The 72,089-nt window shown below is 37.0% G+C and overlaps 1 pseudogene; it reads right to left on the reverse strand.

Moving 5' to 3' along the window:
- Positions 1-25,180: 25,180 nt before the first annotated feature.
- On the reverse strand, positions 25,181-33,954 carry LOC149260670 (ubiquitin-conjugating enzyme E2 22-like; annotated as a pseudogene).
- Between the last annotated feature and the right edge of the window lie 38,135 nt (positions 33,955-72,089).

Genomic DNA, 72,089 nt, shown 5'->3' on the forward strand with positions numbered 1-72,089 from the left:
ACAAAACAATTTAAAAATGAGGTATACGAAAACTGTGTTAATAAAAAATGCTTGCAAACTAGCTAGTATTGCGAGCACCGTTAGGTACTATGATATCACAAGTGGGAACTGGTGAGGGGGTTATGGGATATTAGTCTTGTCTACTATTGCTAGAAAACCTCACCCAAATTTTATGGAAAAAATTGGATTTGAATTTGTAGTTTTGTTTTCCCAGTATCACATAACTCATTGAATGAAGCGTTGGGTTGTTGAAACAACCATCTACCACAATGGGAAGCATGGGAAAGTAGCCATCTTATAATCCAAGGGTTGACCCAAAAATTATTGAATTTTATACAACAACATAATAGAATACAATTCTCTAATAGACAATTACTTCTTGATTATTCTCACACAATATTTGTATGTCATTGATATCACTGAGCAATTACACTTCAGAAAATATCAACAATAAATGCAACAAAAACAATAAAGATCATAGAAAGACAACCACGCACAATAGAGACAATAAATTCTACCATGGGAAACCCAACCTTGGGAGAAAACCCAACAACTTTTTTTAGGAGAAATTATTCTTTAGCAAGGTTTACAAATCAAAAATTTGTTTAGAAATATGTGCCAATATCCAAGTGAAAATACCAATCAAACTTGTTTAAAACTCCAACAAGTCAACAATGGTTAAACCAACCAAAATTCAAATCTGTAGTCAAACTTTAGCTTGGCTAAACTCAGCCTTGCAGTTAAACCCATAGTCAAACCTATGGTCAACTTTTCCTTATTTTGTGGTCACACTCGGTTTTTTCTATGATTAAACTATCTTGTGATCAACGACCAATATCCAATCAAAAAATTGGTCAAATAGATACCAAAGCTCGGTCAACTACCAGTCAAGCTCGATCAAACAAATACCCTTTCTCCACATGTGTGGTTGTTCAAGAACGCTAATGAGAGAGAAGAAAATTCCTCTTCGACAACGGAGAAAATGAAATGTCACAACATCTATATATACTCGTTAAAATAGGGGTAAAATTACCCAATGAACACACCCTTTCATTTGGTTGGGAAAATTTAGAAACCCCAGAAATAAATTTATTTTATTTTTTCAATCCATACGGGAAAACCTCCGGATGCTACAAAAAATTAACACTCCCTCTTAGCAAGGGAGGTATTCTCCTTGGATGTAAAAAGATTTATCCCTAGCTAAAATTTATCTTTCATAAGAAAATTTCTTGAGCTTGTTATGTTGATGCAGTTTCTTCCTCACATGCACATCTATAGTTCACTCCATCCTATAGTACGCAGTGTGACTCCTCACATGCACATCGATATATCACTCCATCCTTGAGTAGGCAATGTGCCTCCTCACATGCACGCTCCATCATGGAGTAGGCAATGTGAGTATCTTGGGTCATTTAGCCCTGGCCAAATTAGCATGGATTTTTAGGTAAATGTATCAATCTCCTCTGGTCAAATCATCATGACCTAGTCAAATCAACATGGCTTCTCAGGAGAAAGTCTGCCCCTGGGCCATTCACCCCTGACCAAATTAGCATAGCTTCTTAGGTGAACTACATCAATCTCCTCTTGTCAAATCAACATGACCTAATCAAGTCCTTCTAGCTTCTCAGGAGAATATATGCCCTTGGACCATTCACCCCTGGACAAATCAACATGGCTTCTTAAATGAACTACATCAATCTCCTCTGACCAAATCAACATGACCCACCCAATTCCTTATGGCTTCTCAGGAGAATATCTATCCAATCTTGCAAATACATCAACACTCCCTCTCAACGAGGTATACATTCTGCATCATGCTAAGCTTGTCCACAAAGTTTACAACTTTTCTCTAGGCAAATGCTTGGTGAGAATGTTCGCAATCTGCTCATCTATGGCTCTGTATTGGAGTTTCACTGTTCCTTTATACACCATGTCTTGGATGAAGTTATATTTTATCTCAATACACTTAGACCTATCATGAAATAATGTATTCTCCTAAAGCTTAACAGAATTTTGATTATCGCGAAATATCAAGGTCGTCTCAAGCTCCTAACCAAATAACCTTGCAAGTAGCTTCTGAAGCCATACTACTTTCTGACTTACAACATTAACTACAGTATACTATCCTCTATTGTAATGAGTGTGATAGAAGTTTGCTTCCTTCTAAACTAGGATATCATAACTGATCCAAAGTTAAAGTAGATCCTCGATATGCTCTTCCTATCCTTTGCACTCCCTTCCCAATCTGAATCAGGATATCCCTACATCCTTACTTCACCACTTATGACATATTCCAAACCATCTCCAATTTTACCATGCAGATACCTCAACACATGCTTCATTGCATGTCTTGTCTCAACAATAAATTGGCTAGATTCCTTTGCTAGATCCATCACCAAAACTTCTTTCTAGTCACCCTGACTAGGTGCTCCCTATGACACTTAAACATATACTTCTCTGTAATTATTGGTTTCTCCCTCCACCATTATTTATCCCTATGTCGCTGGAGCATATCCTATTATTTAGCATGGTATCCTCATAGAAGCCACACTGCTCCTAGAGACCTACTATATTTGAGTATCTAGTATGACAATCTTAACCCATGACATCCTCTTGGAAGGTTTCTCCTTCCACTTTTCCTGACTATTGTTGAGTCTCCTTTTTTTTATGCCTATAATACCTTATAGTGTCCTCTATTTTTTTGACCAATTTCACCTCAAACCTATGTACTACTTGCCCTTATTCTTCCAGAATATACCTTTTATCCTCCTTATGTATCTATGCAGCAATTTATATTTAAAAGCGTGATTTTTATGTTTTTGTGTAGTAGAAATAGAATTATTGATTCTTTATACTCTCTAATTTATTGGATTGGTTCACATAGATGTTTAGACCATGTTCCTACTCATCCGGTACCAGTGTATTGATTTGGTACTCGTGCTCCTACTCATCTAGTACCAATGTATTGATCTGGTACTTGTGCTCCTACTCATCGGGTACCAACATTATCGGTCCAGTACTGGCACTCCTACTTAGACAGTACTAGTATTATCAATTCGATACTCGTGTTCTCATCAGTTACCCGTGCGATTTCCTATCATATACCTGAAAATAGTTACCCATGTGCCTGTGCTCATTCGACACCTATGTTCATCTGTTACCTATGATCCAACACTTGTGTTAATCTGGTACCACCTGCATTGATTGTATTATTCTGGTATGTATGTTTTAACCCCGTACAGAAATTCCCTGCATACAAATTCTAAAACACAAAAAATAAAAAATGCAAGAGCATAACACATAAAACACATATACACAGAGATTTTCCCTTGGATCCCAAAATCAGGACTACCAGCTTGATTTTTCATTATGTTCCTTTGAATGTTACAATACATATTTATACATGCCGAAGCATCTAATACCATGGACCGAAAAACCATCGCATCCAAAACCATGGACTGAAAACCATCACGTCCAAAACCATGGACAAAAAACATCGCATCCAAAACCATGGACTGAAAACCATAGGTAGGTTCACCCAACCTAATATATGGTCCAATTTTTTTTTTCCCAAGGCGCTGCCCCGAACCTCGTAGAGGGGGGCTGCCCTCCCCCGCTACGCAATCAATGCAACGAAGGGGGGCTCCACCCCCCTCTAACTCCCTAGTTCACTACGTAGCCTAGTCGTGGAAAGAATATAACACAACCCAACATGGTATCGGACCCGACTTTCTAGGTTCGGTGGTTGAGCAAACTGTCTTCGATGAGGCCGAGGAAATTGTTGGTCAAAGGCATTATCTTGTTACAACAAATTGAGATGATATGCTTCATCACTCATGCACTGCGTGTCATGAGGATGAAGCCAAATATGTACAAGAAAGAGATTTGGATATTTTTACAGTGATTTGATCTTATCTTTTAACATTAAATGTAATGGCCATTTATCTATACGAGAAGGCCCATATATGATATGAGTTAGCTAGTAAGAGATACAATGAGTAAGACAGAGTGAGACAAACAATTGCAGCTAGTTGGAGACAAATTTTTAAACTTTCTTGTTGTGCTGGAGACTTGATTCTGTAATCTTTTCTTTTGAAATCAATAATATGAGAAACAATTGATGAATTCAATGTGTTAGTAGATTTCTTAGTTATGTAAGTACTTCAAGCTTTCCTTGGTAGCTCGGCAAGGACCCACCGAATCCATCAAGGAAAGTTCTTATCATAGTTATTATGCATATAGTTTTGTTTATGTAGTGTTAATTTTTTGATGTGATTTCAGTCTTGTTTCATGTAAGTAATTTCTGAGTGACAGTTCATTAGTTTTATGAATGCAAACTTTATTTATTAATTCGCACAATTGATTGTTGATTGCTATTTTTAGGAATAGGGAAGCTAAGATCATAGATCTCACCATTCACCTGCATGTGCTTCTAGTGAAGACTCTTGTCATACATTTCCTTGACTAGAATGCAACGTTTATTTCTAGACTAGTTTTGGTTGCTTTGTTTAATGTTTGAATGTAGTGAATTGATTTTAGTATAGTGATTGAGATAAGTTGTTACAGGAAAAAAGAGTTAGATCCATATTTCTATTTCATGAGCTTGTAAATGGATAGACTTGTTACCTGAGGAAGAACATTTAGCTCACAGTCTTGTTAAGATTTTATTTCTGAGTTTTGCTTTCAAATTGTGTGAGGAAGTTAGTATTGGTTTTGAATGCTTTTTATATAGGCTATACTCATCAAACATAAGAACTTATCTGTTATTGATACATATAGCATATCATCTCTACTAATTACAAATCCATGGTTTATAATTTAATATTGTGGCGATATATCATTCATATAATTGCCCCAACATTTTTGGCGTCATTGTTGGGGAGCTGTAAATGGTAATAGGTAATGATTTGTTTTTTTATGAATTTTGAGTAACATTGAGGAAGACCTAATGGCAGAGAGAAGATGGTAAGACGTGAGTGAAGAGCCACGCATCCACTATAATGGGGTTGCTCCAAAGTTAAGTTGCCCTCTCTTTTGGTAAGTAGCATTTGATGTTTTCGTTTCATGAGAAGAATTGGAGATAGGAAAGGTAGGTTGGTTTCATAAAAAATCCCAGAAAACCTATATGGTCCCAAAATTGTTAATCCAACTAATTATGATAATCTCTATGCAAGGAAAACTCTAGAGGAGAAAAATCTAGTGGCAGCAGCAGACGAGACATTAGTAAAGAAGCTTGGAGTAGAAACAAATACAATGGTATAAGAAGTTCATAATACATTGCAGATAGTACCTTGGAACATTGCAGATAATACCTTGGAACATTGCAGATAACCCAGTGACTGAACCATTATCTCCTGAAAGAGATGTATCTCCTACTTCCACAAATTCTAAGTTGTGGAAAGAAAGAATGGAAGGAGAAGGAAGAGTAGACAATCTAGAAAACAATGAAGCCAACAATGAGCCAGAAACATTTGGACTTCTAATTCTTGACATTACTAGGAATGTCACTATGAAGAAAATTCCTTTGTCATCATTACCTCAATTCAACGGTATGTCATCCAAAGATCCTGATTCATTTTTATTTGAATTTGATACATTGTGTAGAAGTTATAATTATATAGATAATGCTCAAAAGTTAAAGCTTTTTCTAGCCACCTTAAAAAACTTAGCATTAAGATGGTTCATGAGTCTAGGGGAACACATTGTTACATATTGGGATGATATGAAAGCAACCTTTCTCCAAAAATACTAGGATTACTGTATACGTAGGGATGCCAAGAATGACGTCTTTAAAATGTAGTCTACCGAAGAAGAAAGCCTAAAAGACTACCTAGAAAGGTTCCCTTACAACTACCAAAAAAGCAAGCAAGTTTCCATTGACCTAGCCATAGTTAGAACCATTTTTCTAAAAGGGGTACTGGATGACTGCATGGAAGTACTTAATCTCATGAGTGCTGGCGATGTTTATAAAAAACATTTGTTGAAATTTCTTAATACTGCAAGAAGTACTCCCATAGTCAAGCTAAAGCTGGTAAAAGCCCAAGAGAACATACAAGCTGAATTGGAAAACCCACTAATATCCTTAGCACAATTAGTAACTAGCTAGATACCCTCAATAGAAAGAGGAAACAAGAAGAGGAAATAATTGATTTAACTATCTTTTGCCCTTGTTGTAGGAAGAAGCATCCTAAAAAAGAGTGGCCTTTTAATGCCATAAAGGTTTGTGGAATTTTCACGGATAAACACCCAATTAATGAATTCCATTCATTACCTGGGTTGCAAGCCATTTACAAGGGGGGGAAATAATCATAATATCCATCTTATCCTCCTAGGAGACCATGGAGGCAACAAAACCCCTCCATGTTCTAGGATCCTTCCATGCAGTTTGCACAACCATAGTGGGCCCCTCAAATGCCTTACTGCCAGTGGGGGCCTCAACTAGCACAAGGACATGCTTGGAAACAAGGTTGGAGGGGGACTCCCTAATACCTATGGAAATATTCCTCCAAAACCATACCAAACAACTTCTTACCCAATCTGTGCACAATATCCCACAAATATTTCTCAGTTATTGTCACGGTTTAGCCCACGTCTATTCCCTTCATTTCCTCAACAATAACTGCCTATGAACTCAGGTTCACAACAACTTGATATGCCCATGAATCCAAGTCAATAACAACTGCCTATGAATTCAAGTCCACAAAAACTTTCTCTGCCCATGAATCTGAATCAACAATAAATGCCACCAAACCCTAGTCCTCCTCGAACTACTCAATTACTTGCACAACCCATTTCAAACCCAAATCATAGGTCAAGTCAACCTATACAGAATATGGAGCTGCAAACCTTCCCTACCTACATTATCACTTCAGTTCCAATCAGTGAAACTCGACTAAGATTTGGGAAGGTCTTAAACAAAACAGGACCAACAATGATCATTCAAGAAGAACAACCAACATAATCACCTCCTGAAGACAAGGACATACGTAGTCAAGAGGAAGATTCTCTTCGCGATGAAGAGGAAACCCCCCCTCAGCACCCATCAAATCTACCATACAACCCACACAATCTCAAGAGGCTACTCAACCACCATATCCAGAGAGATTGCTTGTCAAAAATCCTGAGGTCCAGCTAGGATATGATTTAGAGGCTGAATTACGAAATATTTGTGTAAAGACACCCTTGCTTCAAGCCATCATAGATATTCCTATCTACGCCAATATTGTAAGGGATATTTGCATTAAAAATCCAAGAAGAAAAATTAAAGACCCCCCTATTATAAAATTAGTTGGCCAATTTTCAGAAATCATGTCAGAGATGCCTTCTAAATACATTGATCCTAGGAATCCAGTAGCGACCATACAGATTAATGGCATATATTTACCAAACACTCTTTTTGACCTAGGTGCAGCAATAAATGTCAAGATTATGGATATTATGGAAAAGTTGTAGTTAGAAGGCTTGAGGCCAACCCAAACACTATTGGAGTTGGCAATCAAATCCATCCTTAAACCTACAGGAAGGCTGGATGACGTAACAGACGTACTAGATTCCTGGGAATACCCTGTGGACTTCTTTGTGATCCATCCAAAATCCTCCAAACCTGGACACCCAGTAGTACTGGTCCGACCTTGGCTAGCCACTATTGATTCCTTTATTGGATGTAGGACTGGAGAGATGACCATTTCCAATGGATGTCGAAGTCAAAAAATTACCTTATTTCCTCTTTCCCGACCTGCTAAATAAATCCCCTTATGGATATAGAACCCATTGGAGAGGAGGAATGTACTGAACCATTGTTAATAATTGAACAATCTAAATGTCTTCAAGAACAAACCAAAGATAAAGTTTTGAAATTGTTTTTAACCACAACATGATGTATTGATTTTCCACAATCCTTTCAAGAATATGAGCACCATTTCAGTTCTGAATTTCAGGAAGCATGTCATCCCTCTACCTCCACATTGTTTTCCATAACAAAAATAGGTGAAGGTAAGGAGTCCTCTTTCCATGTTGTTGAAATTAACCTTGGGAAGTGTCTATATGTTAATTTCGGTCTAGAAGTAGAGAAAAAGAACAATTGATGCAAATGATTAAAAGACAATGTGGTGCTTTTGCATGGGATTACTCTGATATTAAGGGGATCCACCCCGACACCTACATGCATCAAATCTACACAAATGATGAAATTAGACCAGTGAGGCAGCCTCAAAGAAGGATGAACCCAGCCCTAAAGGATATAGTAAAATAAGAACTTCCAAAGCTCCTAAATGCTAACTTCATTTACCCTATTTCTGATAGTAAATGGGTATCACCACTAGTCATTGTACCTTAAAAAAATGGTAAATGGAGGATTTGTGTGGATTTTAGGGAACTAAATAAGGCTACCTTTAGAGACTACTTTCCCTTGCCTTTCATCGATCAAGTATTGGATACCTTATCTAGGAAGAAGTATTTCTCATTCTTGGATGGATTTAACGGTTATAATTAGATCCAAATTGCACCTGAAGACCAAAAAATACTACATTTACTTGTCCATTGGGTACTTATGCCTACAAGGTGCTTCCTTTTGGGTTATGTAATTCCCCTGCCACCTTTAAAAGGGATGTCCTTGCTAATTTTTCCGATCTAACCCGAGTCTATGTGGAATTCTATATGGATGACTTCACAGTATATGGGGAAGATTTACAACAAGCTTTAGACAACCTAGAAATTTTTTTAATCAGATGTCAAGAGACCAACCTTGCCCTTAACAATGAAAAATATAGAATGATTCTTGTCTAGGGTGTTGTGTTAGGCCATCATATTTTTGGCACTGGGATAAGAGTAGATCCTGCTAAGATCGAAATCATCGCTCAGATCAAAACTCCCATCCCTCAAAAAGAAGTTAGAAGCTTTCTAGGGCATGCCAGATATAAAAAAAGATTTATTCAAAACTTTACAACAATGATTGCCCCTATGTTTAAACTTTTAACAAAAGATGCAGAATTCCAGTGGGATTCTCAGTGTCAAATTGCCCTTGAAATTCTTAAACAAAAACTGTGAACTGCTCCAGTTTTAAGAGGACCAGATTTGGCCCTCCCTTTTCACATTTGTACTGATGCCTCAAACACAACTTTGGGGGATGTTTTAGGTCAAAGAGAGAATCAAATTTCCTATGCCATCTATTTTGTTAACAAAAATCTCTCTCCTACAGAACTAAATTACACGGTCACTAAAAAGGAATTCTTATTAGTAGTTCACGCCATTAATAAATTTAGACATTATATAACGAGGTATGAAGTTTTTGTACATACAAACCATTCAACTATCATATTTTTAATAAATAAACCTATCACCGATGCCCGTGTTACTAGATGGTTGTTTCTACTACAAGAATTTAATATTACTATTATTAACAGACCAGGAAATGATAATCTTGTCATTGATTTTCTGTCTAGACTTGTGCATACAGGTGATTGTGCACCAGTTACTGATGATTTTCCGGCTGAAAATTTATTTGGTATTTCTACTTATATTCCTTGGTATGCAAATGCAGCCAATTGCCTAGTTATAGGAAAGCCGCCACAAAATTTGTCTTCAAGGGAAAACAGAGAATCATATGACTTAGAGCTAATTATATGTGGCATGAAGATTGTTTATACCGTACTGGACTAGATCTGGTGGTCAGAAGATGTGTATGAGAAGATGATATGCAAGACATTCTAAAAGCATTCCATAATGAGCCATGTGGTGGACATTTCACTGACAAAAGAACTGCATATAAAGTATTACAATTCAAGTATTACTGGCCCACCATTTTCAAGGACGAAAAGAAATATGTGGCAAGCTGTGATGATTGTTAAAGAATGAGGAAACCTATCCCAGCAGATGAAATGCCTCTTCAATCACAGGGAGTCATCAAACATTTTGATATTGTGTGACATTGCTCCCCTTGAAGTTTGTGATCTTTTATTAGGACAACCATACTTGTGGAAGTGACATGCCGTGTATGAATCAAGACCCTGTGTTGTTATTGTTACTTTGGGAAATAAGTTGTACACGATACCGGAGGTAGCATTGCCTACCGCCATCTCTTTGGTTACTGCAAAACAATGCAGTAAGCTCATTTCCAAAACTGGGAAATTTGTTTTCCTGATGATACGCCCTCAAGGAAAGAAGAAGATGGTGGCCACGACCTCTAGACAGGGCCCCTCTGCACGACAATTACAAATGGAAAATGTCGTTGAGGAGTACGAGGACATCTTCACCTCCCCTGCAGGGGTTCCTCTACACTTTCAAGTCAAGCACTGCATCGATCTGACCCCAGGTGCGTCATTTCCCAATGGACCAATCTATCGGCACTCCGTTTTGGAGAACGATGAAATCAAGAGGCAGATTCAGGAGCTGATGCAGAAAGGTCGCATCCGTCCGAGTTCATCGCCCTGTGGGAGCCCGATCGTGTTGGTACAGAAGAAGGATGGGACTTGGAGACTCTGTATTGACTATCGGGCACTGAACAAGACCACTGTCCGTAATAGGTACCCGATCCTAAGGATTGATGACCTCCTAGACCAACTGAAGGGGGCAAAGTATTTCAACAAGATCGATTTGAAGTTAGGATATCACTAGGTACCAATCGAACCCTCCGATGTGTGGAAGAATTCCTTCAAAGCCAAGGATGGCCTTTTCAATTGGTTGGTTATGCCATTTGGATTGATGAATGCTCCCGCAACCTTCATGAGGCTAATGGATGACATCTTGTGGCCATTCACCAACTCATTTGTAGTGGTATATTTGTATGACATCGTGATCTTCAGCTAGAATTGGGAAGAGCACCTCCACCACATAAGATAGGTTCTCCAAACATTGTGGCAACACAAGTTATGTGCCAATTTGGAGAAATACACTTTTGGCATGACCCAGGTTCAGTATCTGGAATACATTATTGATGAATAGGGGGTGCATGTGGATCTAGCTAAGATCCAAGTCATTCAGGATTGGCCATCTCCAACCACTCTAATAGAGCTCCGTTGCTTTCTAGGTCTTGCCAACTTCTACTGCAGGTTCGTGTTGGGATTTTCTCATATCACTTGGCCCTTGAGTCAAGTCACTAAGGGAGGAGCGAAAGCAAAATTATTTTGGTCTGAATCTCAATAGAAGGCATTCACAGAGTTGAAATATCGCCTCTGCACGGCACCAATGCTCGCATTACCAGACTTGAAACAACCATTTGAGGTTGAGACAAATGCCTTTGACTATGCTATTGGGGTAGTCCTTACTCAACACGAGCATCCAGTGGCATATCACAGTGAGACACTTTTAGACATAGTCCAAAAGTATCCCACTTATGACAAAGAGATGTATTTCATTTTGCAGGCCTGCCGAAAATGGAAGCATTACATTTTGGGGAAGGAAACGATCATCCACACAGACCACCGACCCCTGCAGTTCATATAGACCCAAGGGAAATTGCAGAATGATCGCCATCAGAGGTGGTCCACATACCTGCAACAGTTCCACTTGAATATCAAGTAGAAGAAGGGCAGCACCAATAATGTTGTAGATTGCCTCAGCCGACCACCAATCATGGCATTAACCACCATGCTCAACTCTCGTGGGCATGAGACTTCTGATTGGCCACTTCTCTACATAAGTGACCTAGAATTCGGCCACACATACCAAACACTCTTGGAGGTTCAACATGTTCTGTATTTTCACCTCCAGGATGCCCTGTTATGCCACCTGGGTCACCTGTGTGTTCCTTCAAGCGAGCGTGCCAAGATGATTTGGGAAGCACACTGCGGTCGGGCTACTGGGAATTTCAGGGTCGAGAAAATGGTGGCAATATTGCAGAAGTATTTCTATTGGCTGAATTTTCAACAGGATGTCGGGAAGTACATCAGATCATGCACTGCCTACACCATTACCAAACCAACCATCAAGAAGCAAGGCCTCTATACCCCGCTGCCTACCCCTAGTCGACCTTGGCAATCCATCTCCATGGATTACATGTCGGGCCTTCCTTCCACTAAGCATGGAAACGACTGTGTTTTTGTAGTTGTCGATAGGTTCTCGAAGATGGCCATTATGGCGGCCTGCAAGAATAATATCACAGTAGAAGCCACTGCTAAACTCTTCTTTGAACTAGTGTGGGTACACTTTGGGATCCCACAGTCTATCATCTTAGATCGGGACAGTAGGTTCCTTAGTACATTTTGGTCCAGTCTCTAGTTGATGCTGGACACCAAACTCATTAAGTCCACAACCTTCCATCCTCAAACCGATGGCCAGACAGAGGTTGTCAATAGGATGATCATACATATTCTACGCATGTACAACTTAAATCATCCATGCACATGGGACGAGAGCCTCCCCTATGTGCATCAACGGACATGAGACGAGAGCCTCCCCTATGTTCAGCACAGCTACAACCGGGCTCTCCACAGCTTGACTGGCCACAACCCTTTTCAGGTGGGCTTGGGATTCCAGCCACTATGTCCCATTGATGTGGCCATGTCTTTTGCAGCTACTCACATAGATTTGGCTCATGTCCAGTCTGAAACAGATAAGGCAAACAACTTCATTGAGCACATCCAACATATTCTCTAGCAGGTCCATGACATTATGGAGAAATCAAATGCCAAGTACAAGTAGCGACATGACCAACATCGGGTGCCACACAAGTTTTAGGTGGGTGACAAAGTCTGGTTGCATTTGCAAAGGAACGCCTTACCGGAGCCTATCAGGAACTCAGACCACTCCGATATGGTCCTTACACCATTACCAAGGATGTGGGAGACAATTCATTTGAGCTCAACATACCCCTATTCCTTGGCCTGCACCTAGTGTTCAATGTGGACCACCTTTTGCCATACTTTCCACCATTATTAGACACATCCGACATTGCATAATAGCGCACACCCACAGAGTTAAATCTAGATTGCATGGAACAAGATGCAACTAATCAAATCATGGACACACAGATCAAGCACACTCACCAGTAGTATATCCAACTATATCAAGTTGTCAAATCAGGCCAACTCCTTCACCAAGGCAAGTGGCTCACTAGGGACCAAGTTCAGCAGAAGTTTCCTCATCTCATGGAGGAACTCAATGCAATGGGGACCACTGCTTCCTAAGGGGGGAGGAATGATCCAGGTGGATATTGGTGGCCACCTGCCAAGTCCACTTGGACCCCCACCATTGTTTCTTTCAGCTTTTCTATTTCCTTAATTGTAGCACAGTTTACTATTTTTAGCAGTTTTTCGATTCCTAAACTTCTGGAGCCATTTTGAGGCCCTAAATGACGTTTTTTTGGGAAAACTGGGAGAAACATGGGTCGATTGACCAATGTTACTCTTCCCAAAGTTGTAGTTCTTAGATAGATCTTTCTAACAAGATATTGTGCACGTCAAATGGAGATTGTATGCCAGAGTTATGACCTTGGGAAGTTGACATAGTAATTTACCCAAACGAGGCCCACATTTTGGCGTTTCATATTCTAGGGTTAGGTTTTTGGATGTTTAGGGTATTCCATCATTTCTCAACAATAAATAGGCCTTAAAGCCTCATTGTAACGTAGTTCAGAGGCATATAGCCGCCACATCTCTTCTCAGAGATAAGCTACCATCGCCCTAGCTGGTTTATTTCCATTGTTGTTTTTAAGCATATTTTAGTATTTTACATTAATGAAATGAAGTATTATTTCCATTGCATCTCCGTGTTTATGGTTATATCTCTATAATTTGTTGCATTCCTGTTTAAATCCGGATCAGCCCTGTGGCCTACAACCCCAGTCTTGTAATTTTACCTATGAAATTGTACAAGAGACTTGTGTGCTCATACTCTTGAATCAATAGACTTTATTCTTGTGTAATAATAAGACTAGAATTGAAGACAAAGCTTGGAATTTGAGCATTCTTTGAAGTAGATTAGAGGCATCATTTGGAGCACCCTAGTGACTGTGGTTGAGACAGGCATGAAAAAATCTTTGAAATAACTTGCAAGGAACATCAAAGAAACTCGTAAAAATTTATTGAAAACCTTATTGGAGAAGTCTTGGAACCTATTTGGAGTCTAGTAGTGCTAGATTGATGAGTGACATTGGATGATACTATAACTATCATTAAAAATTTCAAAAGTACTGAAGAATCTTGGAGAATTTCCGAATATGTGGTAGAAATTATAATTCAAACCTCTAGTGATACTCTGAAAAGATACAATTTTTTCAAGAATATGTGGTGTGGTATAAGATCATAACCATGTGTGACAAGGATCCTAATTCTATGAAAGTTTGAAATTATTGAAGATTGGAGACCATGTATGACTAAGCATGGAATAATTCAAGTTTTTTTGCAACCTATGCAATGAAATGAAGGATGTTACTTCATGATATATGCGAAGAAAATTTTTTTGCTTCGCTACAAGGATAATTACCTATGACATTTCAACAGTGGTATATAGTGGAAGGGAATGAAACCATAAGGATCATCTCTTTAATTTCACAAACTCTATGAAAGAACTATGATAAGACATCTGAAGGCATATGAAGCTTATCTCAGTGGCACAAGTATGTGAATTTTCTATGCTACTCTCATATACATAAAATAAGGATGATTTACATAAATGAATTTGACCTATCTATGAAAGGAACCAAGATAAAGCAGGAACACCAACAAAATTTTTGTGGTTCGTACAATGGTTGAAGGATTGAAGCATCTTTGTTGGAGAAAGTTAGTACATGACCACTAAATATAAGTCAAAGGAACAAATCATTGCAAGAAGAGATAAGGTAAGGTCAAAAGAGGTATGTCTCATTCTTTTTAATTTCAAAGTTGTCTTGCAAACTATTATGCATATAGTGCTAAGTTTTCTAGATCTTGGTGAACTCACACGAGGAAAAAGTTAATGATATTATGAAAGTTAGTGTCATATTATGAAAATGTCTATGTAGATACGTTAGAATGATATATACGTTAGAGATCATTGATATAGCATTTGAAGTCTCTCCTTGCATATGAAGACTAGGTATTTATGATCAAGGAATAAAATCTCATGCATAGAAGGCTTGTCCATAGAATCTCTAGGTTTTTGCAGCTAACCCATTAGTATGATTGTAGAATTTATAATTCTTATATGACATGTATTGAAGACTTTGAAACTTGAAGCATCTAGGGTTTGTAAACCTTGAGTTAGAAAACCCTAGAAACAAAAGCCCTAACTAATCATTTCCATTGTATAAAGAAAACCTAGCTCTTGAGAATGACAAGAATAACATCATGTTGATGTGAGGACAAGATTGATGATAATGTCTAAGAATAAGAGGGAGTTGACTCTCATCAAAGAGATAAGTATTTTGCACCTCCTTTATTTAATTATTAATGTTGTTATTTTTTCTATGCACTTTTCCCTTTGTTCTTTCATAAGTCCTCTAATAAAGGCTGCAGGTCAAGACAAAATCTATCTAAGCTTACAAGACAATATCTATCTAATCTTAACTAACAAATGGAAGAATTGAAAGAATGTAGCAAAGCTCAAAGACAAGAATAAAGAATTTTGAAGTATGCATCTTTGAAGTCAAACAAGGCTTAATAAAAGAAGAAATTCACCTACCTTAACTAGAAATAGGGAGATCTAATTTTTATTTAAGAACACATTGATTGGGTTAACAATACTGATGCTGATAGAGATACTACTGATGATTGAGAGCCAATATTATTTCTTGGAAGAAAATAAAGTAGGATGCCACTACAATACGAATAAAGAAGATGTGAAGGCTTGTGCAATCAACATGCTACTACAATACGAAGAAAGAAGATGTGAAGGCTTGTGCAATCAACAATGAAGAAGTTTGGATCCATAAGGTGTTTGATGAACTACTTGAAAACATGTTGGATTCAAATTTGCATGAAGATTTTCATAGAACCAATAAGGTCGAAGTGCTTTATGATTCGAGAGTGTGTAAACAAGAGTTGCGAAGCTACAATATATCTCCACAGAAGAACAGGTAGTATATGCATTGATGAATTTCCTTTTCAAGAATGATTATTTTTTATACAAACTTAGGATTGTGATTATTTCATCCTTGTCTGAGAGGGAGTGAGGATCTCCTCTCTAGTTGAGAGGGACTGAGGGTGGACACTATATTCTCTATGTGTCATGTACTATGGCTAGGAATAACAATTGTAATCCTAGTAAAGGAATTGGTAGGGAGAATGGTGCATTGGGTAAGCATTTGGGACTGATATTCTTTGAGGATTTGTACTTTGACTAGGACTAACCATTGTAAGTCAAGTACATTAAACCAATATAAGAATAGTCCTAAGGACCGTGATTTCATGTTTTCATTGGATTAAGAAATGGTCCTATGAGGATATACTTAGTGAACACCCAAGTGTGGAATGTTCTTGAGAAGCAATGGTGTCCAAATTTATGCCTCATAACTTTATGCTTTGATCTAGTGGAGAGATAGAGCGTGTTAGTCAAAGCGTTGCTATTTTTGACAATGTTGGTTATGATGATGTAAATCATCATTGATTCTCATCAATCAAGATCCCTTCTTATAGATGTTCTAAACTTGAGAATATCCTGATAAGTCATTATGAATTCCTCCCTAATTAAGAGAGAGTGTTGAAATTGTAAATAGGTTCGATCTACATAATCATTGTACTTGTATCAATATGTATTGCATGTAAAAAAAAAGGAAAAATTATTATTATTATTAGTTCTATTTTTATAAAGAATGTTAACATGCTTTATTTTGGTCAAAATAAAAGTCAAAAGGAATGTTCTTTGTGACCTTATAAAAGGAAAGAAAATTTGAATTTTGTAAGCATCATTTGTTCCTCCATGTTGCCAAGTTGGCCCTCCTAGAGTTCATGTTGACCTACCCTAAGGATGTAACATTTTGCATACAAAAACAACTATAAATTAGAACTTATCCTCCATCATTTGGCAAGTAATTCAGTTATGATCCATGATGAAGAATTCCTATTTTTGAGGCGGAAAATGAAGAGTCTTGAGGCATAACAGTTCGAGTTTGTGACATAGATTTAGGATGGAAACATATATGAGTTCTAAGGCACATACATCTGAAACTTTGATGCACACATATCCTATTTTTGAGGAACATATATACGAAAATTTGAGGCACACATATATGAAGTTATGAAGCATATACATTTGAGATTCATGAGTCAAATGAATGAAATATATGTGGCATATGAACGAGATTTTGTGGCACTATTCATGAACAGGCTCTGTAGCTTTATCTTTGTTGTTAATAGGTTGAAACAAAGGAAAATATTCAGGCTTCTACTGTGGACAATATTTGGTATTTTATAGATAGCTTTGTGAACAATCTTTTGGACTCTCTAGTGGATAGAACCATGGAACCTAATGGACATACTTGTAGCAGAGTTAATGTGGACTATTAATGGAGCGTTTACTTGGCACTTGTATCAGTGGTTAGCCTAAATTGGATTTATCTTGTGGATGAAGAAGCGATAAAGAAAAGATTGTTAGGTTTTCACCCTTGTGGGGTTTTTCCTTGGCTTGGAGCCTAACTTCTGGTGTCTCTTGTGCATTTTGATTTCTATTTTTGTTCATGTGTAATTGCTTGATGACATAACTAATCAAAGTAAATACTAAGAAAAATATTACATATCAATCACAAGTAATTACCATGATAATAATTCTATATTATATTTGAATTTAAACAACCTATTCATTTTGCAATCGGGTGCTTATGCTTGTTTGTATTTGGAATTTGAATATGGATTGCAGGGTGATATGGAAGGAGGAGGAGTTTTGACTATGAAATTGTCCCCTCACCTTAAATGGGCAGTTAATATTTAACTGGTGTCTTGTGGGACCTCCCTTAATAACCCAATGGGTATAGAAGGGGCACTACTTGGGAAGCCTTGATTGAGATAACATGTTCCATATATCCCTAATCCCTAATTACCACTTTCCATCTTACATTACAAGCCCATATTCCACTTCCATTCTTCGAGTTCAATTGACCATTGGTTCTCTGCGATTTAGCAGCCATACATCCACATACTTGGGTAGGGCCCAAAATTTTTCTCTGTGGGGTTGATGCAGATAAAAAAAAGAAAAAAACATTTTATGGCCACAAAGTAAAAGAAAATAATATCAAAATGAAAAATATGGTCGGGACATACACATTATCTCATTGGAAAAAAGCCAAGCATGAGCTCTACCTCACTCATCATAGCCATCACATGATTCTTGAGCACACGTTGCTCCTATACATCATAAAATGAACCCTTGCATGTCTCAACCCCTATGGGCAATGAGTTACCTCATTATTAAGGGCTAATACAACTACTGTTATGAAACCAGCTCAAGAAAAGATAGATCAACGCCTTAGAATTCAGCCTCTTCGAGGGGGCAACCTCCTTTACATTACATAAATGAACAATTCTTCGATGATACAAATGAAAAGACCTCCTTTCTATATATAGGAGTCTAAGGGGTCATAACATAATCAGAGCCGACATAACAATAATAATGTAAGGGCACAATAATAACAATAGTGGGCTTCTATGGGGCACAATAGTAACAATATGGGCACTACATGGGTACATCAATATAATAAGTGGGTTATACTAATAACAATAAGGGGTTACACTAGTAGTATAGGGGCCTAACATGCCCCTCTCCTTCAAAAAGCGTTGTCCTCAACGCTTGAGCAGTTCTTGATGCTTCTGTATAAAATTCTTGTCCTCCCATGTGGAATATTCAGCGGGTAAGTTCTTCCACTTGATAAGATACTCTGAAATTGATCGATTTCGTAGCTGTCGGGTTCTTGTTTCTGTGACTGCTCCAGGTTCCAATATGATTTTTCCTTCCTCTTTAATTTCTGGCAATATTGTTTGAATTGGGATCTTTTGCAACTTTTGAATAAGTGGCCATATTTCTTCGTCCTTCTTCCATTCATCCCTTGCTTCTTTTATCCAATCTGGTTGGATAATATAAATAGCACAAAACAATGCTTCCACATCCTCATCCTTGAAGAGTCTTCCCATTCGGTAAGGTCGCCATTTTTTAAGTGCCTGTTGTTTCGTTTGATTTTGTACCGAAGAGGCGTTATCCTTTAAAAGTTGGAGAACTTGTTGTTGATGCTCGATGTGATCTTTCACTGCTTGAACCTTTTTCTTCTTGATATGTCCTTCTATCTCTAGAGTTTGAGGAGTGGTAATTTCTTCCAATCCTTTACAAGATATGGTCGGATTTATTTCTTGATGCTCGATGTGATCTTTCACTTCTTGAACATTTTTTTTCTTTATATGTCCTTCTATCTTGATAGTTTGAGGAGTGGTAATTTCGAACAATGAATTACAAGATATGGTTGGATTCATTTCTTCTTTCTCGATGTGATCTTTCACTTCTTGTACCTTTTTCTTCTTGATATGTCCTTCTATCTTGAGAGTTTGAGGAGTAGTAATTCTTGCCAATGCTTTACAAGATATTGTCTGATTCATTTCTTCTTTCTCTGGGGTGGGGTCCTGGCGTATATCTTCTTCTTTTGTTGTTTCTTGATCCTTTTCTTCCTCCTCTTCATATTCTATGTAAAATTATTTCTTCTTAGCACACTTATGACCTTTAGTGCATTTGATATCACAATTGTAACAAAGCCCTTTTTCTCTTTTTTCTTCCAATTGTTGTGGTGTAACCCTTGTAGGTTGTGGAAGGCTAGGAGAAACAACACTTCCATCTTTATAGTTGTGAGGGGTACACTTCCTGGTTTCCATAATTTTGCTTTCCACTATGTCACAAAGCCCTTTTACTCTTTCCAATTGTTGTGGTGTTGCTCTAAAGAAGGTGTTGCTCTTTGTATCCTCATAATGTGTTATCATTTCCTCCGTGAAAATTGAGCACGTAACAGGTTGTTTATGAGAACAAAGCCCTTTGTACCATAAAAATTGATCTGGTTCTAAATATGAAGATGCAATACATACCTTTTGTAATAGTTGTACACCATGTATATCAAAATATTGCTCCATCTGAAGTATCCAATTTACCGGATCCTTGCCATCAAACTTCCTCATCTTGCTTTTTCTTGATTTTAGGAGCTCTACCTTGAAACGACTGTAACTCTGTACTTTCGGATCTTTAAGTTCTAAAATTGTGACCTGTAGTAGCCCTCTGTGTCCTCTTTCCAATGCCACCAGTCTAATCCAAATTGGATTCTCCAAGAAAGAGTTATGCACAATCTCCCAAGATGACCTGATTATAGACTAGTTCAGTAGAGCGAACTTGTACGACATGCACAGAGTCACTGTTTCAACCTTTGGATCTGAAAAATGCATACAAGAAACTACAGTCCGTCCTCTTTCTGTACCTTCTTATGAAATTTCAATCCGATCCTCAGAGAGAAAGTTATGACGATTTTCCCTAGGTCACCTATTTTGAATGTAATTCAGGAGTCTGCAAAAAGACCAACTTCCTCAAATCATATCTCCGCAAATATCACGTGAACTGCTCTGAAATTCGGACCCAAGGTTCAGCGCGATTTCTTCTAAAATGGGTTTTGTTTGCGACTTCTGAAATGTCACAGAAAAAAAGTTATAGCGAAAATGACACGATGACCTGTTTGGAGCAACGAAACCCTAGAATCCAAAGCTCTGATACCAAATGTTATGAAACCAGCTCAAGAAAAGATAGGAAAGATAGATCAACGCCTTAGAATTCAGCCTCTTCGAGGGGGAAACCTCCTTTACATTACATAAATGAACAATTCTTCGATGATACAAATGAAAAGACCTCCTTTCTATATATAGGAGTCTAAGGGGTCATAACATAATCAGAGCCGACATAACAATAATAATGTAAGGGCACAATAATAAAAATAGTGGGCTTCTATGGGGCACAATAGTAACAATATGGGCACTACATTGGTACATCAATATAATAAGTGGGTTATACTAATAATAATAAGGGGTGACACTAGTAGTATAGGGGCCTAACAACTACCATACATCATACAAAGCAAGCTCTAACCATTTGAGCTATGAGTACAAAGACAAATTAAGCAAAAGTAAAAGGCACACAAGAGGGATGGAAAAACAAAGGCCGAGCTGGTAACACATCCATCGAAGGTTACTCCCACCTCACATCTATACACTCAAGATGTGGATCCCCATTCGTCGATGATTATTCCCACCTCACATCTATACACTTATGATGTGGATCCCCATCATTCTAGTCCTTTTGAACATGGCACTTGGCCATGAAGACTTCTCCTAGTTGTTACCATCATTATTCACTAACACCTATAAATTGAAGGGTGGATTGAGGAAATTTTACTTCCCCTTGGGGGTTGGAAACACCTAATAGGATTTTCCTTTATCCACTCATACCTAGGGAGGAAACACCATTGTGAGTTAAAAACCTTGATTTTGGAAACATTAGAGAAATTTTGAGGTAAAAAATGGGCCCCAAAACAAAAATGTACAACCAAAATCAAATTTATAAGAATCAATAGGATTCCAAATGATGATGTCAACCATGGGGGATGATTCACCATTTTTGGATTAAAAATATTAAAAAATACAAATAAAAAATTTCTTTCAACTTATCTCCTTATGGTTTTAATAAAATTTCGAGCAAGAGCACTCATTAGATGCATAATTTAATTCCTCATCCAAGGAGTACTGATGTTGCATACTTTTGATCAAACTTGCTACACGAAAATGAGAAATACATGAAAAATGTGATTGCAATCACATTTTTTCTTGTATTCCTCATTTTTCGTGTAACACGGTCCATAAGAAGTATGCTAAATGGGCACTCCTTGGATGAGGAATTAAATTATGCATCTAACGGGTGCTTCCACTCGAAATTTAAGTAAAACCATAAGGAGATAAGTTGAAAATACGTGTTTAAAACTATTTTTTTCTTTTTTCCCTCTAAAATTTGATGGTGCAATCTAATCTTATTTTATTATTTCCACTATTATTTTCTAATATTCCTTAGGAGACTCATTTTAGACCTCAAAATTTCTCTAATGGGGAAGCCTTATTTGAAGTATTAAATATTCCTTTACATTCAAGGTTAGTTCACTCAGATGCAAAAATTATTATTGTCCATGATGACTAGTTGCTTTCACTAGAATTTATGTTGTGATTGTCAAGGTGTTATGCATCCCATGACTTGGGAACCTTACCCATAGGTACCCACGCCCTAGAGAAGTATATTGGGACCTAGAGGTGAAGCATTGAAATCCTTGGGTCTTTGAGCAGTAGCAGCACATCACATATGCCCCTGGACACCTTCGGCACCTAGGACGTACGGTCACTTTGCACTATATTTGATTATTATTCAAGATGATGCACCTAGACCAACATGCCCAGAGGTTGGCCTTAACACTCTCTAAGATATGGCAACTAATCTAGAGCCTAGATGAGGACAATCTCACCTTTGAGACATGGGAGAGTTAGTACCACCTGGAAATCCCTCATTGTTGGAGTAGAGATGGAAATTTTGAGCATTTGGAGAACTAGGATACCACCTTTGGTGCCCCAAACTAGATTTTGGGGTCCACAGAGGGATTTTAACATAGATTTGATGGCCAACCCTCACATCATATTTTTTAGAGGATTTTACACCACTTGGGGCACCTTGGAGCCTCAACGAATGCCATATGGAGCTCAATGAATTGATGACATCAACCTTTCTAGGCCTTACAACTCATATGTGTGGGTTAATCAGTTGATTTATGTCTAAGTGGTGGGTTGGATTGTAACCTAATGCATCATTATGATTTTACTTCAGATTTAGGCTGGGTTGGTTGTTTAAGCTTGTGGATTAGCTGTCTAAGCTGGTGGGTTGGCTTGTAACATATAAATTGATCTATATGATGATGAAAAATCAATTGACGAATCTTTATGAATAGGTTTTCACCAAATAATATGTTCAAGCACAAGTCTAGACCCTCTAGATGCAAGACCACTATTTACAACCAAGGTTGGGGCCCCAAATCTCAAAGCAAGGGTGCAATCCCAACCTAGACATGCTTAGAAGAAGAGGATGTACAAGTCCCAACACATGCGCTCTTAAGGGAATAGCAAAGAAGCATGAATCACATTTTGATTCACTCTCATCTCACCAATAAGATATGGGTTATCACTCATAGACTATGTAAAATGCAACAATGGATTGGAGATAACACAGAGGCATTAAATGAATGGACTACAACTAGAACATAAGACAAAAATTTGGTTCTAGAGGTGATCTACTCCATTTGGCTAGCTAAAAATAATGGTGTACTCCAAAATAAATCTCCAAACGTTTACAAGATTTTCTACATGTTGAAGACAAGCATTAAGTTATCGTGCACCTCACCAAAGACAAGGCTTCATTGCACTATCATACCTTTGAAATACAATTCTAAAATTTCTAGAGGATATTTTTATGGTGCCTCTCAAGGGAACACAAGACTCAAAAACACTAGAGAGTGATGCTTAATACCCTCTAGTGAGACATTATCTTTCAAACATAGACTTGGAAGTGCCACCAAAAATAGAGCATAGTTCATCGCAATGTGCACACTTCTTGATATCGCTTGGTAGATATGGGCACGCAGTGGTTCTAGGTTTGATTTCGGGCGACTCCACATTTTATTGATATTTTCCACCAAGCGAGAGTAAGAACTGCATGCAATATTGTTTCCAAATTCCATCCTAATCTCTTACTCATAGAAACAAGGAGCTTAACAATGAAGCATAACAACTAGCAGTTCATGTTGTGATAGTTACACTAGGTTACAGATCGAGAGAACATTGGTGGGTCTCTCCCTTCCATGTACGATAGTCCTATTTTTACTCTTCGAATAGAAGTGAAGCTATATATTTAAGCAACCCCTCCTAAATACATGTATTACCATGGTCTCTTGTTGACTATTTCGATGTAGGGGGTGTTCTTTTCACTAAATAAACATCATTTTCAACAAAAAAATGGATGAAATACTTCATGTAAAGTACATGTACAATGATAAAATCTCTGGAAAATATGGGACCAATGAAAAGTTACTATTTTACACTCGTACAGGTTAAAAATCCATATATAGGTACTCCCTCTATAAAAAAAGATGATTAGGCTGCTTTTTGGGAAAAAGAGCCACGTGGTGGCAATGTCATTGTGCTTGATTTTCTTTACAGATTTTCTTTTTTAGCATTGTGCATGGAGATCCAACAAGAGCCACATGGTGGCAATGTCACTACTTTTTTGTATAAATGTATTTTCTGCATGTAAGTTTGTGACATAAAAAAGTTCTAATTTTTTAATATGAAAGGGGGGAAATTGCATGCCTAAACATCAATCTATAGTTAACTTTGGAGACCCATTTTTTTTTTTGCAAAAATTGTGATGTACAGTTGAGAATAATAGCATACAAGAGATCCTATATGTCACACAATGTGATGTTCAAATATATAGCCAAAACCTGAACAATTGGAGCAATAAGTCTTGGCTTTGGTTCTTGATGAATCGAATTAGGTGAAAAAAAGGACAACGGATAAAATAGATTGTGAATTCAATGGAGAAAATACTTTTGAATCTGAGAACAACCCACTTTTAATATCAAGTTTAAACATCTTGGCCTAAGTAGTGATTCTGTTTTATAATTGGAGCAGGTTCTAAGACGAAGCCTTTCCATCCTCTTAATACACATCATACCCACATAAATGAAAAGTAAGCATTATCCAACTAAAAACTAATTGTTGTGAAAGGACTAAATTTCAACATTGCCAAAGAAACTCAATATTTCAGGTTGATTCAATGTTTCCATTATGATCCTGGTTGTTCAAAGTGACAACTTAGCACTAACAAAGCTACTATTTCGAAAACTGCATACAATCATATACCAAACTAGATCTATATGGATGAAGTCTCATAAAAGAACACAAAAATACAAAATTATTTAAGGGGGTGCCAAAAATAATAAATATAGATACCAACCGATAAACTTGTAGCAGTTTCCATTAACTATGTCTCAGGTACCCAATTTTTGGCTCCCAAAAATTCTGAGACCAAACCTTTCCAGCTTCTAAATACATTATACTCAATCTGGCCTCAAAGGATCAATGCATTTTAATTTCATAGAATAAATTAGCTCACCTTTGTAACATGATTAGTTAAAAGACTCAAATAACTGATAAGAAGGGCTAAAGTTCTATGATATTTTAAGACTTTTCTTCCTTGCATCGAGCTTTTTCTTATCAATGTGCACTTTGGTAGAAGCTAGATCCTTCTTCTTATGAACTGTTGATGCACCAACTCCTATAGCTTCTGTTGAAGCAACATTTATGCTTGGATCTTGAATATTATTCTCCTATTTGTTGTGCATGGTACAAGTGGGATAGGAGAGGTCACAAGGGTATTTTTTGGGCCTTCATTTAAAGCAGTAGACTTTGAAATTTCCACTTTACTCTTCAATTTGGGCTCCCAAGCGTGAATTCTTGTATAGAACCTGCAATATAAACCCATATCAATATATTTTGTTTGTAACATAAGCTCATCATACCTCTTAGAAACTAATATTTGGAAAGAAGAGAAATAAATAAGGTTGTATAATTAACTAGACACACAAGTTTGTTTGCATTTTTTATGATATGCTTTTTATAAGAGTTGACTATATGCACAACATGTCTCGACAGTTTACATATTACATATTATAATATTACTATTCACATATGAAGATCCACATAGACAATTACCAAAGGCACACTCGCATAAGAAGACCCATGTAGACGATTACCAAAGGAATATGTGCATAGAGAGGTGCAGGTGTGTGTATTTGGACCCATTAAGAACCTCTCACACTATTATTTATGTTATTGAAAGCTAAATTTGTCACAAGGAAAACAAGTGAACGAGGCTAGAAAACCCAGTTAACAAGCCCAAGCTACAAGTTAGGACATACAATTTAAAGCAAGAAAGAAGACCCTAAGAGAGGGTGACCCACGAGTGTTAACCCTAGAAAAGGGAGATGCACTACTCAACATTAGATAGTGCTGGAAGATGTAGACAGAGATGTATAGAGAATACAACCAGTGAAGATCCTAATAAATCTAATGTGTAGACAAAGCTTAAGAGTGAAATTAAAGGAAAATGTGAATAAGTTATGGACCCTGCTCACTAGGGGAAATGTTAGTAGAAACTATACTTAAAGCATGCCTAGCTTTACAAGGGGAAATGTCTAGAATTATGTCAGTAACTACAAAATTGAGATTTGAAGATTAGTACTCATTTCCTCTGATAGGGGTATGTCCAACGTTTCAGTTATTTTCCAGTACCCCAATCACTTTGTGAATATCGAATTTAATATCCTCGTACCGTTTTCTCAAAGGACGAAGAGAAATATTAGGGTTAACCATATATATCCCAAAATTATATGTATAAAATGTAATCAAGTAAATACTTTCCAAATATAGATGAAAAAATATAACATACATGACAGGCTTTGCATATGCTTCATAGTGTTCCATGAGCATCTTCTCAGTCTGTTCATTCAAAGCAGACTCTCGGAATGGTTCGACAAGTAGGCATCTTATGACCTACAACAGTAATCCAAAGTTTATAAAGGGAAATAAATTACTATTGTTTATAGAAAAAATCATGTACTCTGATCCCTGTAACTAAGATCCAAGAATGCATACAAACTGCATGAATGTCCATGCCAATTTACTATCATAGATTTGATAAAAAGAGGAGTTTAAAGAATAATAGAAGGTGTGTTAACTATGCAACAAATAACAATAACTTTTTTTCCAATAAAGTTTCTTCTTCTTCACATGAATTCCAGTCAGTTCTCACTGTGCAGTGCACATAGATCTTGTCAAATGTAACATTTTGAATACATTTTTAAAATTCACTTCTAAATCTTAGAACCACAAGTAGTTCATCCCTAACTTTCTTGGTCAATTACTTATAGAAGGTTAAAAGTGGCCACTCAAAACCGATCCACAAGTTGAGAAAAATCCATTGTGATTTGTGCTCATGTGCAACATCAATTTTCAAATATCATTTAAGTAGTATGCAACAAGTGAAATTCTTGTAGCTCATGTTATATTGAACCAGTTAACACACTACACTGCCATTCAAATAGCTTATGTGCATCTTCAATTTCCAAATATATTTTAAGAAAAATATATGCAACAGGCACAATTGTGTCCAACAAAATGTAACACCCCACAATGCTTACCAAACATTATGATAAATAATCTAAATTGATTAATGGATGAACACATACAAGAAGCACATGTCACGGTCCAAGAGTTGGATTCCAATCCTTCTTTAGAGTATCAGCACATATCTATCCATTTCTTACAATATTAGGGTGGAAGATTTTTGTGACAAAATACCCTACAATCCAAGCCAATCATTACTATTGAAAGACGCAAAAGTTTATTTCTTAGTTTTTACAAGTCATGCATCCCCCTTATATACTTGATTTAGATAAGTAGTAAGTAGAAAATAAAAAAGAATGACCTATAGGAAACTAAACATCTAAAGCAAACATAATATCCATCTAATAGAATGTAAATTTGATGAAGCATCATTATAAGGATAAAGAATTACCTTTGGGAGGACAGTTTGGAAAATCAGGAGTTAGAACCAGTTTCATAAGAAAACCACCAAATTCATATGGAGTGCTAATTTAGATTTAAACAAGAATGCAACAAATTACAAAGATAACCATAAATACAAAGATATAACAGAAATAATACTTCATTTCATTAATGTAAAACACTGAAATATGCTTACAAATAGAAATGGAAATAAACTAGCTCGGGCGATGGTAGCTTATCTTTGAGGAGAGATGTGGCAGATACATGCCTCTGAACTATCTTATAATGAGGCTCTAAGGCCTATTTATTGTTGAGAAAAAAATGGAAAACCTTAAACATCCAAAACCCTAACCCTAGGAGATGAAGCACCAAACTATGGGCCCCGTTTTGGGTAAATTGGTACATCAACTTCCTAGGGTTGTAACTTTGGCATACGATCTCTATTTGACGTGCGCAATACCTCATTAGAAAGATATATCCAAGGAATACAACTTTGTGAAGAGAAAGATTAGTACATGAACCCATGTTGCTCCCAATTTTCCCAAAAAAAGGTCGTTTAGGGCCTCAAAACGGCTCTGGAAGTTCAAGACCCTAAAAATTGCCAAAAATAGTAAATTTTTCTACAAATAAGGAAACTAAAAAACTGAAAGGAAAAATGTTGGGGGTCCAAGTGGAATTGGCAGGTGGCCACCAATATCCACCTGGATCATTCCTCCCCCCTTAGGAAGCAATGGTCCCCATTGCATTGAGTTCCTCCATGAGATGAGGAAACTTCTGCTGAACTTGGTCCCTGATGAGCCACTTGCACTGGTGAAGGAGTTGGTCTAGTTTGACAACTTGATATAGTTGGATATTTTATTAGCGAGTGTGCTTGATCTGTGTTTCCATGATCTGATCAGTTGCAGCTTGTTCCATGAAATCTGAATTTAACTCTGTTGGTGTGAGCTATTCTGTAATGTTGGATGTGTCTAGTAATGGTGGAAAGTATGGCCGAAGGTGGTCCACATTGAACACTGGGTGCAGGCCAAGGAATGGGGGAATTCTGAGCTCAAATTAATTGTCTCCCATAGCCTTGATAATGGTGCAAGGACCATATCAGAGTGGTATGAGTTTCCAATAGGATCCGGGAAGGAATTCCTTTTGCAAATGCAACCAGACTTTGTCACCCACCTGAAACTTTTGTGCCACCCGATGTTGATCATGTCGCTGCTTGTACTTGGCATTTGATTTCTCCAGAATTTCGTGGACCTACTGGAGGATATGTTGGATGTGCTCAATGAATCTATTTGCCTTATCTGTTTTGGACTGGACATGAGCCGAATCTGCTTGAGTAGTTGCAAATGGCATGGCCACATCAATGGGACATAGTGGCTGGAATCCTAAGCCCACCTGAAAAGGGTTGTGGCTAGTTGAGCTATGGAGAGCTCGGTTATAGTTGTGTTGAACATAGGGGAGGCTCTCATCCCATGTGTGTGGATGCTTTGAGTTATACATGCACAGAATGTGTATGATCATCTTGTTGACAACCTTTGTCTGGCCATCAGTTTGGGGATGGAAGGATGTGGACTTAGTGAGTTTGGTGTCCAGCATCGACCACAGACTGGACCAAAATGTATTGAGGAACTTGCTTTCCCGATTTGAGATGATAGACTGTAATATCCCAAAGTGTACCCACACTCGTTCAAAGAAGAGTTTAGCAGTGGCTTATGCTGTGATATTCTTCTTGCAGGCTGCCATAATAGGCATCTTTGAGAACCTGTCAACGACCACAAAAACATAGTAGTTTCCATGCTTAGATGAAGGAAAGCTCGACATGTAATCCATGGAGATGGATTCCCAAGGTCGACTAGGGGTAGGCAACAAAGTATAGAGGTCTTGCTTCTTGATCATTAGTTGGAAATGGCGCAGGCAGTGCAGGATTTGATGTACTTTCTGACATCGTGTTGAAGATTCGGCCAGTAGAAATACTTATGCAGTAGTGCCACTATTTTCTCGACCCCAAAATTCCCAGCAACCCAAATGTAGTGTGCTTCCAAAATCATATTGGCACGCTTGCTTGAAGGAACACAAAGGTGACCCAGGTGGCATAACAGGGCATCCTAGAGGTGAAAATATAGAACATGCTAAACCTCCAAGAGTGTCTGGTATGTGTGGCCAAATTCTGGGTCACTTTTGTAGAGAGGTGGCTAATCAAAAGTCTCATGCCCATAAGAGTTGAGCATGCTGGTTAACGCCATGATCGGTGGTCAACTGAGGCAATCTGCAACATTATTGGTGTTGCCCTTCTTATACTTGATATTCAAATGGAACTGTTGCAGGTATGTGGACCACTTCTGATGGCGATCATTCTGCAACTTCCCTTGTGTCTGTATGAACTGCAGGGGCTGGTGGTCTGTGCAGATGACCATTCCCTTCCCCAAAATGTAATGCTTCCATTGAAGGTAGGTCTGCATAATGGAACACATGATCTCTTTTTCATAAGTGGGATACTTTCAGACTGTTTCTAAAAGTGTCTCACTGTGATATGCCACTCGATGCCCGTGTTGAGTAAGGACCGCCCCAATAGCATAGTCAGAGGCATCTGTTTCAATCTCAAATGGTTGTTGCACGTCTGGTAATGTGAGCACTGGTGCCGAGCAAAGGCAATGTTTCAACTCTGTGAATGCCTTCTGTTGAGATTCAGACCAAAAGATTTTTTCTTTTGCTCCTCCCTTGGTGACTTGACTCAAGGGCCAAGTGATATGAGAAAATCCAAACACGAACCTAAAGTAGAAGTTGGCAAGACCCAGAAAGATGCGGAGCTCTGTCAGAGTGGTTGGAGATGGCCAATCTCGAATGACTTGGATCTTTGCTAGATCCACATGCACCCCCTATTCATCAATAATGTATCCCAGATACTGAACTTGGGTCATGCCAAAAGTGCATTTCTCCAAATTGGCACATAACTTGTGTTGCCGCAGTGTTTGGAGAACTTGTGGGATGTGGTGGAGGTGCTCTTCCCAACTTTGGCTAAAGATTAGGATATCATCGAAGTATACCACTACAAATGAGTTGGTGAATGGCTGAAAGATGTCATCCATTAGCCTCATGAAGGTTGCAAGAGCATTTTTTAACCTAAAAGGCATAACCAACCATTCAAAAAGGTCGTCCTTGGCTTTGAAGGCACTCTTCCACACATCGAAGGGTTTGATTGGTACTTGATGATATCCTGACTTCAAATCAATTTTGCTAAAATATTTTGCCCCCTTCAGTTGGTACAGAAGGTCATCAATTTGTGGGAACAAGTACCTATTCTGAATAGTGATCTTGTTTAGCGCCTGATAGTCAATACAGAGTCTCCAAGTCCCATCCTTCTTTTGTACCAACACGATCAAGCTCCCACAGGGAAATAAATTCAGTCAGATGTGAACTTTCTGCAGCAGCCCCTGAATCTGCCTCTTGCTTTCATCGTTCTCTAGAATGGAGTGTCGATAGATTGGTCCATTGGGCAGCAGCGCACCTGGGATCCGATTGATGGAGTGCTTAACCTGACATCATAGAGGAACCCCTGCGAGGGAGGTGAAGATGTCCTTGTACTCCTCCACGAACTTATCCATCTATAGTTGTCGTGCGGAGGGGCCTTGTCTGGAGGTCATGGCCACCATCTTCTTCTTTCCTTGAGGGCGTATCATCAGGAAAACAAATTTCCCAGTTTTGGAAATGAGCTTACTGCATTGTTTTTTAGTAACCAAAGAGATGGTGGTAGGTAGTGCTACCTGCGGTATCTTGTACAACTTATTTCCCAAAGTAACAATAACAACACGAGGCTTGACTCATATACAACATGTCACTTCCACGAGTATGGTTGGCCTAATAATACATCACAAACATCAAGGGGAGAAACATCACACAATACCTCATCCGTGAAGGGCTTATATTGTATGGAAGGTGACACTGCTGGCTCACGCGAAGATCTCGTCCTTGGTGAAGCCACTGAATGGTGTACGGTTGTGGATGTGTTGTGGTTGGTAAGCCTAGCTGCTTCATGACCTCTGCTGAAATGAGGTTCTTTTGGCTCCTGTTGTTGATAATGAACTGTAGGCAGGAGCCCTTTACCCACATTGGGGAGTGGAAAAGGTGCTCCTCCTCCTCTAGATCTTCGGGTTCCTCCTTCTGGATCTTCATGGTGGAAATGGTGGCGTTGGGCTCCACATCGATAATTTGCTTCCCTTTGTCATTCCCTTTATTAGGTTCCGACTCAGAGTCTCAACATGCATCTGATTCCGAATACTTTAGCTTGGTCACCAGTGACTGCTTGGCCCAACACACTTGTGTTGTGATTAGAGCTCTTATGGAACTCACACACTTTCCCGTGTCCTTCTTCGGCTTCGTGGTGTTTTTCTTTGCTTGCGGCTTTGACAGGTTGTCCTGGGCTACCCCACCTTGGATTTTTCCTTTGTTTAGTGGTTTGGGGGTGCATTTCCCTTGCTTTAGATTTGCAAATCCAAAGTCTCGCTTCTTCTGTTTAAACTTCTGCTCGATCTTGATAGCATATTGGTACATCATGCCAAGCGAGGAGATGTCCACGAACTCCATCTCATCCTAGATGTACCTGTGTAAGAAGCCACGGTATTTGAGTACCAAATGCAGATCAGAATCCTTGATACCCAACTTTTTGCAAAGGGTGTGAAAAATATTGGTAAACTCTGGCACATCTTGGTCCCTTCCCTATCGCAGTGTGGTCCACTTTATGTATTTATCCTCATAGCTTTTGACAGGGTAGTACTGCTCCTTTATGGCATTCTGGAATGAATTCCAAGTGGGTGTGGCTGAAAAACGTGAGGCCGTACCTTCATCCTTCTACTCGCAGTAGGTTTCCCACTGGTCCTTGACGTGGGGGGCAGCTTTAAGAAGAGCAAAAGTAATATTTTCCGGCCGGAAAAATCATGAACAGGAAAATACCCTTCTAGCAAATTTAACCATTTATCTACAGCGTCTGCATCTATTTGACCCTCAAATATGGGAATGTCAAAGTTAACTTGTACCTTAAAGGGTGTGGCGCTTCCAGAGTAGCTGCTGGAAGTAGATGTGTCACCCCTGGGTAGCCGTTGAAGGATTTGCGCAAAGTTTTCCATCATCACGTTCCTTTCTCGCTCGAGGGCCTCTTCGAGCAATATTTTGATAGGATCTCCTGCCCCCTCGTCTTTCTTTTCATCCGCCATGGGAGGCCGTCGGGATTTGCGAGGTTGGTCTTACAAAGGTTCGACCAATTCAAGCCCTAACTCCTTATATCCTGACCTCATTAGGGACATGAAAAGAAAAACAGAGAAAAAGTAGACCACTCTGATTCCACTGATCCAGATTTAAACAGGAACGCAACAAATTACAGAGATAACCATAAATACAGAGATACAACAGAAATAATACTTCATTTCATTAATGTAAAATATTGAAATATGCTTACAAACAGAAATGGAAATAAACTAGCTCGGGCGATGGTAGCTTATCTCTGAGGAGAGATGTGGCGGCTACATGCCTTTGAACTGTCTTACAATGAGGCTCGAAGGCCTATTTATTGTTGAGAAAATAATGGAAAACCCTAAACATCCAAAACCCTAACCCTAGGAGATGAAGCACCAAACTATGGGCCCCATTTTGGGTACATTGGTACATCAATTTCCTAGGGTCATAACTTTGGCATATGATCTCCATTTGACGTGTGAAATACCACGTTAGAAAGATCTATCGAAGGACTACAAGTTTGGGAAGAGAAACATCAGTCCATGGACCCATGTTGCTCCCAGTTTTCCCAAAAAACGTCGTTTAGGGCCTCAAAACGGCTTCGGAAGTTCAGGGCCTGAAACACTGCCAAAAATAGAAAATTGTGCTACAAATAAGGAAACTGAAAAACTGAAAGAAACAATGGTGGGGGTCCAAGTGGAATTGGTGAGTGGCCACCGATATCCACCTGGATCAAGTGCCAACTACAAGAAAAAGCATTAATAAATGTAAATATAGCTCATATTCCAAAAATTTAGTAATCACCATGCAAAAAAATGAATTCAAATGCTTCAGTGAATGCAATATGAAAAAATGATCACTTTCTCAAGAATATAACATCCAAAATATGTTACATTGTTTTGGATTATTCTTTTAGAATGTACTTGGTCCTTCAATGTCTGCAACTGTGATTGAAAAGTTGTCATCATTCACCACCACTTTTATACCTCCATGAGGTGATTCATCAAGACTCTTCAACTCCTTTGCAATTTCATTTATCACCTCAGGTGGGAGGTTCTCATTTTCATCTTGTAACACAAGATATATATGTATTTATGTATGAAAATCCACTTCAAAATGGAAAGCATCACAAAAACTTACGCCTGACAGAAACCATATTAATTGATCATGAGAAACTCAAAATATAACAACCTACATGCAATGTTCACCACTGTCCAGGATGTTGGGGTTTTACATTCTGTAAATTGAAGACTAATTGGAACTCTACACCTTTAATTCTAGCATTGAGGAGATTAAAGGAAAAGGGATTGTCTTGCAATGCCGAAGAAACAAAAATATGCCAAAAATCTATGTATTGGTAAAGACAAAACTAAAAAATTCACAATATGTCAATTACTAATAGTTATTTAAGTATAGGCAAATGGTAATAGAAAGAAAAACAAGATCTAGTAAGAGATGAAAGGCCCCAACTATTTACTGATGTAAGGTTTTTACTTTTGAAAGGAAAAGGGACTTCCTTGCAGTAGTAAAAAATAAACAAAGTTATGCCAAAAATCTTTGCATGAAGAGAAAAAGGGATAGAAACATTCATAATATGCCAATTTAGTTGTAGGAAAACCTCTACTAGAGATAATTGAGTATATATAATGAGCTAAAAGGCCCCATCATCGATCAACAATGTTAGGATTTCTACCATGTCCGACTGATACAATTTCCTGAAATTCAACCTATAGCAATCGCTGAAAACATCCACTTGCTGATTTTGCAAATGGAACCTCCCTATCTAGTAGGTAAGAAGGAATTTCACAACTCCCATTTACCTTGAAGGCTTGATAAAGAAAACTTCAGTAACAAATGTGGAAAGAAAAAGGAGCAATTAACATAGTCAAGTAATAAAGACCACTGGCCATGACAAGATAAAGGGGTCACATATAAATTTCTTTCCATATTGACCAATTGTATCAGGGTGAAAAATGTGCACAACAGTAACATAATTTCCTGTATTATGACTTGTCACAATGACTGTGAGTTTCCACCTACTGATCTTGGAATAAAAATAAAACTCTAATCTTGTAGGTAAAAACAATTACAACAATTCTCTCTTAACTTTAAGGTTTTGGCATGAAAGATTCTTCATTAAAGAATATGGAACCAACAAGCACTGAGAGAAATAGACAACACAATCAAATGCAACTTGATTATAATAAAAGAATTTTCCACCTTGAAAACAGATAGCCATACTTTACTTACATGAAATTAGAAGCAAAACAATTTCTTACAACACATATAATGCTTGTTGAAATTTTTGAAAACCCCAAAATTGGTTTTCCACATATTTGGTTGTCCTTTTTACAAAAAAAATACTCTTCTTAGGTTGTCTCTACCTTCAACTTTCTGTACCAGTAGATGATAAAAAATTGTCCAAAATTGTATCAACATTCACATACATGATCTCTTTCGAGCGGTTTATCTTCCAATCAAACTTTATTTTCGACGGAAGGGAATATCTGCATATTTCAAAATCCATGGCTAAAATTTGTCAAATTTTGAGTCCATGTACAACCTCCCCCCAAATAATGACAATCAGATATTCATCTAGTTAACTCATTTCTCCTCTATTGTTTTGTTTTGTTAGCAAAACCATGACTTAAATCCAACATAATCAGGGTTAGTTTCAGTGACACGCGATTACAGGGCTCTGCATTGTCTTTTCAAGGAATGAATCCTGAAAATTTGAACTCATGTGTACAACTTAACAAAGTTGGTGCAAGGAAGAGTTTTCGAGTCCGTGACCACCCAACTAATGCAGGGGATGATTCCACAAGAGTTGAAATGACGACCTTTTAGAAAATCCCAAAACATAACCAATTAAAATTTAAAAGAAATACAAGAAGTTGTGCATTCTTCTACTTGTGAGAAATCTAAAGAAAGATAAAATGAATTTATATAAGCATAGGTTGTCTTGCCCAACTTTCTCCATGGATGTAAATTTAAATTTGTGCATATGGATAATCAACAATCCCAGTACTTCACATAATTAAAAAAGCCCAAAATGTATATTTCATTGCACATATTTACAAATCCCTTAGAGATACGAGTCCCAAAAGATATTAGGAATGAATCTCTCTTTTAGACACAATTTCACTAGATCAAATTCAAAACTAAGCAGCAATCCAAAAAATCCCTCATTTACTGAATTGAATGCTCAAAGCCTCAATCAACAAAATTAACCCAATTACATGATGTAAAATCCTATCCCACATGAAACTAGGGCCAAAATGACACAAATAGAGTCAATTCAAAGGGCGTCAAAGGAACTAAACTCCATACCTGAAACCCTCACGAGCTGCAAAACAAGATTCAACGTTCAAGCTTCATCGAATCTATTTTAGCTTGCATTATGATTGTTCCCACTGCTTCCACTTGCTCCACTAATTGTATATCTCACCAAAAACAACCCCACTGTCGACAGGGTGAATATTTTAATGCCTTTCGTGGGCGTTAGAGCACATTTCAATCCACTAAATACATTTCCATCCTTTGTGCATCATTTACCTATAAATACTTTCCTGTCAATTAATCATACCTCAAACAATAAACTCCTTTTGCAATGGCATCAAAATAGTTTGACATGTGGATGTGCACCAATCCTTTATAATTGATTACATAGTGGTTGTTCCACTATCACCAACAAAATTTTTAGCATAGGCTGCAACATTTGACCTGATAGAGATAAATAGATCACTAACTGCATAAATATGTGGCATAATTGATTGATAAAAAAATTCATGTTCTACGAGAAAGGACAAATGAATAAAACACAAGGTTTTCAACTAACTGTCTAGCTACTAAACACATATTTTTTATGGAATAGGCAGGATGTTGCCCATGCAGACCAAAGATTATCTTTGTCATTGTTTGGATCCTCGTTGTACCTTTCATAGCAGCTCCCCCATTGAGGATCTCTACAAACTTGGTTAGGTCAAACAAAACACTCTAAAAAATCCAATATTTACTCTCATTTTGAATAAACATTCATAAAACACACTCAATGCAAGAGTCTTACATCAAATGAAGTGTATTCTTAGGTGAAATGAAATTTAGTGGTCATGAATTTATAAGACTATAGTAGGACATGGTAGTATGACAGTGCCTGACTCAAGATAAGGCAAAGTGTTTAGTATTCTTACATTGGATCATTTTACTCTGTCTTTAGGCCCTCGATCTCTCCCATGATATGTTTTTCTCCTCAACATTGGCTAGAGATTCCTAATCTTTTGAATATGAAGAGAATTGTCAAGTTTATATTCTGGCATAGAAAGAATTGGTGAATGTCACAGTTTGAAAATGCTTAGATGGATTTTCCATAGTAATAGTGGAACAAAAGACAACTGAGTACACAAAAACAAAATATAGTCAATGCTTCCTGACCCAGAAGTTTATGAAAATTATCGCTCCCACTCCTGGTTCCTGCTTCGAAGCAGTCTTGGGCCAAAGATGCTTTGTTGAGAAATTTTGTAAATTACATTACCTAATATGGGTTGAATTCTGAATCTAACCTATGAAATTTTGGCCATTCTCACCAATCCTATTAAGGAGTTTAACTATCACAAGCCTGAGGTTTTACAACCTTGTGATGTAAAAATGTCTCTATATCAAGGTCAATATGTCCATGGACATCGAAGAATATGTTCTTATTCTGGATAAAATGTTCCACCAGCCAATGCAATATAATAATCTACCCAACACGTGTTATAGGTGTCAAACCCTTGACCACAAGATTTGGAAACATTCCTTTCTATCCAAACTAGAAAACTAACAACCCTAAGCTTCGCATGCTCAACCAACCACTCAAAATCTTCCTGAACGAATGTTGAACATAGGTGGGAAGAAATAATTCAGAGAAAAATAAGGCCTCATCTAGCTAGACATGTCCAGATTCTTAGCCACCTGCCAAGGTCGCACGTGTCATTAGTAGGCCATAAGCCTTTTAGAAACAAAACAAGGACCCAACATGTTCTTCTCAAAGACCTTCCTGAATAAATTTAACAAGAGGTCTTTCTCACCTCACGCACTCTTTAATTTGTATACCTCACAAGATCCCATGGAGGCCTTAAAAAATCCAAAGATTCCTAGCTTGCATGACTATTTCACTCATTTCTTAAGGGACAACTTATAACTCATTTGATGCCCTAGAAAGCATAACAAAATGAAGACAACATCATGGAATATCGACATGCTAATGCAACACTGTAGATATACTTGTTGGGCCTTGAAATTGTCATTCACTTCCATTACATTTTCACTTATATTTCCATATTGTCATCTTCAATCCACCTCTATTTCATTACATTTACCTTACCATTATCATTATTGGGTCACATTTATGTTTTTCCAAACTTTATTAATTCTTATCATTTTAAGTGAATTTATGGTTAAAAATTAGAAAATACTGTGCATATGCTTATACCTAACAAGTGGGATGAGATTGTTGATATGTGTAGGTCAAAAAGAAGCTTCTAAAAGACCCTTATGTGGCCTCCCAAAACCAAATTCGAATTTGAGTGGAGAAGATCATGGGATCGTGAGGATATGTGTCTCATTTCCTATTTGTATTGAAACTCTAAGAAGACGTGTCTTATCATTTCCTATTTTGATTGTAACTTTAGAGATATGGGGAGAGATTCACAGAATCTCATTAATGAGATAGCTTCTCATCTTTTTGTATAAATAAGGGAAGTTTTCTCCTATCATTTTCATGTGTAAAATTGGAGTTATGCTCAAGCCTTGAATACAGAAGTAGATTGTGGCACCTTAATCATGAATGTTCCTTCATTTTGACTTGGTTTTGCTTACATATGGAGCATCTCGATTTACCATTTCTCGCACTTTTAGATCAGCTACCTAAAATGTGTGAGATTTAATTTCTCTTATAGATTAAAGTTAATTTGCTTTCTTAGTATTAGTTTTAGAATGATTGTGTAATCTTTTCTTTTCTAAAAACATTTCAATAGGAAAGATTTATGTATTTTTCAATTGGATTAAGTTTGAGGCAAGAGCTCATAGTTATTGAGTTTCTTTTCATGTTTTGTTATTTACTTTCTTAGATCAAACTATCAATTCATTGTATAATTGAATAAAAGATCAAGCCAAGAAGGTGACTTCAAATTGGGTGATTGAATGTTCGACTTATGCAATCATTGAGCTTTACGTTTTCATGCTTTTATATTTGCTTTTAAGATCCTCATTTAATTGCATTAATTGATATTTCTAAAGATCATTCTAAGAAATTGATTTAATCATATTTCAAGATTGAATGGTTGAATATTTAATACATGCAATTACTGAGTTATTTTCTGCACACTTTACTTTCTTTTCTATGACATTAGAAGTTAAAGTATAAATAATTGGTTACACATCATCTCAAGAAGGTAACACTTCATAATTGAATGCTGGAATAACTAAGTATACATTAGTTGTTTTTTATTTCACAGTTTAGTTGAATTACATTTTCATTATTTGATTTCATAGATTAGATGAGTTGGTTTTTGCTATTTTGTATTTAGATTGATCTAAACTGAAAGATGATTTCTAGCACAAACAGTGCACGCATGCTTCACAAGTTTACAAAACCCCTGGGTTGACAAATTAAATGATAGGCAATCACTTTGCCCCAACATTTTGGCGCCGTTGCTAGAGAAGTGTGCATAGGAACTAGCTTTCAGTTTAGAGTGTATTTTATTTGTTTTTTTTTACTAACCATTTATGGACAAAGGATCTAAAATGCAACCCAAATACTACATTGAGGAATGGTATAAAAAAGCGGTTACACCACAATATTCATCAATTATTCAAGAGATCCTTGCGGAAAATCGAAAGGTCAAGTCAATTTTGCATATCCTTACAAAAAATCAGGTACATTTTTCAAGTTTGGATATGAGCATTTCAAAAATTCTAATCCGTAAATGGATTGATTCGAAGCATGAATATACTTTAAAAAAAATTAGTTTTTAGATAGATAGGAAAAATAAAAATATATTTTTATAGTTTTTAGGATAAATTTGATGTTTTATGGTGAAGTAAGAACCACCCATCTACTAAACCTTGGTAGGAAAAATTTGCAATAAAACAAATGGTTGAGAAAAAGGAGCACAAGGGAAGATCACAAACGATAATTTAAGGTATATAATCAAGCCTTTTCATTTTATTTTTGCAAAATTTATAGAGGAATTGATTGATAAAATCTTGAATAAATCTCTCAAGTATGCTCTATTTCTACACTTCGTGTGACTTGGAAGATCAGAAAAAGAAATTGTTTTGTTAATATATCATAAAAATTATTTAGCTACTATAAGACCTGCAAATCCATGTGCAAAAATCCTTACCTCTGTAATGCAAGAGTTTTTTGTGAGATTACAAAAATGATGTGGTTAGATTTCTTTAAAGCATTGTCCCATCTTTTATCTCATTCCAGATTTATAGTCCCCTAGAATTGCCCATAGGACGATTGATATAGTTATATCTTCTCTTTTCCTTTGTTGGAAGACATCCACGCAGCCATAAACCCAACCTTCAAAACCTGCAAATCAAAAATCACCAGAACATTTCTAGAAAACACAACAGCATAAACACACGATTTTAAAACAAAAATTCTGAGCAAACCATGGAAAATTTGAAAAAACTAAGACATGGTTTTCTCTGGAATGAGGGAAATTAGGTAACTTGTGAGTGATTTTCTGGATTTTGCAACCATTTAGGAGAAATCTGAAATTGATTTTTGCAGAAAACGTGATTGTCAAAAAGCATAAATTATCTTGACACCCAATTTTAAAATGCATTTTTTGTCCAAACCAATGTGTATATGAAAAAACTGGGACATGAGTTTTTTCTAAAACGGGATGAATTAATAACCCAAAAACTTTTTCCTAGGATTCCTAACCATTCGGGAGAAAGTCACGGTTCTTTGGGACCATATTTGGTGACTGCGTAAGGAAAACATATTTTTTATTTTTATTTTTATGCACGAGGTTTTGCTGGCAATAACAAATTTAACTCACTAAGACTTATAATCAAACATTGACTCTTGCTCCTCTACAAAATTTCAATAGATTTACCCTCCTTACATCTTTGAACACTTGGAAGAAATTGCTAACTTAATGTTGCACCCATGTGTATACTCATTTCTTCACGTGTTAGTGCAGTCAGGGAGTGATTCTGTTTTGAATGCTATGAAGCGTGAATACACAATCAGTGAATTTATATTTGTGGTTGATACATTAATGCGACTTGTGCCAGACATGCAGATAACGACTAATGTGAGATGTGGATTTCCAGGTGAAACAAAGGAAGATAATTTCGAGGCCACTATTAATCTGATCAAAGAATACAAGTTTCTACATGTTCACATTTCACAGTTTTATCCAAGGCCAGGAACGCCAGCTGCTAGAATGAGAAAGGTCCCTACTTCTGAAGTAATGAAATGAACAATAATAATTTTCAAAAATTGAATGAAAGAAATCATTTTATTTGTGAAAAAAAATTGTGATGATTAATACATATGCAATCAATTTATTGAAGCAATTTATAAAGCGAAAAATACTTGCAAAATTTGATTGAAATATATATATATATATATATATATATATATATATATATATATTTTACAAGTAATTTTTCATATTTTTGCAGCACAAATGACGATTCAATAATGGCTTGCAAAACAATTAGAAAATTATTTAGATGATTTATGAACATTTGGCATTAATATTGTTGTTGTGTATTTTTCTATGAAGTTTTAACTTACAAGGCACAACAAATCTTTGTGATGCCAATTGTTTTACTAGGCACAGTGCATGAAGTCATCCGATAAGAGGGAGTTAATTTACTTTTCATTGTTACTTCTTAAAAATGGATTGTTATCAATATCATGAATTGGAGTGAATATAACACTTTTGATTTTCTTTAGTCCATTTCATTTGACATTTTGTGTAAGAATCAGAAAGGAACTAATCATTTCTTTTTGAACGCACTTATGTTCTTTATGTCAAATTTTTTGCAGGTTTGGGATGACTGAATGATCATTGAAAAAAACTAATTATGCACACAATTGGTCTTCAAAGGACCAATTCCATGAGAAACATAAGAACAAGTCCATGTCCATATCCATCAAAACCATTACCTTTCCTCCATTTTGAATTATAAATCCAACCAAGCAATTCACAACAGGCCATAGTCATTTTTCCCAACAAGAGTCAATTTTTCATTTTCCTTTATTCACATACACTTTCCGCCTGACCCACAAATAAAAACAAGAAGCTCACTTACATGCTTATTGCCCATTTTCATTATTATTTTCCATTTCCATCTTCCATTTTCATTTTTCCTTTCCTATCCTTTTTCATTTCGCAAATAAACCCTGCTTCAATGCAAATTATTGAGTCCATATTTCTTCGAATCTAAAATCTTTGCAAAAACACCTTGAGGCTTACATGCCTTAATCGCAAGTCCTCATGCTGACGAACAACAAGAATACATCAATGTCCCTTGTTCATAAAATCTTCTAGGTACTTGACAACAAAAAAATTATTCGTACTTAGCAAGATGTGTTTGGGCATCTTAACTCTCATTGTCACCAATGGTGAGAATTCTCATGTTAACTAGTGGCATCCATTAATGGCCTCTAAGTCAACAATTTCATGCTATGTTCGACATCGGAACATTTATTCACATAGCAAAAATTGTGCCAATGAGTTTTGAAGACATGAAGACTATCATTTTCAGCATTTTGGAGCAAATGTAGAAGACAACAGTTGCAGAACTAGATAGTAGCTGTGGAATCAGGCAATAGCTGCAGAATCAGATGGCAGCAGCAGAATCAACACTATTCCGCAACAAATTCAACAAGTTTTAATAAAAGCAAATAAAAATTCATCTTGACTCTTTTCTCCATGACTTGTCCAACCACTTGAAGAAGATTATGATCAGAATTTTGCAGCCACCACACATGTAGCTCATCCATTTCTAAAGGGTAAGTTAAGGTATGTCATTTTCTAACTTTTTACCGTAAAATTCCTTGAAAAGCTAGAATGATAATTTTAGGAAAAAAAACATATCTCTTCCTCATCTCATAAAATTGTCAATATCATCAGTTGGGGGAGGGGGATACATTCATATTCATATCACATTCAAAAGCACACATACTTTCAAAACATATTAACTATTACATTATTGTTATGAGCATACAAAGGAATTTCAAAAGTTCTAAAAAGATAATTGGATACAAACACAATCATGGTTGTCACACAAGAACCAACTATGATGCAATCCAATATAGATATACTTTGCAACAATAATAAAATTATCATTATGCAAAGTTCAAAGATAAAAAATGAATGCAACAACAAAATGTGGTTGTAACACAAGAACCAACCATGTTGCAATTCAACTAAAAGACTTTGCACAAGAACGAAGTTATAAAATGATATCATGCAAAGTTAAGCCAAAGCTGAAGGATAAAAAAAATTAATGTAATAGATTGCATGAGGACATGCAATAGCTTTAGTTGGGGGGTATGTTGGGCCTTGAAATTGTCATTCACTTCCATTACATTTTCACTTATATTTCCATATTGTCATCTTCACCTTACCTCTATTTCATTACATTTACCTCCATTTCATTACATTTACTTTACCATTATCATCATTGGGTCACATTCATGTTTTTCAAAACTTTACTAATTCTTAGCATTTTAAGTGAATTTATGGTTAAAAATTAGAAAATAATGTGCATATGCTTATACCTAACAGGTGGGATGAGATTGTTGATATGTGTAAGTAAAAAAGAAGCTTCTAAAAGACCCTTATGTGGCCTCTCAAAACCAAATTCGAATTTGAGTGGAGAAGATCATGGGATCATGAGGATATGTGTCTCATTTTCTATTTGTATTGAAACTCTAAGAAAACATGTGTCTTATTATTTCCTATTTTGATTGTAACTCTAGAGATATGGAGAGAGATTCATGGACTCTCATTAGTGAGATAGCTTCTCGTCTTTTTGTATAAATAGGGGAAGTTTTCTCCTATCATTTTCATGTGTAAAATTGGATTTATGCTCAAGCTTTGAATATAAAAGTAGATTGTGGCACCTTACTCATGAATGTTCCTTCATTTTGACTTGGTTTTGCTTACATATAGAGAATTTGGATTTACCATCTCTCACACTTTTAGATTAGCTACCTAAAAATGTGTGAGATTTAACTTCTCTTATAGATTAAAGTTCATTTCATTTCTTAGTATTATTTTTAGAATGACCGTGTAATCTTTGCTTTTCTAAAAACATTTCAATAGGAAAGATTTATGTGTTTTCCAATTGGATTAAGTTTGAGGCAAGAGCTCATAGTTATTTAGTTTCTTTTCATGTTCTGTTATTTGCTTTCTTATATCAAACTATCAATTTATTATATAATTGAATAAAATATCAAGCCAAGAAGGTGACTTCAAATTAGGTGATTGAATGTTCGACTTATGCAATCATTGAGCTTTACCTTTTCATGTTTTTATATTTGCTTTTAAGATCCTCATTTAATTGCATTAACTGATATTCCTAAAGATCATTCTAAAGAATTGATTTAATCATATTTCAAGATTGAATGGTTGAATATTTAATACATGCAACTACTGAGTTATTTTTTGCACACTTTACTTGCTTTTCTAGGACCTTAGAAGTTAAAGTATAAATAGTTGCTTACACATCATCTCAAGAAGGTAACACTTCGTAATTGAATGATGGAGTAACTAAGTATACATTAGTTGTTTTTGATTTCACAGGTTAGTTGAATTTCATTTTCATTATTTGATTTCATAGATTAGATGAATTGGTTTTCATTATTTTGTAGTTAGATTGATCTAAATTGAAAGACAATTTCTAGCACATACAGTTCATGCATGCTTCACAAGTTCACGAAACCCCCGGGTTGACAAATTAAATAATATGCAATCACTTTCCCCCAACAATACTATAGTTATAAGAATAAGGCACTCATTTTGAGAGTTGATTTTTTTTTATTTATAAGATGTGAAAATAAATGTTTCCAACATAAATATTGTTTTAAATTATATTTGGCTGAACTATGGTGCTTGGTTTGCAAGATTTAGATGAAAAGGTGGATATTTGCAAATATTGTTTAGCTAGAAAGCAACATAGATTAGCTTTATATGAGGAGAACGCTTGAAGGACTAAGGCAATGTTGGAACTGGTCAGGTATGACATTTGTGGTCCATTGAGGTGACTGTAAATATTTGGTGCAATGTATTTTTTTAATCTTTGTAGATGTTTCCTCTAAGAAGATGTGGGTTTACTTTCTTAAATTAAGTCAGGTGCATATGTTGAAATTAAGAATATTAAGAAAGAATAAATGAAATCAAGTAAATTAAAAGAGCATTCAGTCTGAGAGTCGATGTTAATTCCATTCTAATGAATTTGTCAATTTTGTAAGGAGGAAGGTATCCAAAGACTTGTTTTTGCAACATATACACCTCAACAGATTAGGGTTGTGATAAGGAAAAAATTGGATGATTGTTGGGATGTAGGGAAGTTCAAAACAGGTACTGAGTGAAATAAGTGCACACTGCAGTGTACCAGATCAAGAGGAATTGAAGCAAAGGCAGGATGAAATGTCACACCAATGGAAGCTTATTCCACAAGAAAACTGCATGGTTGCAACTTGAAATATTTTTTCTCCAGTAGCATATGTTCTAATTATATATGAGGAAATATCAACTTAGATCCATAATGCAAAAAATTGATGTTTGTTGAATATAATGAACAATTAAAGGCCTATATCTTGTTAGATATTACGTCTAATTTCTAACAAGGTGACTATTTCCCACCCAAGCGAATAACCACTAGGAGAATTTTTTTCTCCTAAATGACAACCTAACAACCAACAACCCTAGTATGATTGACATATAGCTATGTCTCAGAGATATCCACATATGTTCAGTCAATTATTTCTTCCTCACCTATAATACATGAAGGAAGGCAGGTCATATATTATAAGGTACACTAACCATTTATGTAATCATGTGTTTTCATTTAATGCTAAGGGCATTCTAATATGAATCACAGGTTTAGCTAGATTATTGAGTGCTCTTGATTGTATCCATTTTCCCATGCTTCACCTAGGAGGTGATTCCTTTTTCCCTATTCCAATGCAACCTTCCCTAAGGCCTTTCCTTTTCACCATCTAGGGGGGGCACAAATAGGAGGCATTGATTGATACAACATACCCAAGGTAATTCAAACTTATAACTTAAAACAATCCTTTGTATCCACTTCCGCTTTTTGTGTTGATTTTCGTTTGTCACCAATATTGGCACCCTCCATCCTCATCTTTAAGTAAGGGTGTAGAAAAGGTTAATGCAGTTGAAATAAAGATGAAAGAATTTATAGCCACAAATGAAATAAAATGTAAAATGCAAACGATATCTAGGACAATTAAAGTGTTTGGAAAAAGGCCTGGCTTGAGCTCGACTCCCCTCATTAGCCATCAGCCCATTCCTTGCATATCATGCTTTATCTAAATATAAGGAACTTATGAAAGTCCCAACCCTGACGAGCAAGAAACCACTACCTATTTAAGGGGTATTTTAAAGAATCAAGCACGCAAGTTATCCAAGCTAATGCAAGAAAGAAAAAGAAAAATCACGAAGTAAAAGGCACACCAGATGGGTGGTAAAAATAAGTAGAAGAAAGAGTAACTGAAGACCCCTTGATTGTTCCATCTTCTCATCATTACACTCAATATGTTCAACCCCATTCAATTGGTACCAAGGCAATGGCATCATCCCTAAAGTCTTTCCCATTCCATGTCCACCTTTATCACATGCACCTATGGATTGATGTGTCTTCCTGGGAACTTTCCTTCCCCTTAGGGTTGGAAACACCTAATAGGGCTAATGAATAGCCATCACAAACATAAGTTTGGTAACTTGCTTACAAATCATCAGCTAGAATTACATTTGAAGGCAAGGTTTGTGTGAAGTATTTTGGTGCCCCTAGCATTAAATATGGTCCACTATGATACTTTCATGGTTTCTTTACCTAATAATGTTGATCTCACTTGATATTAAGGGTATGTCTTAGTTGTTTCCTCCCAAATGCATTGGATATCTCTTGAGGGATGTCTTGACACTTCTACAATACCTTGAAGAGGGAGTTTAATGCAACATGACTACACTTACGAACTTGCAACCACAATGTTAGCCCCACATAGATGAGTCCTCACATAGATATATGACAACTTCTACACCTCCAAATCTTGAAACACTAAGCATATGCGCTAGGATGTTTCCAAAATTGATGATGTGCCCTAGAGGACCTAGGATGCCCCCAAGTTGTCCTTACACCTTTTTGATGAGAATTATCTTGTTCGAAAGCCCAAATGAGGATGATGATGACTTGAGAGAATTTGGGAGGGTTCGTACACCCCTTCAAGATGATGTCATGCACTAGGCTTGCAACATCACCCTTGAAACCCCCAAAGTGATGACATGTGGCCTCTTGATGATGACATACAACTTGAGGATATATGGCCTAGGAGTTGTGGCTTGATGATGCACCCTTTCACATTGATGGGATGTCTCAGAGTGACGAGCACTCTTGGACACTCATTAGCACTTTCCTTGATGGATATGTTCACTTGATGATGATGACATTTTATTATGTTTCAACATTATGAGAGCTATCTTATAGGTTAGTCTATTACCTATTTTCCTCGTGAACACTTAAATTCAAAATTTTAGGGATTTTATGTCCAATTTGACTTGGTTACCATCCTATCAATAGAGGGGAGTTGAATTGAGTGGGTAATTGTCACAAACACTCAATTATTTCTCTATAAAAGAGTGCACACTAATTCTCTCTCTTTCACTTGGACACAATGACTAACCAAGTATGTGAATTGTCTTGGGGAGGATATGTTTTGCATGGAGATAATTTCTTTGAATTGTTGAAGTCATGCTTTCTTGAATGGTGCAAGTTAAAGTTATTTTTCTTCCATTTTGCATTAATTTTTTAAATTAGGGTTTATCTTGTGCCATATTAAAAATTGCAATATTATTTATGCACTCTTGTTTCTTATTATGCAAAATTTGTCATCAAGTATCCACTCCTTGAATTGAAAGTCACTAGGGTTTGGTAGTAGAATAAATTCTCTCTCCTCCCTCTTTTTCCAAGGGTCCTATTAAACCTTTTCCTATTGACTCCATTGCCCAAATGATAGAAGGCACTATTCCTTGTGTGTCCAATTCGACATAGGGGCTATGATGTTGCCAAAATTTATGATGTGCCACAGAAGACCTAGGATGCCCCCAACTTATCCTTGCACCTTCTTGATGAGCTTTATATTGTTCCAAAGCCCAAATGAGGATGATGATGACTTAAGATATTTTGGGAGGGTTGGTAAACCCCTTCAAGATGATGTCACGCACTAGGATTTCAAAATCACCCTTGCAAACCCCAAAGGATGACATGTGGCCTCCTAATGATGACATACGGCTTGAGGAGTTGTGGCTTGATGATGCACTCTTTCACATTGATGGTATGTCTCAGAGTGGGAGCATTCTTTGACACTCATTGGAACTTTCCTTGATGGAGATGTTCACTTGATGATGATGCCATTTTATTATGTTTCAACATTATGAGAGCTATCTTATAGGTTAGCCTATGACCTATTTTCCTTGTGAACACTTAAATTTGTTATTTGAGGGCTTCTATGTCCAATTCAACTTGGTTACCCTCATATAAATAGAAGGGAGTTGAATTGAGTGGATAATTGTCACATACACTCAATTCTTTCTCTTGAAAAGAGTACACATTAGTTCTCTCTCTTTCACTTGGACACAATGGCTAACCATGTGAATTGTCTTGGGAGGATATGTTTTGCATGGGGAGACGTTCTTTCAATTTTTGAAGTCATGATTTCTTGAATGGTGTAAGTTTAAAGTTATTTTTCTTCCATTTTGCATTAATTGTTGAAATTAGGGTTTATCTTGTGCCATATTAAAAATTGCAATATTATTTATGCACTCTTGTTTCTTATTATGCAAAATTTGTCATCAAGTATCCACTCTTTGAATCGAAAGTCACTAGGGTTTGGTAGTAGAACAAATTCTCTCTCCTCCCTCTTTGTCCAAGGGTCCTCTTAAACCTTTTCCTATTGACTCCATTGCCCAAATGATAGAAGGCACTAGTCCTTGTGTGTCGATCAACCTAAACTTTCCATTTTTCTTTATTTGATGGTAAAATAGGGTTAGGATTTGGTTAAATCTACATTTAATAGCTTGATTTCACCTATATGTTACTATCATAAAATTAAGCATTGCATATATTATGTTAAAAGGGCAAAATATATCATTTTATGCATTTTTCACCCCTATTTTTAGGGTTGAGTTCTAGGGTTTGCTTGTTATGTGCATTTCCAACCATTAAAAACCTAGTGTTGACAAATTAAACCTTTAGGATTTTTTTGTCCAAACTTATAATAGGCTATTTTCCTATTGCTATCATAAGTTTTGCATGCTGTAAAAAGTGAAATCTCCTAAAAACCTAATTTAACAACAATCCATAAATTGATGGTGGCTAGTAAAAAAAAACTTGAAGATCTATAGGAATTATCTCGACCTTTTATGCCTAACCGGTGGTTTCCTTCAACACATCATCTCTCTCTCTGATCTGAATTTGAAACTACTTGAAATTTGTTTGCAAGGTATTCAATTCAGAATTAAACATGTTTAAAAGATTTCCATGTCTTGCAGAAAGAAAACACATGAAATTTTCAGCTGTTCATGACCCATTTAAGCATAGCAGAGTTATTTCCTTTTACTGTTTAACACATTAAAATGAATTTGATCTGCAAAATAAATCAACCACAAATGCAAAAGAAGTTGATAAAGCAGTTCACCCCCTCCAGGGCTACATCTGCTGGGTCCAAAGCTCCCAACCGGGCTTGTCCTTGTTTTTATTAAATGCTCAAATTGAAAATACAGCTGAATAGAAGCATCTGCATGAGAAATAGATGGTAAAAATGGATTCAAAACACTTGAATTCTTCATGATTGACTATTAGATCACCTCCAATGGATACCTGCAACCATATACAGTCTTCACAAAACTGGGCCCTAGTGGCTCCTAGAACCTTCACGGCTCCAAAACCTCTGCAAATGACCTCAGATGGATGTAAGACCTACACCAATGGATTCACAAGGTCGAAAATACCCAAAATCAAAAAAAAAATCGTCCAAAAACGACTTTCCTAGCCAAAGTTATGGCCATTTAAAGTTTCTCCAGTTTGCCCCTGGAAAAACTCCAACTAACTTTAGTTAACTCCAGATAGCTCCGCCAATTATGGCGGGTCCGCCAAATTTGGCGCTCCTGTCAAAATTCCGCCAACTTAACTGTAGTTACATTTAATGTTTGGGTGGTTGCCTCGGATTTCGTGCCGGCAGAATATTCCTTTTTTTAATTTTTTTTTTTGAAAAATTAAAATTTCTAATGTTATGGACAAATTCTTCTTTTTGCCATAACTTCCTCATACGCCGACCGTTTTTCGAACCGTTTGCGGTGCTAGAATCGGGAAGACGAGAACTTTCCAGTTATTCAACTTTGAACTAGTTTTAATTACTTTAAATTTTGAGCATTTTACGACGCTTAGGACATGAGCACCTGATCACGCCTCCCCATTGGGAAGCTTTTGGATCCCAAAAGCCTTCAACTACCTGTTAAAGAGGTGAGGGTACAGCTCCCTCACTATGTCCACCTCCATCCACTTTTCCTTGTTCGGTTTGCTACCTTTGAAACCAACCCGAACATAATCTACACTGCCCCTCCTTGAAGTGCGTGTCCTTCTGTCAAGGATTGTATCTTCTTTCAGCTCATCTAAGAATTCTGGCGAGAAATCTTCTATAAATGGCAGCTGAACAACATTTTCATGATCAACAATCAAAGGAGGTTCATACAAACGTAAGTTATCCACATTGACAACAGAATACATTTGCATGTAGGAAGGCAAATCTAATTGAAAAGCATTATTTCCAACCTTCTTGAGGGTTTTGAATGGACCATAACGAATAGGCTTCAGCTTTTTACCTTCTCCTTGCATCCTTTCCTTACTAATGTACAGCCATACCTCATCTCCTTCTTGAAACTTGTGATCGACTCTATGCTTGTCGTGTCTTTCCTTGTACTTGCCTTGACTCTTCTCAAGCTGTTCTTGAATTTGCTGATGTATTTGCTGAATTCTTTCAATGAATGAACGAGCTTTGTCAATGTCACTATGTCCCTCAATGACAACATATTTCTCAAGAATGAAATCAAGAGGTGATTTTGGCAAGTAACAAGCTTCAAACGGTGAGGTGTTTGTGGAAGAGTTCTTGGCACGATTGTAAGCACGCTGTATGTAGTGCAAATGTTCATCCCAAAGCTTGGGATGCTTGCTGCAATAACCTCTCAAGAGGTGCACAATGGTTCTGTTCACAACTCGGTTTGTCCATCTGTTTGCGGATGGAAAGCAGTACTTTTCTTCAACTTTGTGTCCATCATCTCCCATAGGTTGGACCAAAAATTCCCCACAAATCTGGAATCCCTGTCACTAATAATGGAAGTAGGCAAACCAAAGTGAATCCATACATGATGAAAAAATAATTCAGCAGTTTGTTCAGCAGTTATAGTTTTCTTACAAGGCATAAGTATACACATTTTGCTGAAACGATCAACTACTACATATAAATAATCATGCTGCTTTCGAGATTTTGGCAAACCTCCTACAAAATCCATAGAGATTCTCTCCCATGGTCTAGAAGGTACCGGCAAAGGAGTATACAAACCAAGCTTCATGTTGCTAGGCTTGCTTGTAGCACATAATGAACAACCTCTTATGAACCTTGAAACAGAATCTACCATGCGAGGCCAATAGCAATACCTCTGTAGATGTGCAACTGTTTTGCTCACACCAAAATGGCCAACAATAAGAGAAGAATGAGCTTCTCTTATGACATTTATCCTCTCCCCTTGTGGTATAAACAACTTTCCCAAATGAAAAAGCAAATTTTTATGCATGTGATAGTCATTTTCCTCTACATGATTTCCTTTACTCAAGTTAGCATACACATCTTTAAAGTCATCATCAGATGCATATTGTTCTATGTAACTATCATGTACAATGGAATCATTCTTAAGTAAAGTAACAACACCAATAATAGGCCTTGAAAGCATATCAACAACCTTATTCAAAGTACCTTTCTTGTACCTTATTACCAAATGGAACTGTTGCAAGAAGCCCATCCATCTGAAGTGTTGTGACTGTTGTAACTTGCTTTGTGATTGCAAGTACTGTAAGGGTTGATGGTCGGTATGTATAACAGTTTCTTTGCCCATCAAATAGTGTTTCCATTTTTTGACGCTTTGTACCAACACATACAACTCCTTATCATATGTAGGATAATTTACAACAACACCATTAAAAGTTTCAGAATGAAAATCAATAGGCTTACCATGCTGTAGAAGAACTGCACCCATAGCATAATCACTAGCATCAATTTGTATTTCAAATGGCTGTCTCAAATCCGGCAATGCAAGGACTGGAGCTGAACTAATCTTCTCTTTCAAAGATTCGAAAGCTTTTTGCTGCTTGCCTCCCCATTGGAAAGCATGCTTCACACTTGTCACTGCATGCATAGGAGCTGCTATAGAAGAGAAGTTAGAGATAAAATTCCTCCAATATTGAGCTGCACCCAAAAAACTTCTTACCTCTGTTATGGATTTGGGAGTAGGCCACTTCACAATAGCCTCAATCTTAGTAGGATCAATTCTCAAAGCACCTCCTCCTACTATGTGTCCCAAATAAACCAAAGAAGTCTTTCCAAATTCACATTTTGACATTTTAAGAAATAACTGATTCTTCTTCAAAACATCAAGTACTTTTCTAACATGCATGACATGATCTTCTCTAGACTTACTGAAAATTAAGATGTCATCTAAGTAGACAATAACGAAATCATCAAGAAAAGGATGCAAGACATCATCCATTACCCGCATGAAAGTTGCAGGTGCATTGCACAAACCAAACAGCATCACAAGCCACTCAAAGAGTCCTTGTTTGGTTTTAAAGGTTGTCTTCCAAATGTCACTTTCTTCAATTCTTACTTGATGATATCCACTGCGCAAGTCTAGCTTAGTGAAATATCGAGCATCTTTCAGCTGGTCTAGCAAATCATCTATCCTTGGGAGTGGGTAACGATTCTTTACCGTTATCTTGTTCAAGGCCCTGAAATCAACACACATACGCCAAGTGCCATCTTTCATTGGAATCAATACAATCGGTGACCCACATGGCGAAGTACTTGGCCTTATGAAACACTTGTCCAACAAGTCCTTGATTCGCTTCTTTATTTCAACATTCTCCATAATAGACATGCGGTACATGCCTATGTTTGGAAGAGGACAATCTGGATGCAAATGGATTTCATGCTGAATCTCCCTCTTAGGAGGCAAACCTATTGCCTCCTGAAACATCTCATGATATGCGTCAACTACATCATACAGATCTGATTTAAGTTCTGGATCACAATTGTCAAATGACTCATGATTCACATCAACCTTGGGCTTAATCATAAGAAGAACAAAATTCTTACTTGAATCGACCTGCCTTTTTACCTGTCCTGCATTCACCATCGTTATATTTGTCTTCTTGCGATGAGCTCTAACAATGAACTCCTTGCCATCTTTGAACAGATGATATTTTTTTCATGGCGATGAAAGATAGCTTTCCTGTCAAACAAGTAAGGACTTCCCAAAACAATTCCTGCTATATCAAAAGGTACCACATCAAGTTCAACTGTGTCAATAAAATGTGCAGTAATTGCAAAGCGCAATGTGCACTTCCTTGAAACTTGTAAATTTGCATCCTTGCAAATCCATCCAAGTGGATATGGCTTCGGATGTGGAATGGTCTCAAGTTTAAGCTGCTTGACCAAGTCCTCTGATATAAGGTTTGCTTGTCACCCACTATCAAAAAGTGTGTCAATTTTAGTATGTTTTGAAATCACCCTCACATGAAACAGTTCATTTCTTTCTTCCTCATTAGGAGCTTGTACATGGCAGTTTGAGGTACTAGTGCTGGCTTGAGTTTCAATTTCTTTTTCCTTCAAGTTTTTCAAACTCATGGCTGTAATTTTGGTTTCATCACCTGAATCTTCCCCTAAATCTTGTAGTGTAGATGTAGTAGCAGCAGTTTTCTGTTTCCCTTTGGATTTGTTAAATTGAGGTCTTTTTTCAGGATATAATTTCCAACAGTTTTTCTCCTCATGGCCTGGTTTAGAATAGTGTTTACAGATCACTTTCTCACTCTCCTGTTTGACAGATGCATTCTTTTTGCCCTTTCCCTTTGAGGTTTTCTCTTTGTTTTTCCCCTTGGGGGGCTTGTTTCTACCCTCTTCAAATGTGTTTTTTCCCCTTGCCGCTAAATGGGTAGCTTGACACAAACCTCGTCCAGGCTAGTAGGGTTAAACATCAAGATGGTGTGTCTAAGGTAGCTATGAAAGCCACCAATGTATTTCAGCAAGGTTTCCTGGGTCTGCAAATCTACCCCTAACAAGAGAGCTCTTCTCCTGAATTCTTGGGTGTAGTCTTGGACACTCTGACCCTTAAGTTGTCTGAAATTTTTCCAATTCATAATGGCCTTCTGCATGTGAGCAAGAGGATAAAACTGTTTTTTAAAGGCTAATAGAAATTCAGGCCATGTTAAGGTAACCTTACCAAATTTCTTGATCTCCTCTTTAGTCTTGGCCTCCCACCAGACCAATGCTGCTCCATCCATTCTCAAAGAAGCCAACTAAATCTTTGTGGCATCATCATGCATATTCTGGATCCTCAAGTAAACTTCCAACTGCCTAATCCAGTTGTCAAGCTTTTCTGCATTCACTTCACCATTAAACATAGGTAATTCAAATTTTACATCAAGCTTCAAAAAAGGACTTTTTCCAGAGGATCTATGGTTATGAACAGAAGAAGACGAGGATGAAGAGGAAGAAGGTGAAGATGGGGGTGGTGGATCACCATTTCCTCCATGGCCTTTCTTGGAATGATCATCATCCTTCTTACCTCCTGAAGAGACCTCTCCTTCATGTGGATGTTTGGACCCTTCTCCAGCCAATTTCTCATTTCTTTCTTGGTACAATATCCTCACCATTTCAGTGAGGTCCAAGAAAGCCTTTCTGAAGACTCTTTCTTCTCTTGGATCTGTCTCTATAGGAATTTTTCCTTCATGTTCAGACATCCTTGAAGCTTCTGCTGAGACTCTTGAGGGTGAAATTGAAGGTGGAGGTGATGGCTCTTTGGCCTTCCTTGACTGAGGATTCTCTCGTTCTCTAGTCAACTGTCCTTCCCCTCTTTTAAGTTTCAACCCGGTAAGCATCAATACTTTGCAAGACAGTTAGAAGATATTTGCACAAAAATCCTGAGCTCTGATACCAACTTGATCTGAATTTGAAACTACTTGAAATTTTTTTGCAAGGTATTCAATTCAGAATTAAACATGTTTAAAAGATTTCTATGTCTTGCAGAAAGAAAACACATGAAATTTTCAGCTGTTCATGACCCATTTAAACATAGCAGAGTTATTTCCTTTTACTGTTTAACACATTAAAACGAATTTGATCTACAAAATAAATCACCCACAAATGCAAAATAATTTGATAAAAGCCCCAAGAGTTAGCTCAATCGGTCAAATCAAGTGCCTCGCCAATGGGAGGTCACAGGGTCGAATCCCGAAAGCTCTTGGGGTTAGGTCAGTAAATAGGCCGAGGGGTGTTGATGCCTTCGGGTGCATCCACTCAATGTTGAACAACCCTGGATGTAGCGGCTACCCATTGACCCGGGTATCCGTGAACCAGAAGTGAAAAAAAAGAAGAAAAGTTGATAAAGCAGTTCACCCCCTCCAGGGCTACGTCTGTTGGGTCCAAAGCTCCCAACCGGGCTTGTCCTTGTTTTTATTAAATGCTCAAATTAAAAATACAGCTGAATAGAAGCATCTAAAGGAGAAATAGATGGTAAAAATGGATTCAAAACACTTGAATCCTTCAGGATTGACTATTAGATCACCTCCAATGGATACCTGCAACCCTATACAGTCTTCACAAAACTGGGCCCTAGTGGCTCCTAGAACTTTCATGGCTCCAAAACCTCTGCAAATGACCTCAGATGGCTGTAAGACCTACACCAATGGCTTCAGAAGGTCGAAAATACCCAAAATCAAAAAAACATTCGTCCAAAACCGACTTTCCTAGCCAAAGTTATGGCCATTTAAAGTTTCTCCAGTTTGCCCCTAGAAAAACTCCAGCTAACTTTAGTTAACTCCAGATAGCTCCGCCAATTATGGCGGGTCCGCCAAATTTGGCGCTCCTGCCAAAATTCCGCCAACTTAACTGCAGTTACATTTAATGTTTGGGTGGTTGCCTCGGATTTCGTGCCGGCAGAATATTCCTTTTTTTTTTTTTTTTTGAAAAATTAAAATTTCTAATGTTATGGACAAATTCTTCTTTTTGCCATAACTTCCTCATACGGCGACCGTTTTTCGAACCGTTTGCGGCGCTGGAATCAGGAAGACGAGAAATTTCCAGTCATTTAACTTTGAACCAGTTTTAAGTACTTTAAATTTTGAGCATTTTACGGCACTTAGGACATGAGCACCTGATCACTCTCTCTCCCCCGAACCTTCCTTTACTGAAGACCTTTCTAAGGTGGGTAAATTTGCAGGCTCCTTAGAGATCCATTTGGCTTAGAATCCCTTATTCATCTAACCTCTAAGCTTATTGGGGAAGCCTCCCTTGTGGGGATAATATCTAACAACAAAACAAAAGGGGTGAAGCCACCAAGGTAACAATGGTGGCTAATCTCATTGTTGTCCTAAACCTAGAGTGCCTAGTGAGGTTTTGCACTAGGCTACTAGATTTTTCAATAATAGTGACCATCAACAATGATGTCATTGTTGATTAGAAAACAAGTAGTTTTCACCCTAGAGAAAATCTAAAATCTAATGTAGGTTATCGATTTGAGACTAAAAATCATCTCAGGTGCAAGGTAAACAGTTGATGCAGGGTAGTCATTGGCAGTTGATGGGCGTTGATGTGCAAGATGCATAGGTTGATGAAGAGGTGAAATTGCTCCAAAATAGAGGTAAGACAATGCCGATTGATAGTGGATTAGGAAAGAAAGTAACAAAGTACACTACTCCATGGAGACACGGGACATGAAGGACATGAAAATATGAGTGTCCTACACGTGACATGATGACCCCCCAAGCATGACACAGAGTACACGATATATATTAGTGAATTACACTTAAAATATGAAAATGAAATATATAAAACATTTACATGATGATGATATAAATTCAATCATGCAACTAATGCATATAACCAAAATAGCATTGAGTGCAAATGCAATCCATCTCTAAACCAAAATACATCAACAAAGAGGCCCTAAATGGCTTGTATAGTCCCAAAAAAATCATGCTACAAAAAATAACTAGTAGTCTAGTACTATATATCATCAAAATCATTGCCTATATTGGGATCCTCATAATCAATATCACCCTCTAAGCATTAAAATAAGATAGAAAAAGCTTAGCATGTCAAATTGAGATTTTGTTTGAGTGATGGGTGCATTTTTACTAGGGTCATGACAGAGGAGTTCAAAAATCAATACCACCAACATCAAGATACATAGAGGGCTTGGCCCTCTTAATTAAATGCTTGTTCCATACCCTCATACATGACAAACTCCAACAAAAACATTGTAATCCCCCCAATCCTAAAATCTTGAAAAACTATTAAGTCTGTTGGATTTTGAGTGGGATCTAAAATTCTACTTTCTCCATATGAAATCCAATGAGGTCGGAACCACTCTCCAATATCCTGAGTCAATTAATCGTAATGTTAAAAATTTAAGTAAAAGGATGAAAATGAAGGATAAGAATTTAACATTACCATTAATAACATTAGTAGGCCTAGACAAATCCACTTCCCAACACTTGGAATCCCTTCTAATATTGCTTAATTGTCCTTAGCTACACTCCAAAACTTTTGAGAATCCAAAATTTTGACTAAATTTTGTGAGAATGAGTCAATAAATCAATTTCAAGATGTTGTTTCAATATATGCGTGTCCAAATTTCTGGACACTAGTAGGGCTCATGCCTGACATGACTCAAACTCATGTCCTACAAATAGGACACGAGTCAAACTTGTGTCGGACAAGTGTCACCCATGTGTCGCATCTAACATGTAGGATTCAGGACATGAGGCGCGGGGACATGTCTAGTGACTTAGCTACTCCCCAAAGTAGTACTAACATTGTTTAACTACTCTCCCTTAGAGGATGTGAGGGAAAATGAACCTCCTCAACTAGGAAAAGAATGACCAAGCAACAAACCAAAAGAGGAGGTAAATAAACTAAACAGTGAGTTTATTTTCCTTATTTTCTGTTGTGGTAAAGTCTTTAGAACACTAGGTTGATGAAAAGGATGGGAAGATGAAAGCACATGAAGAGTGAAGACAAAGGTGCTTCTACAGTGAAATGGGGCATAAATCTAAAACAACCATGGGAATACATATTGAATGTTGGATTGCTACTGGTAGAATGAATGTAAAGACTAGTAAAAATTAGCTAGAAAAGGTATATTGGACATGTAAGAAGCATCTGGTGAATTGGACTCTTTAGAATTCATGACAACCTCCAAATCCCACAAGAATACATACAATGAAAAGTCATGTTGTGGTGGAAATGTAATTACTTGCAACAAACAAGTAAGACTTCCCATCCTCAATTGGGAAAAAAATATTAAAGCAAAAATTGCAAAAGTTCTACCCTGAGGGTATGAAAGAGAATGAAAACATCTTGGACAAAAGCATGGCAAAAGGTTAATGATTACAACGCTGAATTCCACAAGAATACCATATAGTTGCAACTTTCTAGAGAAGAAAAAGACATCATATTAGAATCATCAATAAGTTGTGAAATTCCACTGAAAATGAGTTAGAAACAACAACGTGCATGAATATATTGAAAAAACAAGTTAAGAGTCAGTTGATTTTTACACCTTTAGTGAAGAATACAAAATATATGTACATTTAGGCGAAGGTAACAAGACCCAAAGGCCGTCAATACCATTCTAAAAACCCATAATTTTTGCAAGAAATTAAAGAGAAAATATGTTCCTTGTCAAGATGCAGATAAAAAGGTTTACAATGGCTACAATATTCAATCTAGGAAATCAGAAGAACTTTATATTAGAGCTTTTTATTGACAAGCTTATATTATATCTAAGACCCATCCAGTTATAAATCCCTTGGGACAATTACATATAATGTATAGAGTTGATAGTCACAAAATAGTGTGAGTTCAAGTTCATGAGTTCTTCCGAGTTTACTAGTCAACTCGAATGTGATCTACTTCCCATGGGAATTTTTGAGATTAAGGTAGATAGTCCCTACATGTGGAGAAAATATGTAATGACCTTAAGGTGTGCCAATCAATATAAACTATAAGAGGATGACATAACTTATTTGATTAATTCGTATAGGAGGGAGGAGAGTGTTTATTTGATTATAATCACATTAGAGAAGCACCTAATCAATGATAGTCTTAATATTAAATTGATAGAAGGTGAGAAAAATACAAGACATGCATCCATGAAAGAGACAAGTTCCAGTGAAAATCCACAACACTTGAATGTCAATGAGGAACATCAACTTTAAAGTGGTGAGATTCGATATAAATCAGATTTGTTGATTTTACAATGGTGTAAAACTCATGGATAGTTAAGTTAGTCACGACCTACAGGGCATACAAACCTACATTGTGCACAGTGAAGATTTGCAGAGTCCAAGGAGACAACAAGAATGATTGTCAATGTCCATATGAGGACCAAAAAGCAGCATAGCCACAGTCTGGTAGAAACCATAAGACCCAACTATGCAAATCTAGAATGACTACAACTCTAGGTTGCAAGAAGCATGAACAAGCCTCTAAAACATGATAAGTTTGTACAACCCACATTTGTGGGGATCCAAAAGAACACAGACATATCCCCACAACCCACATATCCAAATTGTTGAAGACATAAGAATGGTAAAAGAGAAGAAATGTAAGGTATATTTGGGAAATTGAACCATACACATCCATACAAAGATCAATAGAAACGATCATTAAGTTAAATCACGAAAAATAGTCCTTGGACACACACTCCACAGGTTTCCCCATTTTGGAATCTTGTAACAATATGTAAATGTAACTATAGTTGAAAACAACTATGGAGATGACTTTTGTTCCTACACCTATCACTTGTTTTCAATCCCATTGGTAGTGGTTAAATTAAAGCAAGATAGAACTAGGAAAGTGAGATCTTAACCTATAAGAAAAAGTTGCAAGAATTATTTGATGTAATTACGCAATATATTGGATGAATTCTACGGTCAGGTTGCATAGGAACCTTAGGGTTACTCAGATAATGTTTGATATATTAATTTTGGAGAGGCTTTATAGAGGCTTTCACGAGTAGCATATCAACTGGAAATGGACCTTAAAAATCCTCTTATGCACTCTTAGTTATAGCGGGTTGTTCTGAACCAGCGCTATTACTATTTTAATGTTTTGTATGAAAATCCATCCAAATTTTCTATTATTAAACAAATACAATATAGTGGGATTTTTCAATTATATTCCAACATTTCTTACAAAGAGAAAACAACAAACTATCCATATTTTGGCGTTAGATGATAAGATAAAAATTGACGACATATTTTATAGAAATAAGTCTCACTATTATAATATAGATGGAGAACATGATGTTCAGAGAATTCAAGCTTCCCTAGTATGTGAAGATCCAGTGTGCCCTTATACTAAGATGGCATTTCCATAAATGACGCAAGGGAAAACTCAGTATCCTTCCTATATTGAGAAACATTCTTTGACATAATATCTGTAAATTTCACAAACTGCAAAACCAAAAGAAAAATTACAAATTAAGACGGAAAATTAAATGGAAGTACAGAAGTACAAATTACATCACATCATTTCTCTCCATTTTTTAAAAGCGTGTCAGATAACCTAGAAGTTGTCAAATGCTCAAGCTGGAATATTATCATCAAATTGCCACATCATGTTCCAAGGGCCATCTCCACTCCAACTAATAAAATTTATAGTGGATATTCACTGCAACAAAAGAGACATGTTCAATGTTAAATATTGTGAACTTCAAAATTAAACAATGACACTATACTATTTTATCAATACGATTAACTGGCTTCCACTATTGCATTGATTGTATTATGTTCTTGTGTACTTATTCCATCTAAGGTAATAGAATTCTTTCTTGTTAGATATATACAAAGAGGTATACAAGCAATGTTCAAGGTGACATTACTTAGTTTCCCTACATGGGCATATGATCAAAATTCCATATTTCTAGAATATTTACTTTCTAAGGAAAATAAATTCCATTGACATCAACACGCCCAGTTGAATGATGAGTCTCACATTCAAAATCTAAATATTGAATTAATCGCTAGCCGCGGGACAAAAGTATGCCATTAATTTTTAGGATATACCTATGCTTAAGCCTCAACACAGAGTTGAAAGTGTTTTTTCTCTGCTCGAATCGAGGATTCAATCAAGGAAATGTTCTCTTGTATTTGCTATATTACAATTGTTTTGGAAGAAATTGAGCATCGTTGTATTACCTTAGATGGATTTTCCATGGCTAGAGCTAGCAACAATGGTGAATTTTTGGATCTAACGGAAGAGTTTCTTAACCCTTTCATAGGCGGTAGTTCGTCTCAAAAGAGAGGATTCATGGATATCTGGTAGGTCAAACTCTATCTGAGCTCTTGCTGCTTGTGAAACACCAATCGATGGATTCATAAATTCTCACTGATAATTCACAAAGGAAGTGAGTAAACAAAACCTTCTCCATGAGATGCCAGAATTCTCATCAACAAAGCTATACTTGTCGAAAAACAACAAAACCCTAATCATTATCCAAAGCACAATAATAATGTTCTTTAGCCCCAAAATGAAAACCAATAAAAATGTCTGGAATGCTTGTCCACATTTGATTATGAACATAAATTTCACCCAATAGACATATACTGTGAACACAGGTATCCCCTTACAAGATTGCGAATAGAGGTCTAGCCTGTTTTTGGCTTACGAACATAGCTTGCCAAGGTCTCACCCAATTCAAGAATCTGTCCTACGGTCTGGGTGCTCGAATTGAATTTTAAAGTGATGAAGCTCTAAGACTGACTGCACAACTTTTAGGAACAACTCTACCCACTCAAAAGATAAGTGGACACTAAATCTATGATATGTCATTTCTGAAACTATCTATTCGAACTATTACAAGTACTCTGAAAATTTGAATTTGCAGTAGACTCTCTATTAATATTGCCCTTGAATCACGACCAAATAAAAAATGACTAGTTCATATCTTATGGAACATATGCCATTGAAGGCCACTATCCAAATCCTTCAAACCAAACCAGCATACCAAGAATTGAAGTCAACACACAAAGTCCAACACATCAAGCGCCAAGCCACAAAAATACTGGGCTGAGAGCCCAATCTCTAGGTCATCTACCAAGCTATGCAAACCAAAGTCCAACAGATCAAGTTCCAAGCCAAGGAACAAGGGAGTTATAATATGTGCACTAAATGTCACAAGCCAAGCACCAATTTTCATTAACCGACACTCGAAGTCTATTTGGCTAGCACTTATACAAGGCACCAAAGGAGGAGCCCATCATGAGGACGTTAACCATATGTTCCCAACTGAACAAAATATGTGCCTAATCAAACAGAGTGTACGTTGTGACTCCCATGGACCCAATCCACGGACCCTGATAATCCACAGACCCTGATACTCCCCACCTATTTTGGCCTCCACTTGGCCAATTTTTAATATAAAAAAATCCTATAATATATATATTGATATATAAAAAATAAAACCCCTTTAACCCCTTACTATAAATTCAATATATTGTTTTGGGTTTTTTGAATTTTTTATGCCCCAATATGAATGCACATGATATCATATTGCTTGCTTAGTGAAGCCCCTATGGTCTTGGCTGCTTACCATATATTTCATTAATGCTTCCATATACAACCTCCTATGCTGACCAAATACATAGTTGCATATGTCATGTCCATTTGCATGATACCTTGTAATCCCCCCACAACCACCCCCCCAACCCCACTCCCCCCCCCACACAACACCCCAAAATCTTGACAATAACATTCCATATTTGGGAGGTATATTAGCCACTACAATATCCATAACCACACTTTTGGCTAGGATTTGGGCCAGAGTCACACATAAATTTTTAATGAGAGCTAACCATCTTAGTTTTCTAGAATCAAAAGAGTAAATGTCTTTATAAGGCCTTGTTATATCTAATCCTAGCTTTTCCATAATGATTTTAAGCATGAGATTGTTCTAAGAACCAATATCAAGCATGTCATTGTGCAAAATATAGTCATGAATGTTCAAACTGACATAGAAAGGTGGCACATTACCATCTTGTGACTTCCCTTGATCTTCAGATCCAAATAATAATTCAGGTTGGTCATCAGCTAAGTTAGTTGTGTATGTTCCCTCCCCTATCTTTAGTGCCTTCATGACTTGATTTTTATACATATTCTTGTTAATCAATTCTGTTAGAGGAATATAAATTTTGACCTTGGCTAATTCATTTTCAATACTAAAAGCGGTTGGAGACTTATCTACTTCTTTAATACTGATCCGAATGGAAAATGGCATCAACCCATGGTACTCATCCACCCATGGTATTCATTCACTCATGGAATTTACCCATGGTATTGTAAATGGCATCCGCCCGTGGTATTGTAAAATCCACCCTTGGTATTCATTCACCCATGGAATTGACCCATGGTATTGTAACTGAGAAATACTATAAGTAACAAGTCACATTTTGTAAAAGGACAGATTGTCCGCCACAATGTAGCCTTTACAGTTCAGAGGCATGTAGCCACACATCTCTTCTCAGAGATAAGCTACCATCGCCCTAGCTGGTTTATTTCCATTACTATTTTAAATAAAAGTTTCTTTGTGGTTTTATTCATTGGGCATTCTCCTTTTCTGTTTTTCTTCTGGCAATTCAAGTTTTCAGATCTTGGGGTTCTCTCCCCCCAAGGTCCATTTCAATCTTTCAGATCTTGGGGTTCTCTCCCCCAAAGATCCATTTCAATCTTTTAGATCTTGGAGGCCTCCTCCCAAGATCTGGATCAGTGGTATCAGAGCAGGTTACGATTCCATGGGAATGAGGGTTTCATGCATTTTTTAGTCTCAATTTCTTTGCAGGAAATTTTTTTTTGGGCGGCGACTTTGTAGATCAGATCTGAAACATTTGGTACAAAATTTACAAAAACAAATACCAGATCTGGATTCCTCTCGAAAAATCACCCAATTTCAAAAAAAAAAATGGGTCGAATCGGAGTCCGGATGTGGGAGATATCGCTGATTTAAAATCAGCTATTTTATCAGAATTTTTGTGACAGCGGAACTGTTGCAGCACGAATATGAGATCTTAGAGTCCCCAAATAAGGATTTCCATCACATGGGAAGATGCAAAATGGTCCTTCTTCTTCCAAAAACAGGTTATAATAAATATTCTGAGTTATATTGGCCGAGTTATGTCTATTTTAATTATGGAGCAACATTCGGAGCAGGTTCCATTGGAGACATGCCCTCCCACCCCACTTTAGTAGGCACCTGCTTCACATTCATCAGTGTCAACATAGCAAAATTCGGCTTGGGTTATTTGGAGATGTGCCCTTCCACCCCAAGCTATGTAGGCACCTGCTACTTCATCAGCAACCAACATCATGGTTATGGGTCAACGGCATAAAATCCTTGTCATCGAAGTCCATTTGCTAGGCCGCATACTGTCAGAATCACAGTTGGTCACAAGCATTACAGGGTATCTCTATCCTCGGATCTTCGTTTATCAGGGTTTTGGGTTAACCACATAAAACCCTTATCTTCACTGGCTCTTCATATTCAACAGAGGCTTTGCAGGAGGGAACTTTACGCAATGGGGACCATTGCTTCTTAAGGAGGGAGGAATGATCCGAATGGAAAATGGCATCAACCCATGGTACTCATCCACCCATGGTATTCATTCACCCATGGAATTTACCCATGGTATTGTAAATGGCATCCGCCCGTGGTATTGTAAAATCCACCCTTGGTATTCATTCACCCATGGAATTGACCCATGGTATTGTAACTGAGAAATACTATAAGTAACAAGTCACATTTTGTAAAAGGACAGATTGTCCGCCACAATGTAGCCTTTACAGTTCAGAGGCATGTAGCCACACATCTCTTCTCAGAGATAAGCTACCATCACCCTAGCTGGTTTATTTCCATTACTATTTTAAATAAAAGTTTCTTTGTGGTTTTATTCATTGGGCATTCTCCTTTTCTGTTTTTCTTCTGGCAATTCAAGTTTTCAGATCTTGGGGTTCTCTCCCCCCAAGGTCCATTTCAATCTTTCAGATCTTGGGGTTTTCTCCCCCAAAGATCCATTTCAATCTTTTAGATCTTGGAGGCCTCCTCCCAAGATCTGGATTAGTAAAGGCTACTCTACTGACTAGTGGAAGGTAGGGTGATGGTAGCTTATCTCTGAGAAGAGATGTGTGGCTACATGCCTCTGAACTGTAAAGGCTACATTGTGGCGGACAATTTGTCCTTTTACAAAATGTGACTTGTTACTTATAGTATTTCTCAGTTACAATACCATGGGTCAATTCCATGGGTGAATGAATACCAAGGGTGGATTTTACAATACCACGGGCGGATGCCATTTACAATACCATGGGTGGATGAGTACCATGGGTTGATGCCATTTTCCATTCGGATCAAATACTTACATCTTGTTTTTGAGAAACCTCCTTTTGGGAGTCATCCTTTGTCTGGCTAGTGGAAGGTGTATCACTCTAAATCTTCTTGGGAGGGTTTGTTGCAGTCTTCACACCTTTAAAATTCTATTGTTTGTGTACCTCCATAATAGCATTTTTGTATCCCTTTTTATAATCATCAGTTTCTGCAGGGATGAATTCTGGCTGTGATAACAAGAACAAATCTTGTTCCTCCTTGGTTAAGAAAATATTATCTATTTCCCCTTCCCCAAAAAGATTAATCTGATTCTCCTTAGGGTCATTTGCTATTTCTATTTCTTCATCTGTATAATTCACCTAGAAGGGGGGTCTAATTTGCTACTGATTTGTTGGATCTCTTTGATCTCTTTGTCTAATTTGGGGAGGATTCCTTCTAAAGTTAGGATTTCTTATCTACAGACCCCCTTGAGGTTCTCTTGGTGGAGCCTTCTTATTCAAACTCATTATTTCCATCATCCTTTCCATTGTTTTAACTAAGGTGTATAACTTGGCATTTGATGAAGAAGAAGAAGGTTCCTCTTTGATGGTCACACTTCTTTCAGCCTTTAACTTTGCTCTTTTGGCCAACAAATTTGATTCTACACTAACATCGCTTATTTTCATTTCTTCTAGGGTAGAAGGATTTATATCCCTCGTTTGATAAGACATATCTGCATCAAAACCATCTAGAAATCAAATTAAAGCTAGCCTTGGTGGAGGTTGTATTGCTGTGGAATAGAACTGTAAACATTGTTAATTATAGTGCAATAATCTTGAACTATTTCACCAGGAGCTCTCCTTAGAATCTCATATTCGGCCAGGATTTGAAGAGGATTATTTTTAACATCCCACCTTGTGAGAAAAATTCAATGAATTTGTTGGAGATCTGCAATACTACTTGTTGGTAATCCACTGAACCATTTTTTAACCTCTCCTGTCAAACTTTGTGCAAAGAGCCTCATTTTCACATCATCATCATCAACTTCTTGTAAATTTGAGAATTCATTCATCGTTCCTATGTGATTTTATGTTTTGATAGGCCCAATGCTATCAAATTGAGGCATACGGTTCTGATAATCCTGTGGCATGGCATGCAATTGTGTTGGTAAAACAAGAGGGGCATAATGAGCTGCCATGACTAGTAAATGGGAAGAAGATGAAAATACAGTTGATGTGGATGTTAGGGGTGGTAAAGAAGATGAAATTATGACTTGTTGAGTTGGTATAGAAGGAATCTGGATGGTAGATGAAATAGGAACAATGGTGGAAAGAGAAATTACAGGAGGGGTCAAGGGTGAAGTGGAAGGTAAAACAACAGAAGGATGATTTTCAAAAGATTTTTTAGCAGTTTTATTTAATTTAGTTACCAAATATTCAAGATTTTCAAATTGTTGTAGAATATCTTTATCAAATTGTGAAATTACAGGTTTTTGTACTGAGATATAAGGTCTCAATTTAGTCTCATCTACAATTGTTTAAGGGAAAAGGATTTCTAATTTGGTTCTAAAAAGGGTATGTTCAAACTATAAGTCAAAATCAAGATCTTCAATAGTTATCGGGATTTCTGGAAAGGAATTAACTCTTGGCAAAGGATTATTGCTAGCTTGACTTTCTGTGAAACTCTTCTTTTTAATCAGCTTCTCAGAATTGTTTATGATTTTGAATGGGTTAGGATCTGGATGATATCTGGTGTAAATATTTTTTGGAGCTATATATTCAAATGGATTATTAACAACAAGATATAAATACAAATTTTGGGTGCAATTTCAACCTAATTATTTTCTACTTCTTTGGCACCCACAGGAAATAGTTTTCAAGCTTTGTGATCAATATTTACCGGGGAAATATTTTGTCTTTGAAGATCGTTCCCCAGTATGGTCACCATAATCTTAGCAATTTGTCATTTCCCTATGCTATGGAGAGAAACCCAAAAGGTAACCACAAAACCACTTTTAAAGCCGAGATCTAGCCTTTCCAACTTAATAGAGGGATCTCTCTATCTGGTTTAGATCTCTATTTTAAGATATTAGACTAGTTATGAAAATTTGAGGTGGGTTTTTTTTAAAGTTTGGTTGAAAGATGCAGGGAAAATCCATTGGGCATGGAGTCATGAAAATTTGGGTAATCAATCACAAAATGTCAGAGCAGTTGTAACAGGGCAGGATAAGCAAACTTTTGGATCTTATAGAGAGCTTGTGGAGTGAAAAGGATGAATATGATTTAAGTTCAATTAAATATAGAGCATACTGAGATGAACTCTATACTTAACATCAAAATGAAAACATTAATATTGTTAACAAGCCAGAGCAGAGTATACTTAAGAAAATTTGGCCCTTAATCTTCTTGCAACAACAGAGAGGGAAAACATATGGAGAATTGAGAAAAGAAACAATTTTACATAAGAAAGTACAACACCAATTGTTTGACAAGGGAATGCTGGAACAAAACTCTCTGTATTTTTGTAAATTTATCACCTTCAGTACAATGCACAACTTACATCAATATACAACTCCTTTCGTCATACAAGTTCCAACCTCTATTAAGTCTTATTACAACATACTTGTAGACTTCTTACTAAACTAATTTTAGATTCCAAAAATGAATTTCATTACAAAATAATATATAACAAAATTACCTATTTTTCTAAAACAAAACTAGAAAATAGAATCCTTGGAAAAATTCGGTTTTTCGTTGAAAAATTGAAGGAAATATATTGTTGACTGCGGCCTTTTTCCAACACCTCGTTTCTGTTTTTGTGCCAAAATTGTAGGTCTTTTTTTGTTCTTACTCAGCCAACTCCAGTAATTGGTACCACCTTCTTCACATGGGATAGAAAAATTCACCATGTTTCTAAACCTTTCATCCACCCCAGTGTAAGTTTGAAAATTTGTCTTATTCACAAATTAGTGATGAATTTCATGCGGTATATTCAAATCGAACTGCAGGCCTTCTAGAAAAGCTTCTCCACTTATAGCTCCCCTTACCTTTGCAAACTTTGACACATTTGCAGTTAGATTGCACAATTTTTCATGATAATTCTCCAATGGAATCTATTTTCCATTAGATTTTATGAGGGTGGGAAGTCCTTGTTCCTGCAACAAAGAAAACTTTCTATTGAACCTCTTAACCTGTACCTCTAGCTCTTTGCACTTGTTTTCCAATTGCACCATCAAATTATTCTTAGTAAAAACTCTTTTGACTTCCATTATTATCTTTGTTCTGTCCTGAATGTTGAGCTCTTCAAGCTCTTCTTTGGTTTTGGATTTCAACATCCTTATGATCTTTTGTGCTTCTTTTGGCCTATGCTCAATATCAACTTTAGTTTGCTCCACTAGAGCTTTGGCTCTCTGCACTAATTCTTTTTGTTCAAAAATGACTTGGATGGAAGGTCATGATTCTGTAACATTGGCATTAATATTGTGCCAAATTCTCCCTTTTCCCTTTTCCAACATTTGAATAATGATGGACCGATCTTCATACTTTTGAATCTACTGAATAAGTTTGAAGTTCTTATGTACTTCTGCCAATTATGCATTGTCTATCTTTATCTTGTTTTCTTCCATCTTGGTGAGTGCTGATAATAGTTTCTCCACTTCCTTGTTTGTTAATGGAAATTCCACCAAACCTTGAGTTAGCTTTTATAAGGAATCTGAAATGGATACTTGTGTTGTAAGATGGGCTACAATCCGTGTTGTTGACGTTCCTACTAATGTCCTTGCTATTGATATTCCTGTTGATGTCCATGCCGCTTCACATTACTCTTTTTCTTTTAGAAGTGCTTCCATGTCTTGCTCCATTTTTTGTATTTGAGCATTTTGTTCCACTACTAATGTAAACAACTTCTCTTTTTCCATCTCTAGAATAGTGACTTTTTTAGCCCGAGTGTGTTCTGTAGTTGGGAGTTTGAGTTGTTTCCTAAGAGTTTGGATATCTGCATTCTTGCTTCTGATCACCTCCACCACTGCCTTGACATCACTAGGATCATATCCTAGTTTAATAACTAATTCTTCCAATGTTTTGATTCTAGTGTCTTTGGCCATAGAGGACATCCTCTCAATATTAAGCTGTGAGTGCATGTTATTTAGTGAAACTTGTAATTTTGAAGTTGCCATGGTAGAGTTTGTTAGAGTTGAATAAATCATATCACCTTCCTATATGCAAATCAATCTAATCTATTACATGAACCTATTTAGTATCAATAGAGAAAACAGAGACCTTATAATCTTCAACACCTTTGGGGGCTGACACTTTGGGCTCCAAAAATTCCATTTGAAACAACCCCTTCTCTGAATCAAAAGCAGACATCAACCTATGTTGAGTGTGTTAGTGTCAATCTTTCCAGCCTTCCTCCAGTGATCAAATATGCTCTTACAAAGTGGTCTCAGAGTGTCAAAGTCAAATTTTGTCGTTTCAAAGAGTCTTCAAGCAAAATTTGGTCACTAGGCATTAGGTCTAGGGTTTGCTTTCACTCCTTCTAAAGTTTTCCAGAGGTCGGTCCATGTCATTATTCAGTTGAGTCTATCATCATTCATAGGGTTTTCATTATCATGTCAGTGTCTAATGAGTTATTTTACACCTTGTTCATGCTTCAGTTGCGCCTAGGTAAGGTCATTTCCCTCTCCTAGGGTTTTGAAGGCAATTTCTCTTGGACGATCAAATCATCGGAAAAACTTGTATCCTGATGTTCATACACCTTCCCCTATCCTTAAAGTACCTTATCAAATGCTTCCCATCACTGAGATCCCCCAAATTCCTCATTTTCGCACAAACCCTAGTTTCTTGCTACAACCTGGCAATTTTCTAGGTTGGACCTGTGTTTTTCCCTTTTGGACCCCTTCCCCTCGCTCGATCTCTGAGATTCCACTTTCCCCTACTTCCTAACATCCCTCCCTACTTCCAAAAATTTCCCCAAGAATTTAGAAGCCCCTTATCCCCTTCATTTCGCTTCATTTCGACAAAATCCCTTGTTCCACACATCGGGATAAGTTTCACTCAAAAGATGTTTCAGAGCAATAAAAGATGAATTTTGGAAAACTGAGAGAGGTTTTTGTCCACAACATTCCAAAGAAGAAAAACCTCCTTCACTTTTTACACAGGTGTCATGGTTTTAGAGAAATGTCAAAAATATCGTTGCCTCAGGAGAATCGAATGCACCTCTGAAGTGACCTTGGGAAAATCAAGTTTTCTCCTAGCTTGGTTGGCCAAATGACTTTCTTGATGCGTCAAATAATAACTAGACACAACGATATTTCCAATGAGCTATCATGATCTCAATTTGGAGTTGAGGAAGGCATTCAAAAGTTGACTGCAACAGCACTCGGCCTTGAGGCAGCCTCATTTGGCATATTTTGACAAGTCTTGGGAGATTTGATTTTTGATAGGGAAAATGAACTCCAAATTGACAAATTCTAGTTGTGTTGGAAAGTAGACTCAAATAGATTTCCAATGAGCTATCCGGCGCCCAATTTTGACACAAGGAAGGCCTCCAAAAAGCATCTGAAAGTCGCGCTACGCGTAGGGTTCAGGCGCGCTGCGCATCAGGGTTTTGGCTCAACGCATAGCGCGTCGCGCGCTACCCTTAAGTTGGGGAGGTCCATTTCACAAAAACTCAGCATTTTTGGATTTTTCATGACAAAATACACTTTCTCAGCCACTTCCAAGACATTTCATTGAGGTTTGGGCCCTCAAAAGGTCAAAAAACAAGGAAAACATGACCTTCTGCCACTTTTTGGACACACAGGAAGCAGTCTTGGGAGATTGCATTTTTGGAGAGTCAAATGGCCACCAAGTTGAGAAATTAGACTTGGGCTAGAGAGTAGACATCCAGACCTTTCCAACAAGTCCACTTGTGCTTCATTTGGATGTGAGGAAGTGCCCCAAAAGTGGGTTGAAAGGTGCGCTACGCGTTGCGAAATGGCGCGCTACGCGTCAGGGAAATTTGCCAGTTTTGCACCTTCAGCTCAGGAAAACGCAGCACTTGACCAGTTTTGACTTTTTGGTGGGATTTTTCATCCTCCTTGATGTAATTGATGTAATTTCATGTTTACATGACACTTTTTTAACTATTCTAGAAGATTCATTCATAAAATGGCAAAAAATTAATGAATGAATTGGTTTCTTAGCTTATAGAGGCAAGTTGTTTTGATTGCCTAGATTGTAGTGCTCAGTTTAGAATTGGTTGAAACAGCTCCTAGGATGATGAGCTCGACCCCTAGAGGCAAGGGAATGTGTTAGCTTGCCTATATTATGTATTTTCTTAGTCATTTTCATGGTTGGACTCT

The sequence above is a fragment of the Pinus tabuliformis genome, chromosome 6, assembly GCF_031772625.1.
Source record: "Pinus tabuliformis cultivar Carrire ecotype Pingquan chromosome 6, CPIR1, whole genome shotgun sequence".
NCBI lineage: Eukaryota > Viridiplantae > Streptophyta > Pinopsida > Pinales > Pinaceae > Pinus > Pinus tabuliformis.